The sequence below is a fragment of the Hevea brasiliensis genome, chromosome 18 (assembly GCF_030052815.1).
Source record: "Hevea brasiliensis isolate MT/VB/25A 57/8 chromosome 18, ASM3005281v1, whole genome shotgun sequence".
Lineage (NCBI taxonomy): Eukaryota > Viridiplantae > Streptophyta > Magnoliopsida > Malpighiales > Euphorbiaceae > Hevea > Hevea brasiliensis.
This window is the reverse complement of record NC_079510.1, coordinates 37,216,490-37,288,578: the sequence shown is the minus strand read 5'-3', so window position 1 is coordinate 37,288,578 and position 72,089 is coordinate 37,216,490. Positions and strand designations below refer to the sequence as shown.

At 31.2% G+C, this 72,089-nt stretch overlaps 6 protein-coding genes and 1 non-coding gene across 13 annotated transcripts in view; 3 read left to right on the top strand and 4 right to left on the bottom strand.

Moving 5' to 3' along the window:
- Nucleotides 1–1,177, top strand: part of LOC110651382 (uncharacterized) — a 1,588-nt gene extending 411 nt beyond the window's left edge. The window contains exons 1-2 of the mRNA XM_021806699.2: nucleotides 1–180; nucleotides 846–1,177. The exon at nucleotides 1–180 is cut by the window's left edge and continues 411 nt beyond it. Of these exons, the coding sequence (XP_021662391.2) occupies nucleotides 1–180; nucleotides 846–1,004 (339 nt within the window). The 3' untranslated portion in view covers nucleotides 1,005–1,177. The remainder of the gene's footprint in view (nucleotides 181–845) is intronic.
- A 586-nt stretch (nucleotides 1,178–1,763) lies between these two features.
- On the bottom strand, nucleotides 1,764–10,926 carry LOC110651380 (golgin candidate 6). 4 transcript variants are annotated; one of them, XM_021806697.2, is made up of 21 exons: nucleotides 10,909–10,926; nucleotides 10,701–10,756; nucleotides 10,203–10,255; nucleotides 8,970–9,097; nucleotides 8,832–8,884; nucleotides 8,331–8,477; nucleotides 8,151–8,224; nucleotides 7,987–8,056; nucleotides 7,655–7,708; nucleotides 7,425–7,520; nucleotides 6,670–6,720; nucleotides 6,515–6,601; nucleotides 6,272–6,379; nucleotides 6,109–6,180; nucleotides 5,932–6,003; nucleotides 5,658–5,843; nucleotides 5,365–5,468; nucleotides 5,196–5,244; nucleotides 4,943–5,008; nucleotides 3,429–4,196; nucleotides 1,764–2,674 (listed from the first exon to the last, which is right to left on the bottom strand). In XM_021806697.2, the coding sequence occupies exons 2-21, from the start codon at nucleotides 10,722–10,724 to the stop codon at nucleotides 2,123–2,125; spliced, it is 2,814 nt and encodes a 937-aa protein (XP_021662389.2). In that variant the 5' UTR covers nucleotides 10,725–10,756; nucleotides 10,909–10,926; the 3' UTR covers nucleotides 1,764–2,122. The 4 variants fall into 4 exon arrangements, with proteins under 4 accessions (XP_021662389.2, XP_021662388.2, XP_021662390.2 ...); XM_021806696.2 differs by lacking the exon at nucleotides 10,909–10,926 and having other exon boundaries at nucleotides 10,701–10,902; XM_021806698.2 differs by lacking the exons at nucleotides 5,932–6,003; nucleotides 10,909–10,926 and having other exon boundaries at nucleotides 10,701–10,902.
- Nucleotides 10,927–38,208: 27,282 nt separating this feature from the next.
- Nucleotides 38,209–40,947, top strand: LOC110673072 (uncharacterized). 2 transcript variants are annotated; one of them, XM_021836086.2, is made up of 2 exons: nucleotides 38,209–38,664; nucleotides 39,415–40,947. In XM_021836086.2, exons 1-2 carry the CDS (start codon nucleotides 38,602–38,604, stop codon nucleotides 40,510–40,512), a joined length of 1,161 nt encoding a protein of 386 aa, XP_021691778.2. In that variant the 5' UTR covers nucleotides 38,209–38,601; the 3' UTR covers nucleotides 40,513–40,947. The 2 variants fall into 2 exon arrangements, with proteins under 2 accessions (XP_021691778.2, XP_021691777.2); XM_021836085.2 differs by having other exon boundaries at nucleotides 39,412–40,947.
- A 4,153-nt stretch (nucleotides 40,948–45,100) lies between these two features.
- Nucleotides 45,101–46,228, bottom strand: LOC110673076 (lisH domain-containing protein C1711.05). The gene has a single exon (XM_058141252.1). It carries the CDS (start codon nucleotides 46,226–46,228, stop codon nucleotides 45,521–45,523), a length of 708 nt encoding a protein of 235 aa, XP_057997235.1. The 3' UTR covers nucleotides 45,101–45,520.
- On the bottom strand, nucleotides 45,138–53,194 carry LOC110673035 (SUPPRESSOR OF GAMMA RESPONSE 1). Of its 3 annotated transcripts, none has more exons than XM_021836015.2 (7): nucleotides 52,780–53,194; nucleotides 52,061–52,193; nucleotides 51,639–51,825; nucleotides 50,832–51,307; nucleotides 50,369–50,698; nucleotides 48,991–50,271; nucleotides 45,138–48,894 (listed from the first exon to the last, which is right to left on the bottom strand). In XM_021836015.2, exons 1-6 carry the CDS (start codon nucleotides 52,785–52,787, stop codon nucleotides 50,218–50,220), a joined length of 1,188 nt encoding a protein of 395 aa, XP_021691707.2. In that variant the 5' UTR covers nucleotides 52,788–53,194; the 3' UTR covers nucleotides 45,138–48,894; nucleotides 48,991–50,217. The 3 variants fall into 3 exon arrangements, with proteins under 3 accessions (XP_021691707.2, XP_057997234.1, XP_021691705.2); XM_058141251.1 differs by lacking the exon at nucleotides 52,780–53,194 and adding an exon at nucleotides 52,472–52,773; XM_021836013.2 differs by lacking the exon at nucleotides 52,780–53,194 and adding an exon at nucleotides 52,472–52,773 and having other exon boundaries at nucleotides 45,138–48,809.
- Nucleotides 53,195–54,743: 1,549 nt separating this feature from the next.
- Nucleotides 54,744–54,815, top strand: TRNAD-GUC (transfer RNA aspartic acid (anticodon GUC)). The gene has a single exon. It is a non-coding gene; the product is annotated as a tRNA-Asp (tRNA).
- Nucleotides 54,816–55,557: 742 nt separating this feature from the next.
- LOC110673069 (serine/threonine-protein kinase STY13) lies at nucleotides 55,558–60,560 on the bottom strand. Its single transcript, XM_021836079.2, has 6 exons — nucleotides 59,834–60,560; nucleotides 59,368–59,500; nucleotides 58,994–59,189; nucleotides 57,170–57,294; nucleotides 56,904–57,062; nucleotides 55,558–56,189 (listed from the first exon to the last, which is right to left on the bottom strand). Exons 1-6 carry the CDS (start codon nucleotides 59,959–59,961, stop codon nucleotides 55,875–55,877), a joined length of 1,056 nt encoding a protein of 351 aa, XP_021691771.2. The 5' UTR covers nucleotides 59,962–60,560; the 3' UTR covers nucleotides 55,558–55,874.
- Between the last annotated feature and the right edge of the window lie 11,529 nt (nucleotides 60,561–72,089).

The following is a 72,089-nucleotide window of genomic DNA, read 5'->3' as shown; positions in this document are numbered from 1 at the left end:
ATCGACCAGTGGGAACTTTTGTCGAGCAACTTGCATGCGATGCAAGAGAGAGCGAACCAGCAACTTGAATTGCAAACACGTCAGCAAGATGTGCGAGAAATGGCGTCGTCTTCTTTGGGATCGCCTTCGACAAACATGGAGGGATCTTCTGAGTCACTAATCGATAAACTCCTTTCGCAGGTAATTTGGGTTTTTGAAATTTTGGCAAATGGTTCTGAAATGTTAGTTTTAGATGTCTCCGCTTGGATGTTTCATTCTGGACTTGGAAAAAGATACGCTGAACTGTTAATGCCTAACGGGAGAAACCGGATTACTTTAATGAAGCTTTCACTGATTATTAGATTCTATTTGAATTCTGCTTGCTGTATTTTGATTTTTAACGTGGAGTTGATTGAGAAGCAATCGTGTTTTATGGATTTAAAAGATTGGGTTTTTATGGGAGGATTTCACTTCTTGTGAATTTACTGTCATATCTGCTTATCAGTGGTTCATTCAACAAGATTTTGGGCTTCTAAAAGTGGGTGGCTTTAGATCTGGAAGTTGGAAGTTCCGTAGAAGTTCAAGAACATACGGATTTTGCTACTTGCACAAGGAGAAAGAGAATAAAGAAATCGTTAAGAATAAATGTTTGTAATTGGTAAATTTGATGCATTCTGTGGAAGAATAAAGATGTCATTCAGAATTCCGTTGTTTCTTTAGAAATTCAATTGCAGTAACTTTGCTTCGAGCCTAATATTTAATCTTTCATTGGCTTTGCTGAATTGTAAATCATACACAAACAAGGTGCTTTGATTGAAAGTATAGTTTTGAGTTCTATTTTGACTCTATCATTCTTGAAATTGCAGGCAGAGGAACAAGAAGCGGTAATCCATGATGTGTCATGCTTATGTGATATAGCAGAAGCAATGTGCAATGCTCAACAGGAGTGGTTGGCACAATCATATATTGATCTCCCAGTTTGGTCTTCACCTCGTAAGCTTATGGCATCACTTTGTGATGAGTAAGTTTGTTTGAAGTAATTATCATCATGTCTCTTGAAGGAAACTTGTAAAGTAGTGTCTTGCAATAGTTTAATTCTTATTTAGCTGAATAGTGATGTGAATGCTTGTAGAAGATTTGATTGTAATCTGTTTTGTTGTAGATTTCTTCCTTTGAATGAAAGTTCAAAGTTTTTATAGTTGTTAATGTTTTCTGAATATATAACCTTAAAGATGTTATGTAATTGGGCTAAACATAGGTTGAGAAAGGGAAGCTGAATAGCTGAGGACAGTGAGAAATGTGTTATTGTGTAGTTGGGAGAATAGGATTTTGAAGAGGGTATGCTAAGTCACAGTTCTACATTTTCTACCAGGCACAGAGAAGGTAGAATGGATGATTGTTCTCGCTTCTTGTGATGATAATTTTAATTACACTTACCTTTACATTGGTGAAACCGAGGTCTTAATAATGGGCAGTTTGTGTTTCGAACGACAGTACACAGTGCTATTACTTTCATTCTTTCTTTTTCAGTCTCCAATGGTAATGGTAGTTTCCTCACATTTACTTGGTTGTTGGTGAGTATTAGTCTGATCGAATTGCTTGCTAAGCATAAGACTCTATGAACCATTGCCGAATAGTAATACCAAAGAATGACCCAATTCTAGCAGGGACAAGTGAAATACCGAATTCTGGCAGGGACCAGTGAAATGGCAAGAGATGTTTGTTTTAAAGCCAAGAAAATCTATATTCAAACTTGGTTAGTCGCAATATATGACATCTGAATCTGATATGTAATCTCAGCAGGTTTCAATCAAATTCGTCCGCCTATCATAGGATTCTAGATTCCACCTACAAATTCCAATAACCTTGTAGAAACACAGAATAGAGGTACAGAGATTCCATTTTGTATTCTTACATGCCGAGTGACAATCTACCTTTATTTTTTGCCCCCCAATTGAAACTCTAAAAAAGAGTAGAATTTCTAAGCCGAAACATACATTAAATCCAATCGCGCAACAACTGTTTGATTCACAGTTCCAATTATCGCAAGACAATAACTTAGTAACCTGTACAATTCACCCAGATATGTACAAAGCCAAAGTCTATTAGAAGAGGCTTCAAACCATCATGAATAAGTGCTTCGTCAGTCTTCCTCTGCTTCGTCATCTTCAGGCAGCCCCATGTCATCTCCGATACCTTCAAGCAGTTTATCTACATCCTCTCCTAGCTCCGACAGCCTTGCACACAGCTTTTCCACCTTACTCTGTTCTTGCCCAAGGCACACTAGCAAATCATTCAGTTCTGCTTCACTCTCTTTCTGGGCTTCTTCCCTAGCTTCTGCCTTTAGTGCTTCAATATCTGGAACTGTCAATGCTCCACCATTCTTCAAAGCTCTTACCTCCTTTTCTAGATGGAAGTTGGCCTGTTCAAGGCTGTTGTAAGCATCAGACAGACTCTTTAGATCTGACTCCATCTTCCCAGCTAAATTCTGGTACATGGATGCCTCAGATTCAATTTTGGCCTTTTCCACTTTGAGCATCTCTATACGTTGAGAAGCTTCCTCAAGATCTCTTCTGAGTGTCTCTGCTTGGACTCTTTCTAACCCACCACTTGCACTTCGTTCAGTTTGGGAAGAGCCACGCCCACCTATCTTGGCCAGTTCCTCTGCCAAAGTTGCATTCCGACCAAGAAGATTCTGAGAGAAAAATACAAACCATCAAATCAATATATTTTGAGTTTAAAATTCTTCCTGCAAAGGTTTCAATTCCTAGCCTGTCATAAGCCACAGTATGACAAAAAGTTGAATGACATCTAGGATGACCAGTACAAACATGTCAGTTCCAGTAAAAGGCAACTTTAATTTGCCTCAATGCACATGAAACATGAGAATGGTAAAATAGAGCATACAAACGACTGGGGAACAAAATGACATTCTATTTTGTTCTGCAATAGAGGTTGTGACATATTTAAGCACATGATCAATTCAATGAACCAACAAAAAAACAGTGGGGACAGAGCAAAAGGGGTTACCCATTGATTTATCAGTGACAGCAAATTTTCTACTCAACTCACTTTCCTTCCTATATGAATCTGTCATAACATTATTGCAGTTGATAATGTTCTTTCTTTTTTGGGTTCTTTGCAGGCTTTATTTGCTTGATGCTTAGGTTATTATACAATAAACCATTTTGAACGATATACCACCCATGACCAATTCATCCAAAAGAGATCTTAAGGGGCCTGGATTATCTCTTGTCAATTAATATTTCTTAACGTTTTCAGGATGGGCCACTTCCTACAGCAGGAATATGAAGGTTTTATAACTAATGACAAGTTCCTATTTTATTTCAAAACTGGAAAATGAAGAACTAAACAATGGATTATCAAGCCTGAAAGCACACAAGTATTTACAAATAATTTAAGAAACAACGAGCGGATACAAAAGGCACCTGTATCTCAGAGCATTGCTTCTCCACAAATGATTTCAGCCGCTTGATATAGTCTTCATCACTTTCTCCACTCTTCTGATCCAATTCAGCAGGCACAACTGCTACCTCACTTTTTGGACGACTGTATATATCTGTAATAGTTTCTCTGATATCTGTCTCCACCCTCTTGACAAAGTTGACAAAAGAGCTGTCAAATACTGACGAGAGAATAGGATGATCCTCATTATTTTGATCAGAGGAATCCTGCTCATCAACATCTTCAATCTCTGCCATGCTAGCTGCAGCAGATCTTGTCATTGGTTTATGAGGTTCTACTTGCTTTGCAGAGGAGAAAACGAAGCTTTTCATCATTTCATCGAACTTGAGAAAGTATGATGTGAGCCCAACTTTCTGACTTATCGCATCAACTACAGTAAAAGCATCCTTTCCACTTTCACCAGACTTGTTGTAAATAACACACTCTCCCAAGAGAACTGCTGCCAAGCCCCTTATGTACACAGTTGCAGATGGATTGGATGCCAACTCAAGAAGATACGTTAGGTGGGGACGTGAATCGAGGAAGCACTGAACTCCAGTGGAGCAGTCAGCCAACCAAGTGACCAGCAATTTCAAAATAATTGGTTGAACATACAAGTTCCCCATTGAACTTGACTTTGTATCTTTGTTTTTCATGCTGGAGGCAAGAGCCAAGTACTTCACCATGCGGTGCATTAGTGGCTCTGCAGCTCCAAAGGATGGCATAGGTGACTCGAGTTCAATTCGTATAACCTGCAAACATTCTCCTCGTCTTAGGTAATCTAGAATAAAAAGTGAAATTTCTTCTAGAGAAAAGTCAAGTCCTCTAATTCTTCATTATTTTTGGTGGTTATTAAAAAAAAATGAATACTAGAATAAGAGGAATATTACCCTATGGCAGTCATATTCCTATTTGCTATTGACAAACAGCATCAACAGATATAATTGTTCGCCAACTTACCAGTCACATGCCTATAAACAATTATAACTAGTTTACATATAAAGTTTGTTACATGAATAAGCAATCATATATGGATGATACATGATTGCACGGATAAATAGTAGCTGAAAAGGAATGCAACACTCTTGTGAGTGTTTTCAATGTCCCATTAACCATCTCTTACATGTTAACCATCTCTTACACCCCCACCAAGGAATCACAAAAATAATATAATGTTTCAGGGATCTGTATCATATTTAAGCAATGCAAATTATGTATCCATATAACATGGCAAAGAAAAATATAACTTTCATTAGTAGATATTGAAGAAGGTAGATAGCAAAACATATCTCTGGCATGCAGAAAGAAACAAAGCAATACTGTAACAAGTTCAAATATTTGTTTCTAAAAAATATATTGAAATGTATAAAAAAAAATTGGAAGATGAAATTTGTAAGATGGTACAACTAATCTGTGGTGTTTGTTTCCCAACAATTTTAGAACCTTATCATCCTAATTCATCTACAAACAGAACAGAGAAAGAAATGGGACTGCATACCTTTTCCTTGCACTGGATATTGTCCTTAAGTACATGAGAAAGTACACTAGCAGCCCTGCAACAGGTCTGTACTTCAAATATTAGTCATGTTGTTCAAGTAAAACATAAGGAAATAAATAAATCTCAGGTTCTATTCAGTACATGTCAATATCTACAAGTTGCTGCAATTTTTTATGAGAAAAGCCAACGATTTCAGGCATTTTTTCTAAAAAAAAGAAAAATCAAATACTATTGTGAAATGCTAAAACATTACCTCAAGATCCCCGTCACTTTCACTCAAAGTAAGACCATGTAACAGCATGCTGCCAGATTATCCATGGAAAAAATTCAAATTACGCAAGAAAAATTGGAATGTCAGCAGGTAGAAAATAAACTAGTAAATTAAAAAGAAAAAATCAATCATTAAATGCACTTGAACAAACCTTCCAAATGACATATTCACGTCCTCCTCTATAGGAGCATGAGTCATTGAATGCGGTTGAGGAATTAATGTGGATGCTAACATTGTTTGACCATCAGAATTTTTCTGAACAAATACAAAGGATGTCCAAAATTAGATTTTTGAACTAGTCAATCAGCACAAATGAAATACATGAAAATAAGAGATATTGGCCTATTACAGATTTTACACATTGAGAAACTAAGGGGTTTAACACAGTCAAAATTACAATAGCATAGAAAATGGTGAATTTAAAGAGCAAATACATGAACCAACCTCACAAAAACTCTTAAAAACATGGTCAGCTGTCATGAACTCTTGCATACTGGATGTCCGCAAAATGATTCGAAGAATGGAATTTAAAGCAGGTTCTACTTGTGGCTCCTCACCCAGAACTTTGGTTGCAAGAGCATCAAGATTTTTGGGATGTCCAGCAATCAAATTACCGATACAACGCAATGCCTACCAAAGAAATTAATCTGAATAAAATGGCATATAATTTAATTGAGAAGGAGGGGGAAAAATAGTCCAAGACTTATAGACAAAGAACCAAGAATAAGACTGATCCACTTATTGGTGAACTGGTAAAGTATATTCCCATAGGCCATAGGATGTAAATCATCTGAAAAACATACTCCAAGTTTAAAGATTCTTCTTTAGACGGCTATAGTTACTGTCTCCTATCACTGGAAAAAACAATTAAGAAGGTTCAAGAAAGACGTCTTACCCCACAACGTACATCAACGGGAGTCCATTGGCTTTCAACACCTAGCATTAGAAGATAATCCAAAACCTTTATCTACAAGACAATTCAACATGACTTTAGGATAAAAATCACTATTAAATCTCCAATGCTAGGTGCTAACTAAAGCAGATATCTAGTAACAAACCTGAACCAGGACTGTTTTATTGGTCAGCTTGTTTGTGTCTTTTCCAGGATCTGCACCCCCTACCATTAACAAATTAATGGTTTCCAATGCACTGAGTAGATTGATCGTCTACTGGCATTTTTTTGTTATAGAAACAAAAAATTCATCAGGAAGACTCATGTGATAGCATGCTCAAATATCTACAGCATATCAAATGTCAAACTACTGGAACAATTCAAAATTATGAACCATGGAGTATCTAACCTTCTGTTGGGTAAAACTGTACGAACTTCCTCTTAGCTTCAAAATTGATACTACAGCATCAAAACCTATTGTCTCTCTCAGTAGTATCTAAACCAAAGAGTTCAATTAGCAGCAGGAAAAGAATGTATGCATAAACAATGTCAGAAACTATATACCTGATTAGAAGCATTGTCACGGAGAAGATTGTTCAATAATTCAAGGCAGTCCTGGGCAGTAACAAACATAAAGGTATTTCAGCAATAAGTTTTATGAAAGGACAAATTGAATTTAACTTAAAGAAGAACAAAAGGCCTTTTCAGAAATGGAAACTCCAGTAAAATTTCACTTCTGTATCTAAGGAGGAAAGAAAAGTAGTAACAATAAAATATTTGGACAAAATTTTAGCACAAGATATTCTGAAAATTCTACCCCCAGTGAAACTTGGCATCATGAAAACAAAATAAAAGTGTTATAGTGGTGTTCAATTTCTGTATCCCATTAAACAAAATATACCAGTAGATCATGCATTCTAAAGCCACAGTTTTTTACTTTTTTGAAATTTGCAATTCGTAAATGGAAATTCTCCAGTCCATTTCTTGACCAAAGCAGTTGACAGATACAGGAATCAAGTCCTGTTCACAGTTCACAGATGATGACCAATTGACTCCAGGATTCAAAGCATTGTTCATAAATTTTCATATATAGAAAAAGCTGCTTTAGTAATCACTTGACCAAGAATGTGATGAAAATTTGAATCTGGGACTAGTATTCCCCTAGAAAAAGTATGCATTGAAATTTTAAAACAGTGCAAAAATCTTCAAGAAGCACATGAATAGTTAAGAAGCCTATTCACAGGGACAAGTGATCAAGCAAAAAACAAGCTAAAAAAGCTCATAGATCCACATTATAAAATTGAGTGGAAGAAAATCACCTGCACAACAACACCACCTTCTGAACCTCCTTCCTCTTTGATAATGCTAAAAATTTTTTCGAATGCGCCCTCAAAGACCACAATTTTTTGAATCTCCTAAGATTATCAACTAAATCAGTTAGAACTTAGTAAGAGTTATACATGCAGGCTCAGTAGTCAGTAATGAGGAAGAAAGGAAAGAGGGAAAAAAAAAAAAAAAGATACAAGAGATGGCACGGGAAAATACTCACCTCAGCTTCTCTAGTTAGGTAAGTAAGAAGCAATAAGGCCTCATTTCGTATAACCTACAAAGTAAACCATGAATACTTTACTAGAACAGAAGAACAATTATTTAGCAAATATAATGACTTAATGACACAACTCTAAATAACAATTAGATGTTCTCCTGTTTAGAATTTCATAAAAAAAAAAAACTAGCTTTCAAATGATCAAATATTTACAAGTGAAAGGCATAAGACTGACAACGGTGAATTTAAATGCAAAAACTCAGAGGTTGTACTCTGAAAAGAATTCCTAAAAGACATTAATTAAGAAATTTTCATTTAGTAAAAAGTTTTCCTACCTCTCGATCCATAAGCATATCCATGAGGCGAGTTATACCACGGGGAATGATCAAAATAGCCTCCTGCAACCTGAAAAGGAACTCAGAAATTTATTTCCAGAAAAACAGGGGAAATGAAATATATATATTTGGTAAAGAAGGAAACTATTGCTATAAATTCATACCTATTTGGAGAATTTGTTAGAAGGGCAGTCAAAATTTGAAGAGTATAATATCGTACATAGAAATCCTCTTCTGACTGAAAATTGCCTAAAAAGAAACAATTACTAAAAATGCTCTCTGGCTAGATGCATTAAAATCCAAGTTAAATATACATGTTTCAAATATGTGAGGAGAAATCTCACCAACAAACTTAGAAGAAGAGAAATGTTTTCTGCCTCTCGAGCAAGCAAATCTGTATTCATTAACGCTGGTTGGACCTCATTCCTTGGCCCTTTTGCATGATTGGTAGGTGTTAGAGCACTCACAAGAGTTTCTAGAGAACCTCGAATCTGCAGCAAGTACAATCCCTTTCAGTACATAATCAAGTTGGGTAAGCACTTCAAGGGGCGGGGGGGTGGGGGGTGGGGGCTTTGGGGGGTTTTCGGATGGGGAATCCATAAATATCAATAGAGAAGCCAAAAAGAATGACCGCATATGCAGAAGACGTTCAAAGAGGAAAAATAAAGGGAAATAGAGATCATTAGGATTTACAAGACTGTAAGACCCCAACATTCTATAATTTTATAGTTCTGTAGAACAGAAATAGAGGTTTTTCTTTTCCCCTTCATAACAGTGGCACACTTAAAAGGGACAATGAAGGAAAAAAAATTGAAAACCAATGAAACCAGAGAAGATTAGAAAACCATTTCAATGTCATCTCTTTCCTCCTTTAAGACACCCATAAGTACAGGAAATCCTGCAAGAAAGTAAATAAGCCAAGCAATAAATGACAGGAATGAGGCACACGTAAGCTTAGTTTACATAATTGAAAAATTACGTACCCATTGCACCAAATGCCAGCTGCGTAGCATGACTTTCTGCCACAACAGATTGAAGCTCAGCCATGGCTGTCCTCCTGTCCTCTGCTAGAACACCATTGCTTATTCGGTCGAGCAACCGTTCAACATAGCTATTCATATAAGCCACAAAGAAGATTAGTTCTATCAAAATTAATAAATGAATGGAATAAATGCAAATTTCTGTCTACCAAAATGGAAATGAATACAAGCCATACGAACAATGAAGCAAATTATTACAATAAAGAACAAAAGGTTCTTACAATTCATTAAAAACTAACATGAAACAGTAAAAGTCCTACTATGAAGAAGCCCAATGACGCAAGCAGATATACATGTTCTAATATATATCAAGCAGACAAAATTTCGAAATCTTGACTGAAAACTATTGCAATTGGAGGATTGGCCAGCACCACCAGCTGCATGAATAAACTGAGGGATATAGATTAATTTTCAGTCCACATTTTACGGGACTCCAATATGTGACCACCTACTGTATGTAAGCATCTGTGCTTGAGAGAGATAATACAATTAATGACAGTCTCATTGGAATGAAATTTAAAATTGCCAGCTAGGTTCTCCAAATCTAGCAGGGGAATTTCCTTTATCAGATAGCGAAGCTGCAAACACTATGTGATGGAGTACGATGGCAAAATATGTACAAAAGGCATGCCAATGCTAATTCTAATGCCCAAGCATTTATTTGGCATTTTGATGACAAAGAGCATTGATTTATCATTATTTAAGCAAATAATAATAAGTGGGTCCATATAGCCAACCCCAACTAACTATGGATTGATACTAAGTTGAGTTGAAGCAATAGAATCATTAATTTATTTTAAATTAGCAAATAACTTGTATATGTAAATAGTTTCCATTAAAAGCATCATCAAAATGAGAAATTCAAAAGAATTTCATCAGCATAACCTTAACATTTAATTAGAGATGATATTAAGTAACAACACCATCTTAGAAGTTACTGACTCCACCATTCAATTTAAGCTCTGATTTTCATTTGCTCTTCGTTACAAGGGAATAATTTTGAAAGAGTCATAGTTTGTTGTGATCACAACCACCATATATTAACTATGTTTCTCAATCCTAATTACCATGACCATGAACATGTATACTAGCCGTAGACAGCACTCAGTAAGCCATCGCCAAAGAATTCTTTAACCTGAAAAAATGGTAAACAAGCAAAATCCAACAGCAATTTACCTATCTTCGTTTGAAGGAGAATTCTCATTGCCAAAAACAAGCCCAACGACCCCCTGCTACCAAAAAATTGTCACTTAGTCACACACATTAGAATATGAAAAACTATGAAAAAAATCACGCTAAAAAAAATGTATCCAAATGATCATAAATTGATGAATACTAGAACGCGCATTTCAATTATAGCACCAATAATTTGTTAGTCACACAGATACGAACGTGAAAAACTATGAACTAAAATCGCGCTAAAAAATAAGTATCCAAATGATCATAAATTAATGAAATCAAGAACGCGCATTTCAATTATAGTCTCAAAAAAATGAACAATATCAGAAACCATAACGTAATCGAGTAGTGATTTAACTATATACAGAAATTGAATTCCAGAAAGAATCTGGAAAACAAAAAAGCAAAAAGATAATCCATACATATAATTTGCATAAATAATGTGCCGTTGAGAATCAAAACGAGAATGAGATTGAAATTGAGAGAGATGATCACCTTGTAGCGAGAAGCCAAATCCATCTTGCTAGCTGAGCTTAACAGAAGCAGGAGACCTAGAACAAAATCAGATAGAAATTAAACCAAATTCAGAATTGTAGATGATTAGGGCTTTAGCTGAACTAAATAATCACAGTAAAATTTAGGATCCCAAACGATTGAAGAAGAGAGAAAAAAGAAAAAATTGTACAGAAGTTACAAATCATACCTCACGAGGGGGAAGAGAGAAAGAGAGAGAGAGAGAGAGAAAGAGAGGAGTCATCGAGCGGAAAAAAGCCAGACGGATAGAGACTACTACAACGACATCTGGCTAGGACTGGGCTTTAAAAGCTTTTGGGCTTGAGCCCATAGGATTAAGACTCTTTGAGAACTGGGTTGTTGAATGAAATGTATCGGTAGTAGAAGCGATCGGTCCAAACTCATACAAATGCCAAAATTTGTTAATAGGTTCATCTTTTCTCTAATCCAATTTATTTAGTTTATTATTTGCAATATTATTATTATTATTGGCCCAAGTTAAATGGCCTTACAATCTCCTTTTTTTGTCAAGCCATCAATGAGTTTATCCATTGCCGTATTATGGATGGCAATAACTTGGCAATGATGTTTACAGCCGTTAATGGCAGCCCAATAGCCATAAAGTGGATCTTCCTGTGATATAATATGATATAGGGATATAAGGAGTGAGTCCCACATGATTGTGAGAGAAGCCACATGATTGTGAGAGAGAAGATGTATGTTCACCAGTTGCACCTAATAATTCCTCAATTTTTTATAACATTTGAGGAGGAAGAAACAACTTTCAGCTTGATTTCAGTAAATTCAGAAAAAATCTTCACCTCTCTCTCTATATCTAGAAAATTCTCTGCTCGAAAAAGAAACTCAAATTCCCTCTTCCTCTAATGATAAACACAAATCTCCTCTCTCATATCTCATCTCTCATCCTGTATCCACAAATTGACAACACAAAACCGACTCCCTTCCCTGTATAAGCCAGTCTATTATGTGCATATCAGATTGTTGGATCCTAACGATTTTCCCCTCACCTCCCAAGCCGAAAGACAATCAGAATCCGGATGTTGTGTGAGCTTCGCAACTTATTAATTCCAATTCAAATTCATGGAAGATACCTTTGCTTTGACAGAATTTTAATAACGAGGAGGTGAAGCATATCCTTTCAATCCCTTTTGGTATTTTCAAGCAAGAGGATCAATAAGTGTGGCACTATGATCGGCATGGACAATATTCTGTTAAATTCGGTTACTTCATACCACGACAGATTTTTAATTCCATGAGTAACAACATAGTAAGGTCCGGGCCCTTCCTCTCAAATTTGGATGGATGCTTTCTGGAAAAGAATGTAGTCAATCTCCATCCCCAAGGAAACTGTCAGTTTTCCTATGGTCCTTACTGCAAGAGAAGCTACCTTTCAGCTCTTTGGTTCGTAGCAGACTTCCAATTGTCTCTCCGGACTGTTTATTTTGTGGAGAAAAAGAAACATTGAGGCATTTATGTTTCGATTGTCGTAGAGCAGCTGCCAGGGCGAAGCTAGAAAATATTTTTTTGAGAGGCAAATGCAATGATAGAGCTACGTACCTTAAGTGGGGTTGAGTGACTCATCACTTAACTTTAAAAAAACATTTTAAAAAATATTTTTAATAATTTTAAATATATTTTTATTAAATTAATAAAAAATATAAAATGAGGCCAATTTTATAATTTGAGTTAATATATATCAAAACAGTTCAATTAACTGCAAAATTTATTTTTATGAAAATGATTATATAATTTTTTTAAAAAAATTTAAATGAAATTTAGAGATATACATAAAAGTAAATTCTAGCTTTATCTACTGCAGCATCAAAATTGAACTCAACTTTATCAGTATGAGGAGGAATCCAAGAAGATGGGCTGGATAAAATAGGAGGCGTAGGTGTTGAAAATAAACCCCTATGGGCCTTCGTTGCCTTAAAATCTTCTAAGTACTAAAGTGCCAAGGAGATTGCTTCCCGAAAATCCACCCGAGTATTCTTAAAAATTAAGGCATTTCTGCACTTCCAAATTTGCCACATCAAAAATACAACTAGTTGAATGAATTCTTCCCCTTCAGGATGTTGATCCAAGGAAGTCGATGCATAAAGGAGATTTAACTCGAATCTTTAAAATATATCTTCCTCCCAATTTTCTCTCCCCAAAAGAAATAGCAAGAATTGCTTATTCTCTCCTTCAGTGGAAATTGCATTCATGGATTTATTGAGTTCCTTCTTATTTTCCAGAATCGCTAAGTTTCCAATCTCAAATCAATTGCACTCTCCTCCATTCTATGAGATTTCCTACCCTCAATTGTAGGCCTGGCCACAGATCAATTTTGGGTCAGAACCACAAATTTCAGTATCGTGGCCCAATTGAATATGAATCAGAATAAGAGAGTCAATTCCTACAATTCTACTTCCTCAGTTTTCGGTTCGATTTGTTTTTAATTTGATCCTAATTAAGACAATCCAATGGTTGAAATCAATCCATTTTAATTTAATGCACATAAAAGTGCTTTGAATTATAATAACTGAATTCTTAACTTAAAAACAGGGCATTTGCATTTCACTTTGTTTTGTTCGTATGGAAGGGAAATATCGCGCCAAAAGCGAAAAAGACAAATAGGCCCTGACAAGTTTAACGGATTGACAGACAGGCAGCAGACTTATAGGCATGAAAGGACAAAATAGTCCTAAAGGCTCCAACTGTTGAGGGAAGCTCACTTCGGTGACCAAACAAAATCTAGCAAATCAGATCAACTAACCAGTCCAAATTTTCCAACTTCAATTTACACTTTCTCAGTTTCTATAACAATTTTTTAATCCCTAAATTTATTTTTTTTTAATTAAAATTGCTTCCAAAGTTTGTGATTTATTATATATTTTAATAAAATTTCTAAAATATTTATATATATTTAAACACAAAGAATGTTCTTAAATTCAATTCAAAACTATTTAGTGTTTTAACTGTTATATTTTTATTTGGGGTATTTATACAATATTTTGTTATATATATATATATATATATATATATATATATATATATATATATATATATATTATTTTTAAAAATAAATACATATAAAATAAAAAATTATAAATATATAAATTTATTTGTATAAAATACAGAAAATTACTACAATTACATTGCAATAAGTTGCCATAATTACATTACAATATAATTCTCTTTCATTTTTAAATCTTTTTAAATATTAAATAATAATTTTATTATTAATACTTGCAAATACTCTCATTCAATGTAAATTTATTATCCATGTTAAAAACACATTTAAATTGAAAATTGAGAGTAAGACTCCATTTATTTTTTAGAAAATATTTTTTTCAAAAATACTTCTATATTTTCTAGCATTTAATGCACTTAGAAAAATAGGCTAAAAGAAAATATTTTAATATTTTTTATGTAAGGAAAAACTAAATCATTTTTTAAAAAAAATTACTTACTATTTTCAAAGGAGGAAATTAATTTTTATTTTTTAAACTTTGGTAATCTTATTAAAATGTGAAAATACTTATACATATATATGATATAAGCACATATTATTAGTTTAATATTAATCAAATACCGAAATATTTTTATGAAAAATAACTTTTAAAAAATATTTTTTATGAAAAATATTATCTTATAAAAATATTTTTCGTTATTTGATTATAATGTTAAAGTAGTGATATGTGTTTATATAATTGCATAAGTATTTTTATATTTTAATAATATTATCAAAATTCAGAAAATAATTTTCTATTTTAAAAATAAAATTTTTTGTTAATTCATTTACTAAGTGCAATGAAAAATAAAAAATTATACAATTTTTTATTAAAATTATATTTTCATAACATCTTAACTTTATATAAATTTATTAATTTAGATTATTAAAGAAAATCCTATCAAATTTATTAAAATATCATGCTAATTAAATTAAAAAGAAAATAACTCAAATTTTATTGAATAATTAAAAAATCATTAATCTCCTTTTTTTTTTTTTTAAAGGGAGAATCAAAATATTCCAATGCTTTAATGAGCTTCGTCTGAGCTTGTATAAAAGCAAACAAAAATTTCATAGTCTCCATCTGAACTTTCCAGGAAGGTGCTTGGAAGCATCACTATGTTATCCCATTGATTCATACGCCAAATGCCTGCGAGTTGTGAGCTTTGATGTTTTCTCTCTTTCGTCGTCCACCGACTGTTTCTTTCGATTAAAATAATAATAAATTATAAAATATATTAAAAAACAATACGTCAGTCTACGGGACAAAACTCACCGCGGCTTCACTCTGAGTTTGTCAAGTCTATTTTTAGCGCAGAGTTATTTTTTACGCAGGGACAAGACTCGAATTCGATATCGCACAGATCGTTATGAGGCTCTAATGCCACTTGAACCGAAAATGATATCTTATTCAATCAGCGCACAAAATACCTCTTTAGTCCAGTCTACAGGCCCAAATCACATTAAATATATTTAAATCGAATGTATCTAATAATTTATATATTTATTTTAAATAATTTTTAATATTTTTTAAATTAATTCTGATTAAAATTTAAAAATAAAATTTTATAGTTTTAAAAATAATTCCAATGTCACTGCACTTTTTTTCATGCCAATGTTAATAATGGACAAATCATATATTGTAAAATATGCATTTAATTAATTATTAATTAAATCACCTAATGGTAAAAATTATTTTTTGTATCAATATTGTCAACAAGCTAAACTCAAATAATTAGTTCAATTAATAAAAAAAAATATTTTTTACATCATTAATTAGAAATCGAATCAATAATATATTTTCATTAAATTGACATGTTTAAATTTAATATATGATACTTAAATTTTGATTAGTACCTTGACAAAGGGTCAATTTGAAAATAGATCAGAATAGAAATCAGACTAATTTAAGTCGGATCAGAATTAATTTGATTCACCTTTTACATGAAATTGTGATTAATTTGGAATATAATCCATTAGTTTAAAATTAAGTTAAAGTAGAACTTTCTTTTAATTTAAAATAAATAATAAAAATTTAAATTATTAAATTTAATGAAAATCATATCAAATCAAAGTGAATCTAATTTAAAATCAAGATTATAACTCAAACCAAAATTATGGAAGAATTTCAGAAACCGATTTAGATTCATAAATTCAATAAGCCAAAACCATCAATTTGAAGTCGATTTCAAAGCGAAAGTCTGCTTGTGGCCAAGCCGCGTGAAAGCTACGTTCCCCAGTTGTGCCCTGTCTTCGTGATCAACTCCGCTTATTAATTTAAAATAGATTTTTTTTTTATATATAATTGTGAAAAAAGATAAAATTAATTAATGACAATCGTTGAGTCTGTCTAATAAGCGTTTGTCACGGCAAATTGACAAATATCACATGCCAAGAGTAGCGAGGATTCCGAGCATAAATGGACTGAGCTATCAAGGCGCTACTCCATCACACTTTTTTTTTTTTTCCTTAAATATTTATTAATTTTTTACCACATGATACTTTCACTCGCTTATAAATACGTGATTAAGAAAGTATTTTTTTCTTAATTTATAAAAATAAATTGATTTATTTATAATAATTTTTAACTCATAATTAAGTTTATAAGTTAAAAAAATAAAAAAAAAACTTAATTTTTTATTTTATTACTTATAAATTAATTTAATAAAATATTTTACTATATTATTCTTATTTAATTTTTAAAATTTTATCATAATTTTCATTTAATATATTTTTAATAATTTTAATAATAAAGTATTCATTAATTATTTTTTATCAAACACATTAATTATTTATCAAATATTTATAAGTACTTTAACTAAATATATAATTATTTAAAATTTTAAATACATATAAGTTTAAATTAACTGTAAGCTAATTTTAATAAGTTAATTTAAATACTATTTAATTTACATTCGAGCCAAAAATGACATTAAGGTAAAACTCTTCTAATAATTCTAAAATTTAAATATTTAACTTACAGGATTATTTCTGCCCCTCTCCCTCTTAATAATCCTTAAATTAAATATTGATCCTAGCATATAATCCCTCTCCTAACCTATATAATCTTGGGTAAATACTAATTAACAAATGATTTAAGAACTATTTATTGATAATTAAGTAAAATAAGTTTATCAATATCTCTAGAAACTATTAAGCAAAATATTAATTTAATAAAAATTATTATAAATTATTTAATATACTTAAATTATTAAATATATAAAAAATTAAATTTCAATTTAAATTTTAATTTATAAATCTTAAAAATCTCAAAATTTAAAAAAAAAAACAAAATCGTTTATAGTTTTCTGGTAAATGCATGACAAATTTCAAGTCATACCCAATTAATCCCTAGGATGTGAAAGTTCCTTTCAAAGTGGAATAGACTGATTAATTATTCTACACCTAAAAATGGGTAAAATTAATTATATATATATATATAATTAAATTATATGTTTGAGGTGAACATGTTGAGTTAATTAATTTAGTACTTGTCCTTCACATTAACATGTGTTGACCTTGGAAAATATAATTAAAAATAATATAAAGAAAAATATGAAATCGAAAAAATACGTGAATTAAAAAAATTTCACAAAGCCATATAATATTAAATTAATAAAGATAATTTAAAAAATACAAAAGGAAAAATAAACCCTTTTGAATTGATGACATTTGATTTTTATGCTATAAATATAAAGAGAATGGAGAAAACTATGATAGAAAAATTTACACAAAATTTCTTTTATAAAAAATATATTACATAAATTCAAATTAAAATATCGTATGATATAATTAATTCAAATATAATTTTATAAAATAAGAATTTTTGTGTTTTTGCATTTCTTATGTCGATCTCTATTGCCATCTATAATATGGTAGATGTGGAGAATGTCTATAAAGGTTTGATTTAATTTAAATTACTTTTGAAATATAATTTATAACAAAATTAAAATTTTAATTTATATTGATAATTTACTATTTAAAGAACATTTTTTAACATATAATATTAATTAATAATTAATAAAATTAAATAATAAAAATATTAAATAAACACAATTGCAACAAGATGTTATTGTCTTATAATATATTATTCAATTTTATGATTATTTTTATTATTTAATAAATTATTATGGTTATATTTTCATATATAAATAGAATTCTATAGTTTAATATAAATTTATGTAAAAAAAAGCTTCACATATGTCTTTATTTTAAAAAAATATTGAAGAATTGAGTTTGTTAAAGAGTTTTTTTTTTTTTTAAGGATAAAAGAGTTTGGATTTATAAATTATAAAAAAAATTAATATTGAATACAATAGATATTTAGGTTTAATTAATATTCTACATTATTTCATTGAAACAATAAAAATCTTAGTTGGAAATTAACTTATAATATGCAACTAATAAAATATCTTCAAATTTATATAATAAATAATATAATAAATAACTAACTGTAAATATAAATTTGAAAAATTAGATATTAATAAACTTTAGATATTAATAAACTATCTTAATTAAGATTGTAATGACTATAATTCAACTTATATAATAAATGAACTTATAAAAATAATATGCAATTAATAAAATATATTTAAATTTATATAATAAATAATTAATTGTAAATATAAATTTGAAAAATTAGATACTAATAAACTATCTTACTTAATTTCTTGTTTTAGTTAATTTCTTGTAAAATTTTATATTTAATTAAAGTTAAGTATAAAAAGGCTAAATATTTTAAATTTATATTAATTCTAAAGTTAAGAATTTTAAATTCATATAAATTTTCAAATTAATTAAAATAATAAAAATAAAATTATAACTAATTTTAAGAATAAAGGACAATTCGAGTAAAGCTAATGTTCTTTCTTCTTCATACATTTATATATAATAAATATAGATATAGATATATAGATATTGATTTAATTGTAATTTTTTTATTTTTCACTAACTAATGTTTTATTTTAATTAATTAATTAATTCTTATAACATTTTACATTTATTTAAAGTTAAGTATAGGTGAGACTAAAAATTTTAAATTTATATGATCTCTAAAATTAAGAATTTTAAATATAAATAAACATTAAAATTAATTTAAATAATAAAAATATAATTATAATTCATTTAAAAAATAAATGACATTTTTAGCAAAGCCAACGTTTTCTCTTTTTCACATTCATATACAAATAATTTTTTACAAAATGTGCATTACTTGTCATTATATTAATTATAAAACTCATTATTTAGTTTTTTTTTTATATAAATTTTTAATAAGTTTTTATATATTATATAATATTATCATAGTATTATAAATATTATATTTAATTATTTAAATTAAAATATCAATTTTAATATCATTTTAATTAATTATATAAATAAAATAAAATTATCAAATTAAAAATTATTTTTTTTATTCAATCATGTTTTTATGAAAGTTAAGTGTTATATTATTAGCATATAATATTAAATTAATTATAAACTTAAATGTAACATAATAAAAAATTAATAATAAATTTTAAAAATATAAATGATTGAAAATGTTTAAAAATTAAAATAAACTAATAACAAATGCAAATTAATTTATTAAATTTAATTCATTTAAATTCTATTATTTTATTTTTTTTAAATATTTGATTTAAATATTTTTATTTTTATTTTTACATTGATATGAAAGAAAATTATTTATAAAATTAGAAAATAAAATAATTTTTGAAATGCATTTTTATTTTGTCACACCTTACCCCTCCGTAAGGCATAACATGATCACGTAGAATACTTAAAGAACTATCGAACTTCACCTACCGATAACTCATTAAGTACCCTACAAGGGATTTTAAAACGATTTTCTTACATTTTGGAAGTGGTGAGCATTTTAGTGAGAATTAAAAAGTCATTTATTCAAGCTTAAATACTAGTAAAAATTTTGTCCATTTTAAATTTTGCCGCAATTTTTATAAAAATTTTGACAGAGTTCCCTCTGTATTTTGAGAAACCAGTTCTTCAAAGACTTGTAAAAAGCACTTCCAAAAATATTTCACAACTCCTAACCACCAATAATTCTCAAATCAACTCAATACAAGGCACTTCAAATAATTTCACAATACAAATCAAGATTTCTCATCTCAAAATATTTAATATCTTCATTAACAAAACATAAGTAGTAAATTCATATGTACAAATATTAGATTTACAGAAGAAAATCAAAGAAAAATATTATTACAATTTATTTACAACTGCTCAACTACATTGATACATACAACATTTTTATATTTACATCAAGATTATCTACAAGAGTATAAAATAATACCTGTACAAAATGGTCAGAGTAGTCCTCGATTTAACAGCAGCTCACTCTGCTGCTTTCTCCTTGCTCTTATCTGCGACAGCAAAATAAGCTATTGCTGAGTATAAAAATACTCAGTGGTGCACAATAAAAATTTAAATACAATAATTAAATCATTCATTGCCAAACACAATTTAAATATTCTCAACCACATTTCACAAATATCAAAGTTCATAATAACACCATTTTGTCAAATAATCTATTAAACACCGTTTAGTCAAACAATTTCATAAACACAGTGTTGTCAAAGTCATACACAACTTAAGTCATGACACAAAATTTCCGATCAATGCCGTGTTGTACACCACGACAAAGCAATCTCAACCCCATTAATCAAAACCAATGAGGGAGGTGGCTAGCTAGCTAATGAGTACTCATCCGATCTACAACCTCAACTGGCAAGCTAGAGAGGGAGGAAAATAAACGATCTCAACCCCATAAATGGAGGAGGAAATGTGATACTGTCATGCTAAGTGTGAATCCAAAATCAATTTAAAACAATCATTTTCAACATTTTATGAGAGATCCCAAACAATTTTCAAAGTCATTTTTGTAGTCACAAAGTGGCAACACAATTCATAAATAACACAGCGACTTCATAAAGTATAGCAATTTAAATTTTTAATTGGAAAATAATTACATAAATTTATTGTGCACAAACCTGACTGGAGTCGCCTCTAGGCCTTGACTCAGTCTTTAAGGGCTTCCAAGTCTTTTTCAGCTGAAACACACAATTTCACAGTGTTTCAGTACCATAACTTAGCATAAATCTAAAAATAAATTTCACTTCATTTTAACTAGCTCTATTGCGTTAAATTCGACGTTCTTGAAGTTTTTGTGTTTCGGGTTACTATTCACTACACTATTCAAGTCAAATTGTTGACTTTTTAAGGCTTAATAGGTATGGGAACTCCAACTTCACCCACATACCACATTTTGGTCATTAAACTTGTTGCTTTTGGTCACTTTCTCAAAACTTAGGTCATTTTGGCAAAATTGCCAATTTTCGGTTTTGGTGCTCCGAAGTTGCACTGTTCCATTGGTTAATCTACTGTTGGAATTTGGCAAAACTTCCTTCATAGAAAATTTTCCTTATTGTCTTAAGTGTATTCTCATTTTTGGATCACTCCAATCGGAGTTTTGTAGCTCAAGTTATGGCCAAAATAAGTTTACTGTTCACGTGCACTGTTCATACTGGTATCTTGGGTTCTGGCAGATTTTGATCCAATTTTGGTCAGTAATTTGATCAAGTTAAGTTCATAATTTGGTCTAACTTTCTTCATATGAAATGTTCTACTATGTCTTAGGTTTCCATCGGTTCAAGAATCGCCTAAATCCGAGTTTCCTAGAGAGAGTTATAGCCATCCAAACATTACTGCTCAAATGAAAATCTGCAGAGTTGCAGGTTTGGTAACTTAACTTTGCTCAATAATTTGAATGGGTTAATGGCATAATTTGGGGTGATGTTCTTCATGAAAGTTTTAGATCTATACCTCCTCTAACCCTTGACCAAATTTCAGGTCAATTTGACCTGTCTAACTGGAGTTATGACCAAATGAATAGTCTATTTATTTGATAAGTTTGGTACAGTGGCAGCCTGCTCTCATTTCATTTTGGTCAATTGTTTCACCAAGTTTTAGTCAGTATTTGGCCATGATTCCTTAATGAAAATTGTGCTATTTGGCCATGATTCCTTATTGATAATTTACTATTTAAAGAACATTTTTTAACATATAATATTAATTAATAATTAATAAAATTAAATAATAAAAAATATTAAATAAACACAATTGCAACAAGATGTTATTGTCTTATAATATATTATTCAATTTTATGATTATTTTTATTATTTAATAATTTATTATGATTATATTTTCATATATCAATAGAATTCTATAGTCTAATATAAATTTATATAAAAAAAGCTTCACATATGTCTTTATTTAAAAAAAAAATTATTGAAGAATTTAGTTTGTTAAAGAGTTTTTTTTTTTAAGGATGAAATAGTTTGGATTTATAAATTATAAAAAAAAAAATTAATATTGAATACAATAGATATTTAGGTTTAATTAATATTCTACATTATTTCATTGAAACAATAAAAATCTTTGTTGGAAATTAACTTATAATATGCAACTAATAAAATATCGTCAAATTTATATAATAAATAATATAATAAATAACTAACTGTAAATATAATTTTGAAAAATTAGATATTAATAAACTATCTTAATTAAGATTGTAATGACTATAATTCAACTTATATAATAAATGAACTTATAAAAATAATATGCAACTAATAAAATATATTTAAATTTATATAATAAATAATTAATTGTAAATATAAATTTGAAAAATTAGATACTAATAAATTATCCTACTTAATTTCTTGTTTTAGTTAATTTTTTGTAAAATTTTATATTTAATTAAAGTTAAGTATAAAAAGGCTAAATATTTTAAATTTATATTAATTCTAAAGTTAAGAATTTTAAATTCATATAAATTTTCAAATTAATTAAAATAATAAAAATAAAATTATAACTAATTTTAAAAATAAAGGACAATTCGAGTAAAGCTAATGTTCTTTCTTCTTCATACATTTATATATAATAAATATAGATATAGATATATAGATATTGATTAATTGTAATTTTTTTTATTTTTCACTAACTAATGTTTTATTTTAATTAATTAATTAATTCTTATAACATTTTACATTTATTTAAAGTTAAGTATCGGTGAGGCTAAAAATTTTAAATTTATATGATCTCTAAAATTAAGAATTTTAAATATAAATAAACATTAAAATTAATTTAAATAATAAAAATATAATTATAATTAATTTAAAAAATAAAATGACATTTTTAGCAAAGCCAACGTTTTCTCTTTTTCACATTCATATACAAATAATTTTTTACAAAATGTGCATTACTTGTCATTATATTAATTATAAAACTCATGATTTAGTTTTTTTTTATATAAATTTTTAATAAGTTTTTATATATTATATAATATTATCATAGTATTATAAATATTATATTTAATTATTTAAATTAAAATATCAATTTTAATATCATTTTAATTAATTATATAAATAAAATAAAATTATCAAATTAAAAATTATTTTTTTTATTCGATCATATTTTTATGAAAGTTAAGTGTTATATTATTAGCATATAATATTAAATTAATTATAAACTTAAATGTAACATAATAAAAAATTAATAATAAATTTTAAAAATATAAATGAGTGAAAATGTTTAAAAATTAAAATAAACTAATAACAAATGCAAATTAATTTATTAAATTTAATTCATTTAAATTCTATTATTTTATTTTTTTTAAATATTTGATTTAAATATTTTTATTTTAATTTTTACATTGATATGAAAGAAAATTATTTATAAAATTAGAAAATAAAATAATTTTTGAAATGCATTTTTATTTTGTCACACCTTACCCCTCCGTAAGGCATAACATGATCCCGTAGAATACTTAATGAACTATCGAACTTCACCTACCGATAACTCATTAAGTACCCTACAAGGGATTTTTAAACGATTTTCTTACATTTTGGAAGTGGTGAGCATTTTAGTGAGAATTAAAAAGTCATTTATTCAAGCTTAAATACTAGTAAAAATTTTATCCATTTTAAATTTTACCGCAATTTTTATAAAAATTTTGACAGAGTTCCCTCTGTATTTTGAGAAATCAGTTCTTCAAAGACCTGTAAAAAGCACTTCCAAAAATATTTCACAACTCCCAACCACCAATAAATCTCAAATCAACTCAATACAAGGCACTTCAAATAATTTCACAATACAAATCAAGATTTCTCATCTCAAAATATTTAATATCTTCATTAACAAAACATAAGTAGTAAATTCATATATACAAATATTAGATTTACAGAAGAAAATCAAAGAAAAATATTATTACAATTTATTTACAACTGCTCAACTACATTGATACATATAACATTTTTATATTTACATCAAGATTATCTACAAAGGTATAAAATAATACCCGTACAAAATGGTTAGAGTAGTCCTGGATTAACAGCAGCTCACTCTGCTGCTTTCTCCTTGCTCTTATCTGCGACAGCAAAATAAGCTATCGCTGAGTATAAAAATACTCAGTGGTGCACAATAAAAATTTAAAATACAATAATTAAATCATTCATTGCCAAACACAATTTAAATATTTCTCAACCATATTTCACAAATATCAAAGTTCATAATAACACCATTTTGTCAAATAATCTATTAAACACAGTTTAGTCAAACAATTTCATAAACACAGTGTTGCCAAAGTCATACACAACTTAAGTCATGACACAAAATTTCCGATCAATGCCGTGTTGTACACCACGACAAAGCAATCTCAACCCCATTAATCAAAACCAATGAGGGAGGTGGCTAGCTAGCTAATGAGTACTCATCCGATCTACAACCTCAACTGGCAAGCCAGAGAGGGAGGAAAATAAACGATCTCAACCCCATAAATGGAGGAGGAAATGTGATACTGTCATGCTAAGTGTGAATCCAAAATCAATTTAAAACAATTATTTTCAACAATTTATGAGAGATCCCAAACAATTTTCAAAGTCATTTTTGTAGTCACAAAGTGGCAACACAATTCATAAATAACACAGCGACTTCATAAAGTATAGCAATTTAAATTTTTAATTGGAAAATAATTACATAAATTTATTGTGCACAAACCTGACTGGAGTCGCCTCTAGGCCTTGACTCAGTTTTTAAGGGCTTCCAAGTCTTTTTCTGCTGAAACACACAATTTCACAGTGTTTCAGTACCATAACTTAGCATAAATCCAAAAATAAATTTCACTTCATTTTAACTAGCTCTATTGCGTTAAATTCGACGTTCTCGAAGTTTTTATGTTTTGGATTACTATTCACTACACTATTCAAGTCAAATTGTTGACTTTTTAAGGCTTAATAGGTATGGGAACTCCAACTTCACCCACATACCACATTTTGGTCATTAAACTTGTTGGTTTTGGTCACTTTCTCATAGCTTAGGTCATTTTGGCAAAATTGCCAATTTTCGGTTTTGGTGCTCCGAAGTTGCACTGTTCCATTGGTCAATCTACTGTTGGAATTTGGCAAAACTTCCTTCATAGAAAATGTTCCTTATTGTCTTAAGTGTATTCTCATTTTTGGATCACTCCAATCGGAGTTTTGTAACTCAAGTTATGGCCAAAATAAGTTTACTGTTCACGCAATCGCTCATACCGGGTATCTTGGGTTCTGGCAGATTTTGATCCAAATTTGGTCAGTAATTTGATCAAGTTAAGTTCATAATTTGGTATAACTTTCTTCATATGAAATGTTCTACTATGTCTTAGGTTTCCATCGGTTCAAGAATCGCCTAAATCCGAGTTTCCTAGAGAGAGTTATAGCCATCCAAACATTACTGCTCAAATGAAAATCTGCAGAGTTGCAGATTTGGTAACTTAACTTTGCTCAATAATTTGAATGGATTAATGGCATAATTTGGGGTGATGTTCTTCATAAAAGTTTTAGATCTATACCTCCTCTAACCCCTGACCAAATTTCAGGTCAATTTGACCTGTCTAACTCGAGTTATGACCAAATGAACAGTCTGTTCATTGGTAAGTTTGGTGCAGTGGCAGCCTGCTCTCATTTCACTTTGGTCAATTATTTCACCAAGTTTTAGTCAGTATTTGGCCATGATTCCTTAATGAAAATTGTGCTATTTTATGTCTATTTTCATCTCCAATTTGTGGCATATCAATTGGACTTGTAAAATTTGAGTTTTGGTCCTTCAAAGTGGGTTTGGTCATGCTGCTGGACCTACGAATTTGGTTTTCATTCCAACAATTCCCACACAACTTATTTGGTCATAATTGACCATTATTTCATTTCACAATAGGTCAAACATGCTATTTATGCATTTCTCCAAATTTTGGTTCATAAACCCTAGCATTCAAACCCTAACTCACTAACTCTTGCATTTAACCATTTCAATGCCTTTAACTATCATCACTTAACTCACTAAGGTTCATATTCCTATCCAAGTCAATCAAGCCATGCAAATCACACTCTCCACAATGCTGGCCGAAATTCAGTTTGGTCCTTCTCCCATGTTTTTATTTCATTTCATAAATTCTAAGCTCATGTCAACATTTGCATATGCATTTAAAGAAGTAAAATAACAAGTTAACACACTAACCTTTCTTAAATCTTCAAAACCCTAACTTTTGCTCTTCTTTCTTCTTGTAATCTCCTTCTTAAGTAGTAATAACAAGCTTTAGTAGAATTTTTAGGGGAGTTATGAGAATTGAGTGGAAAAATTAAAGCTTGTATGCAAGCTTTAATGGTGGCTTTTCATGGAGGAAAATGAGAGAGGATGGGGCGGCACAAGGAAGAAGAAAATGAGACTTTTCTAATTTTTTTTTCTTTTATTTCCTTTCATCTTTATCACTTAAAGAAGACCAAAAATCTAATTTAATAAATAATTTAATAAATTTGTTTGTGACATCATTAATCATGTCATCAACTTTGACTTTTCCATCTTTTCTTTTTTTTTTTCTATTTATTTTTTTCTATTAGTTCTTTAATTTAATTCTCGATTCCGAAATTTTCTTTTCTCCGATTTTATTGGACAGTTAGGTCAGGAGTCAGCTCTCGGGGTCAATTGACCAAATCGCCCTTCGCTGGTTCATCCCGCTTTGCAAATAATCCAATATTTCTTCCGGCTCCCTGACCTAATTATTTGACTGGCTTAACAGTTCTTTTTCATGATTTTCTCTTTTCCACTATGTTTATAAGGGTCCTAAGGATAGCAGCGTCACTTTTTACGGTTCGAAATTTGAGTTTAAAACTACTTCGCAGTCATTCCCGAGGAGGTCACTCATCGCTGTGACTCTCGGCTCGTTTAACCTCTTATGTTCTGTTTTTCTTATTTATAGTTAACTAATTAAACATTGCTAATTATTTGTGTTTATGGCTTCTTAAATTGTCTTAAGTGTGGCCCTAGTCCCATTAATTGTCCGGACCGACACGGCCATCGGAATGATGAAATATACTGTGCTATGCAACGGGTGTTACAATTCTCCCCCCCTTAAATAAATTTCGTCTCGAAATTTTACCTAGTATCAATCTCTGAACAGCTGTGGGTGTTGTCTCCTCATGTCCTCCTCTCGTTCCCAAGTAGCTTCTTGGCCCGAATGATGGTTCCACAGCACTTTTACCAACGGTATCTGCTTATTCCGTAGCTGCTTCACCTCATAAGCCAGAATCTTTATGGGTTCTTCTTCATATGTGAGGTCTGGATTCACTTCTATTTCTTCTACTGGTAGTACATGAGATGGGTCTGATCGGTACCTCCTCAACATAGACACATGGAAGACATTATGTATCTTCTCCAACTCTGGAGGTAGTGCCAACCGATATGCCAAAGGACCCACTCTTTCCAGAACCTCATATGGCCCGATAAAATGAGGACTTAGTTTCCCCTTTCTGCCGAATCTCATAATCCTCTTCCAAGGAGAAACCTTGAGGAAAACTTTCTCACCCACTGCATACTCAATATCCCTTCTTTTCAAATCAATATATGACTTCTGACGGTCTGATGCAGCTTTAAGTCGACCTCTGATCACCCTGATTTTCTCTTCAGTCTGTTGAACTATTTCGGGTCCAATCATTTTTCTTTCACCCATGTCATCCCAACACAACGGGGTTCTACATTTCCTGCCATACAAAGTTTCATATGGAGGCATCCCAATGCTTGATTGGTAGCTGTTGTTGTAAGCAAACTCAATCAAAGGCAAGTGTGTATCCCAACTACCCTCAAACTCAATCACACAAGCCCGTAGCATGTCCTCCAAGATCTGAATTACCCTCTCAGACTGGCCATCTGTCTGTGGGTGGAATGCAGTACTGAAGTTCAATCTAGTTCCTAGGGCTCTCTGAAGACTACCCCAGAATCTAGATGAACCTAGGATCTCTGTCTGATACAATGGATACTGGCACTCCATGAAGTCTCACAATCTCATCAATGTACAACCTAGCCAATCTGTCTAAACTGTAGTCCATTTGAACTGGCAGAAAATGAGCAGACTTAGTTAGTCTGTCGACAATGACCCATACTGCATCATGACTCTTCTGTGTTCTCGAAAGTCCCATCACAAAATCCATTGTTATTCTTTCCAATTTCCATTCTGGCACTGACAGTGGATGTAATAACTCAGTTGGCACTTGATGCTCTGCCTTTACTTGCTGACAAGTTAGGCATTTGGATACAAACTCTACCACACCTCTTTTTAAACCCATCCACCAGTAATGCTCCTTTAGCCCTCTATACATTTTTGTACCACCAGGGTGCATAGCAAAAGGAGACTCATGTGCTTCCTTCAAAATGATCTGCCTCAAAACAACATCATTAGGAATACATATTCTACCCTGGTGTAGCGGTAAACCATCATCTCTGATTGAGAACTCTGGTTTCTTGCCCTGCTGAACTTCTTCCAACAACTTCTGATACTTTTCATCATTCTGAGCAGCCATTCTGATCTGATCAATCAACACTGGCTGTACATGCCATGCAACTGCTGCCTGCCCATCATCTTTAATCTCTAAACTGGCATGTAATGATCTCAACTCATGTATCAAAGACAAAGGAGTAACTTGTAGACTTGCCATAGTCTTGCGACTTAGGGCGTCCGCCACAACATTAGCTTTCCCTGGCTGATAGTCTATCAGACAATCATAGTCTTTTATCAACTCTAACCATCTCCTCTGTCTCAAATTCAACTCTTTCTGGGTGCCCAAATACTTCAAACTCTTATGATCTGTGTAGATGTAACATTTCTCCCCATACAAATAATGTCTCCAGATCTTAAGAGCAAACGTAATGGCTGCAAGCTCTAAATCATGTGTCGGATAATTCCTCTCATGCGGTTTTAGCTGGCGTGATGCATAGGCAATGACATTTCGATCTTGCATCAACACACAACCTAACCCGTTGTGAGAAGCATCGCTGTAAACTGTATATTCTTTACCCGGTGTGGGTAAAGTCAGGACTGGATCCTCTGTCAAACATCTTTTCAATTCATCAAAACTTTGCTGGCATTTGTCCGTCCACTGAAAATTCACATCCTTTCTAAGCAGCTTGGTCAATGGAGATGCCAACATGGAGAATCCCTTCACAAATCTACGGTAGTATCCAGCTAAACCCATAAAACTGTGAATTTCTGTGACATTTCTGGGTGGCCTCCAATTAAGAACAGCTTCAATCTTACTTGGATCTACCTTAATGCCCTCTTCTGATACTACATGCCCCAAGAAAGATATTTCCTTTAGCCAAAATTCACACTTCGACAATTTGGCATATAGCTGTTTCTCTCTCAAAGTCTGCAGTACAATCCGCTGATGTCTATCATGCTCTTCTGCATCCCTCGAATAGACCAATATATCATCTATGAATACCACAACAAACTGGTCGAGGTATGGTCTGAAGATAGTGTTTATCAGATCCATAAAAGCAGCCGGAGCATTAGTTAACCCGAATGGCATAACCAAGAACTCATAATGGCCATAGCGGGTTCTAAAGGCAGTTTTTGAAATACTCTGCTCTTGTACTTTCAGCTAATAATAACCTGATCTCAGGTCAATTTTGGAGAATACAGCTGCATCCCTTAACTGATCAAACAAGTCATCAATGCGGGGTAATGGATATCTGTTCTTTATTGTCACCTTATTCAACTGCCGATAGTCAATACACAAACGGAGAGTGCCATCTTTTTTCTTTACAAACAACACTGGCGCTCCCCAAGGTGACACACTAGGGCGGATAAAGCCCTTGTCAAGCAATTCTTGCAATTGCACTTTCAATTCTTTCAATTCTGCTGGTGCCATTCTATATGGCGTTATGGAGATTGGGTCCACACCAGGCATAACATCAATTTCAAACTGCACTTCTCTTTCTGGAGGTAATCCTGGCAATTCATCAGGAAACACATCCGGAAAGTCACACACAGTAGGAATGTCCCTCAGTGCTGGACTCCCCACTTGGGTGTCTATCACATGTGCCAAGTACGCCTCACACCCTTTTCTAATCATTTTTCTGGCCAGTGCAGCTGAAATGATGTTTGAAGGTAATAACTGCCTCTTCCCATGTATTACTACATCACCATACTGAGGAAGACCAAAAGTGACTGTCTTCAGCCTACAGTCAATCATCGCATGATGCCTGGCTAATTAATCCATGACCAAGATAATGTCATAATCTCTGAAGGGCATTTCAATTAAATCTGACAAAAAGGTGTGTCCTTGGATCACCAAAGGACAGTCCCTATATAGCCTATTTACCCTTACCTCCTAGCCTAATGGACTAGTTACTAGCACATCATAGTCCATTGGTATACACGGAATAGCAGTAGAACACATCACACTAGCACTAACATATGAATGTGTGGAGCCAGGATCAAATAACACATACACATCTTGGTCAAGGATGGAGAAAATACCAGCTACAACATCTGATGTTTCAGCCTCCTCCCTCTGACGCATGGTATACACTCTAACTGGTGCGCCACTGGATGCTGGCTTGTTAACAGTGCTTTGACTTCCAGGAGTGTTACCAGGACCCCTACCTCTGCCTCTACCTCTAGCAACTGACGGTGACCCTCTAGGTGCAGAGACTTGGGTTGATCCTTCAGATGTGGCAAAAGATTCAGACCGGCACGGACTAGTGCAATCCTTAGCGAAATATCCGCTTCCTCAACAGTTAAAACATGCACCAGTAGCCTTGAAACAAACCCCACCATGAGTTCTACCACACGTTTCACACTGCCGGACCGATAGAGATCCTCGAGAAGCTTGTTGGGTCAGCTGACCAGACCGAGGTGGTCTTTTGCCAGAAAATCGGCCTCTGCCTCTACGGGAGCTAGATCCCCCAAACTGTTTCCTCTTGCCAGAACCACTTTTAGATGTTTGTCCAGTAGTCTTTTCAGCCTTCTCTTTCTCTTGTGAACCCTTCTTCACTGCCCCTTCGGATTCTATCCTTTCTAATTCCAAGGCTTGTGAGATCAATTCAGCAAAATTCTGATGTCTGAAACCCACAACTTGCATTCTCAGACTCTGCCTTAGCCCGGACTCAAACCTCTTGCATCTGTCTCTGGGGGTGGAGACTAAGCTTTCAGCATAGTGGCTTAGCCTTGAGAAATCTCTCTCATATTCTGCTACAGTTCGGTTCCCTTGTTTCAGACTCAAGAATTCTTGCAACTTCATGTCCACATATGCATCGGGAACCCATTTCTGTCGGAACTCTCCCAAAAAGTCTGTCCATGTCAGCACAGGTGGCTCAACCAGGCTGTGGGGGATGGTCTTCCACCATTCAAACGCATCCCCTTGCAACAAGGAAACAGAATACTCAAACTTCAGCTCTTCCGTACATTGCAGCTTTCTGAAAACTCGTTCCATTCTTTCCAACCACTGTTCTGCCTCCAGTGGATCCACAGTGCCTTTAAACTTGGTGGCCCCAAATTTCATCAATTTTTCATACTGCCGAGCTGAGAGCTGTGGTTGTGCTACAGGTACTGGCATCTGAGCTTGGGGTAGCACATTACCCGCCATTTGCTGAAAGAAGGCAGCCATCTGCTGCATAAATTATGCAGGAATCGCGGTCGAGCAGAGCCGGAGTGGTCGACCCACTCACGCTCGAGTCTTTGGGGCTTTTCCTTGAACCTCAGCCTCAATAGATTGTTCTTCGGAATGATCTCCTCCTTCCATTCCGTTTTTCAATATTTTCTACTTCCTGATATCAAACACAAGGAGGTTGACCTCCGTTAGTGCATATTCATGATGTAAATATGTCATATGTATCAATTAAAAACACTTGAGCAGTTGTACTTATCAATAAAATGTTCATACACGTAGTCAAAATTTATTGAAAAACCATGCTTTGATACCACTAAAACATGTCACACCTTACCCCTCCGTAAGGCATAACATGATCCCGTAGAATACTTAATGAACTATCGAACTTCATCTACCGATAACTCATTAAGTACCCTACAAGGGATTTTAAAACGATTTTCTTACATTTTGGAAGTGGTGAGCATTTTAGTGAGAATTAAAAAGTCATTTATTCAAGCTTAAATACTAGTAAAAATTTTATCCATTTTAAATTTTGCCACAATTTTTATAAAAATTTTGACATAGTTCCCTCTATATTTTGAGAAACCAGTTCTTCAAAGACCTGTAAAAAGCATTTCCAAAAATATTTCACAACTCCCAACCACCAATAATTCTCAAATCAACTCAATATAAGGCACTTCAAATAATTTCACAATACAAATCAAGATTTCTCATCTCAAAATATTTAATATCTTCATTAAGAAAACATAAGTAGTAAATTCATATGTACAAATATTAGATTTACAGAAGAAAATCAAAGAAAAATATTATTACAATTTATTTACAACTGCTCAACTACATTGATACATACAACATTTTTATATTTACATCAAGATTATCTACAAGGGTATAAAATAATACCCGTACAAAATGGTCAGAGTAGTCCTGGATTTAACAGCAGCTCACTCTGCTGCTTTCTCCTTGCTCTTATCTGCGACAGCAAAATAAGCTATCCCTGAGTATAAAAATACTCAGTGGTGCACAATAAAAATTTAAAATACAATAATTATATCATTCATTGCCAAACACAATTTAAATATTTCTCAACCACATTTCACAAATATCAAAGTTCATAATAACACCATTTTGTCAAATAATCTATTAAACACAGTTTAGTCAAACAATTTCATAAACACAGTGTTGCCAAAGTCATACACAACTTAAGTCATGACACAAAATTTCTGATCAATGCCGTGTTGTACACCACGACAAAGCAATCTCAACCCCATTAATCAAAACCAATGAGGGAGGTGGCTAGCTAGCTAATGAGTACTCATTCGATCTACAACCTCAACTGGCAAGCCAGAGAGGGAGGAAAATAAACGATCTCAACCCCATAAATGGAGGAGGAAATGTGATACTGTCATGTTAAGTGTGAATCCAAAATCAATTTAAAACAATTATTTTCAACAATTTATGAGAGATCCCAAACAATTTTCAAAGTCATTTTTATAGTCACAAAGTGGCAACACAATTCATAAATAACACAGCGACTTCATAAAGTATAGCAATTTAAATTTTCAATTGGAAAATAATTACATAAATTTATTGTGCACAAACCTGACTGGAGTCGCCTCTAGGTCTTGACTCAGTCTTTAAGGGCTTCCAAGTCTTTTTCAGTTGAAACACACAATTTCACAGTGTTTCAGTACCATAACTTAGCATAAATTCAAAAATAAATTTCACTTCATTTTAACTAGCTCTATTGCGTTAAATTTGACGTTCTCGAAGTTTTTGTATTTCGGGTTACTATTCACTACACTATTCAAGTCAAATTGTTGACTTTTTAAGGCTTAATAGGTATGGGAACTCCAACTTCACCCACATACCACATTTTGGTCATTAAACTTGTTGCTTTTGGTCACTTTCTCAAAACTTAGGTCATTTTGGCAAAATTGCCAATTTTCGGTTTTGGTGCTCCGAAGTTGCACTGTTCCATTGGTCAATCTACTATTGGAATTTGGCAAAACTTCCTTCATAGAAAATGTTCCTTATTGTCTTAAGTGTATTCTCATTTTTGGATCACTCCAATCGGAGTTTTGTAGCTCAAGTTATGGCCAAAATAAATTTACTGTTCACGTGCACTGTTCATACTGGTATCTTGGGTTCTGGCAAATTTTGATCCAATTTTGGTCAGTAATTTGATCAAGTTAAGTTCATAATTTGGTCTAACTTTCTTCATATGAAATGTTCTACTATGTCTTAGGTTTCCATCGGTTCAAGAATCGCCTAAATCCGAGTTTCCTAGAGAGAGTTATAGTCATCCAAACATTACTGCTCAAATGAAAATCTGCAGAGTTGCAGGTTTGGTAACTTAACTTTGCTCAATAATTTGAATGGGTTAATGGCATAATTTGGGGTGATGTTCTTCATGAAAGTTGTAGATCTATACCTCTTCTAACCCCTGACCAAATTTCAGATCAATTTGACTTGTCTAACTCGAGTTATGACCAAATGAACAGTCTGTTCATTTGGTAAGTTTGGTGCAGTGGCAGCCTGCTCTCATTTCACTTTGGTCAATTGTTTCACCAAGTTTTAGTCAGTATTTGGCCATGATTCCTTAATGAAAATTATGCTATTTTATGTCTATTTTCATCTCCAATTTGTGGCATATCAATTGGACTTGTAAAATTTGAGTTTTGGTCCTTCAAAGTGGGTTTGGTCATGCTGCTGGACCTATGAATTTGGTTTTCATTCCAACAATTCCCACACAACTTATTTGGTCATAATTGACCATTATTTCATTTCACAATAGGTCAAACATGCCATTTATGCATTTCTCCAAATTTTGGTTCATAAACCCTAGCATTCAAACCCTAACTCACTAACTCTTGCATTTAACCATTTCAATGCCTTTAACTATCATCACTTAACTCAGTAAGGTTCATATTCCTATCCAAGTCAATCAAGCCATGCAAATCACACTCTCCACAATGCTGGCCGAAATTCAGTTTGGTCCTTCTCCCATGTTTTTATTTCATTTCATAAATTCTAAGCTCATGTCAACATTTGCATATGCATTTAAAGAAGTAAAATAACAAGTTAACACACTAACCTTTCTTAAATCTTCAAAACCCTAACTTTTGCTCTTCTTTCTTCTTGTAAGCTCCTTCTTAAGTAGTAATAACAAGCTTTAGTAGAATTTTTAGGGGAGTTATGAGAATTGAGTGGAAAAATTAAAGCTTGTATGCAAGCTTTAATGGTGGCTTTTCATGAAGGAAAATGAGAGAGGATGGGGCGGCACAAGGAAGAAGAAAATGAGACTTTTCTAATTTTTTTTTCTTTTATTTCCTTTCATCTTTATCACTTAAAGAAGACCAAAAATCTAATTTAATAAATAATTTAATAAATTTGTTTGTGACATCATTAATGATGTCATCAACTTTGACTTTTCCATCTTTTCTTTTTTTTTTTCTATTTATTTTTTTCTATTAGTTCTTTAATTTAATTCTCGATTCCGAAATTTTCTTTTCTCCGATTTTATTGGACAGTTAGGTCAGGAGTCAGCTCTTGGGGTCAATTGACCAAATCTCCCTTCGCCGGTTCATCCCGCTTTGCAAATAATCTAATATTTCTTCCGGCTCCCTGACCTAATTATTTCACTAGCTTAACAGTTCTTTTTCGTGATTTTCTCTTTTCCACTGTGTTTATAAGGGTCATAAGGACCGCAACGTCACTTTTTACAGTTCGAAATTTGAGTTTAAAACGACTTCGCAGTCCTTCCCGAGGAGGTTACTCATCGCTGTGACTCTCGGCTCGTTTAATCTCTTATGTTCTGTTTTTCTTATTTATAGTTAATTAATTAAACATTGCTAATTATTTGTGTTTATGGCTTCTCAAATTGTCTTAAGTATGGCCCTAGTCCCATTAATTGTCCGGACCAACACCGGTCGCCGGAACAGTGAAATATACTAGGCTATGCAACGGGGGTGTTACATATTTGCTTATTGTATTATCATTATAAGATTTTCATTTTTATTATATTGATATCTTAAATTTTTATATTGTCATATTGTTTAATACAAAAATTTTTAAAATTAATTTAATATATTAATTATTTAATATAATTAATAAGTATTTTTATTTTTTTTAAATTATAAATTATTATATATACTATAAATACATTATTGATTAAAATATAAATATAAATTGAAGCTATTAGTGTTATATATATATAGAGAGAGGTCTCTAATTCTAAATTAAAAATGACAACAAAATTTTTATAAAATAATTTTAAAAAATTAAATTTATGTAAGAAAAAAAATAAATTTATATTATTAATATTTATAAGAATATTTTTATCGGTTCAAAAAGTTGGTCCCTCATTCATATTTGTATAAATATTATGGTGTATATAGTCTATTATTATGAATATATCATATATATTACGTGTTTAAATTTTAATTATATTAAAATTATGTTACATTTTTAAAAAATAAAAAAATATATTTTTATAAAATTGGTTTCAGTTTAATTAATTATTTATTTGATATTCAGTATGATTTGGTGTAATAAGATTCTTGATTTAGTCATTAATAAAATTAGAGTTATATTAATACAATAAAATAAATTTAATCCATTACAGTTTGGTCCTTATAATATATTTTTTATATCTATTCTTATGAATTATTTATTTTCAATGTAAAAAGAATAAAAATAGAAAAATATTAATAACATAATAATATAAATATGAATCTAATTATTAATATATTATTAATATTACTCTTTGATTTATTATTAATTCGAGAGATAATATTTTATAAGTGGTATAATGCCAGCTTTATCATAATAAATTTTAAGAAATCATAATTAATTAAGTTTAAATTTAATGGTCCTTAATAATTTTTTTGTTAGTATTGATCCTTAATTAAAATTAAATAAAATTCCTTTTAAGTGATTCATTTAACAAATTTTAAAATTAATAATAATCTGTGGATGATTTATTTTATAGTCATATTTAATTTTAACTAATATTCATAATTTTATAAATATTAATATATTATTTCATTGCAATAAAAGAAATCTTTGATGGAAATTCTGTGCAACTAATAAAATATTTTTAAATATACATAGTAAAAAAATTAATTGTAAATATAAATTTGAAAAATTAGATACTAATAAAGTATTTTACTTAATATTATAATACTATCAAATTTAATAAATTAAATTTGAAAATTTTATTATATCTTTATATTTTTATTTAAATTTATTAAAATTTTCACTGCAAGAATTGCATAATTTTAAATTTATGAAAACAAAATTTTATAATAGTTTCTCAAATGAATCAAATGAAGACTATTCTTATCACAGTAAAATAATAACTTTGAAACATTACTAAGAGTATGAAAAAGAAAAAAGATTTTTTTAATATCCAAATTATAGGATAAAATTAATTAAGTTTATTGTCAAAATTAATTAAATTTGTTAAAATTAAAAATTTAATTTTAATCAATTAGTTAAATCAATCAAAATCACCAAAATTAAAATTATCAAAATAATTTTAATTAAAAAAATATATTTTATGAATAATATTAATATATAAACTTCTTAATAGATTAGACTTCTTATTAGATTAGTATTCTTAATAATCTACTTATATTTTATAAATACAAATAATATATTTGTAATATTAGTATATAGACTTTCTATTAGATTAATATTTTTAAATTTTATTCAATTATAATTCTATATTAATTAATTAATAATTTTATAATAATTAAATTAAATATATAAAAATATTTTTATCTATTTAAAAATTCACCCCTCGTTGTTACATATATATATATTATAGAAAAATTATAGATTATATATAGATTATAAATAATTTTTAAATTTATTTCTTTAATTAGAATATACCTTTCCTCATCTAATTGAAAAAAGTTCTCTCATTTTCCATTTTGGATTATACATGAAAACTCCCCTAAATACCTAAATCAAACCCAAAAAGCTATTTACCTTTTTCTCCGATTTCAAAATGAATTTATATTAAACTAAAAAAAAAAAAAAAACCATGTTTGACCGCATCAAAACGATGCGTATTAACCGTCTCAATCCAAATTCAAATAATTAGCCTACCGAAATTACCCCTCATATTCAGAATCCTAATCAATCACGCAAGGGCAAACTAGTAAATGCGTTTAGGCTACAATGATTATTTACGGGTGTTAACATTTAAAACGCTGTAAAACAAGCGAAACGGCTGACTGTAATATGCTATCAAGTATCAACTGCCTCAGGAAAATTGCCAGATCAGCACAAATCCTTGTAGGAAACGGTTGAATGCAAATCACTCACATAGTAATCTCCGTGTGAAAATAATCTCAGCCGTCCGATAAGCTTGTGGAAGATTTGTGCAGTGTTGAACAGCAAAGCATGATTTTTTTTTTTTACAGATGACGAGGAATTGCTGGAGCATAGGAGGGTAATCTAAATATTATAAAATATTATATATAGTGCTTTGTCTGTGTCCATATCTCTCTCTATATATATTGGGAATTTTATTTTCTCGGAAAATAGAGTTTTATCTGGTGATTGAGATTATACAAACCACCAAACGGCTATACAAGCCACAGAGAGAGAGGTTGAAAGAGAGAGGGATCCTTAGGATTTTCTGGGATTATACTTTCCTGATTTTTCTTTTGGGAATTTGGGTTGGGGGTGCTGGTTGAAGAGGGGAGAAAGGTGTTTGATCTGGGTTCTTAGTGATCTCTTTTCTCTCTCAATTTTGTTTTGAGAAAGATGGGTTTAAACAGAGAATTTGATTGAGCATTTGTGTTTTTTTTTGGGTCAATTTGTAGGGTGGTATTAGAACTTGATCATAGAAATTTTTGTGGTAATCATGTCTGATGGGTATTACAATTCGAAGAAGACTGATGATATATGTGAAGACGTTTGTGGCCGGGTAAGGCTTTGATTTTCTTTTTTTCCTTCTTCTCCATTGATATTGGCCTTGTTTCGAGTTTTTGAGGTAATGGGTGTCTTGTGCTTTTATCTGCCTTGGATTAACGTTTAATGCTTCAGAATATAAAAATTGTTGGGGGGGGGGGGGGGGGGGGGGGGGGCGCGCGGGATTGCTTTTATTTATCTATTCTCCTGTTAGTGGCTTTCTGAGATTTTTATTTAAATGAATTATGATATCGCAATGCATTAGGAAGTAATATGAACTGGTTTTTGAGTTTACTGTTTTTGCACATGAATTATTTACGGCTTGAAATTTAAGATTTATTTATTTATTTTTATTTAGATTGCTGGGTAGCATTCGCCTTTTTTTTTTTTTTTTTGCTATATGTCTTTCTTGGAGGAGGAACACTGAGACTTGTTCTTCTGAGACTTAATGGAAATTGCTTAGATATATCTCTACCTATTTACCATTAAAATTAAGTTTTTTTTTTTTTTTTTTTTTGGTTACCTTTCTGGTGGTTTATAGAGTTGACCTTATCCTTGAAGGTTCACATAGAACAAGCTGAATCAGTATACTGGGGTGTTTGAATTGCATTGTTAAGATACTGTGATTGGGTATCAATTTGAATGTTGTACACCAAGCTTATTTAGCGATAAGTTGTTATGCTGTATAATATTTTGACGTGGTATGGTGCCATATATTTAATCTGGGTGTCTTAGGATTTTATTTTTCCTCTTTAATTTGCAGCAGGCCTCCGGTGTAGCTTTGAGCATGTCAAGACTGAAGTGTATTTTGCGAGGGTTGGATTTGAAGACCTATGTATTCTTGTTTGTGGTTGTTCCATTAGGATTGTTTGGATTGTATTTGCATGGCCAGAAGATCTCCTATTTCCTAAGACCATTATGGGAATCTCCTCCAAAGCCCTTTCAGATAATTCCTCACTACTATCATGAGAATGTTTCAATGGAGACTCTTTGCAGGCTTCACGGGTGGGGGATTCGTGAATCACCTAGACGAGTTTTTGATGCAGTTCTATTCAGTAATGAAGTAGATATTCTTACAATTCGATGGAAGGAATTGTATCCTCACATAACTCAGTTTGTACTTCTTGAATCAAACTCAACGTTCACTGGCCTACCCAAACCATTGGTCTTTGGTAGTAATCGGGATAAGTTCAAATTTATAGAGTCCCGTTTGACTTATGGGACAATTGGGGGGAGATTTAGGAAAGGGGAAAACCCCTTTGTGGAAGAGGCCTATCAGCGAGTAGTACTGGACCAGCTTATTAGAATAGCAGGTATAGAAGATGATGACTTGTTGATAATGTCTGATGTTGATGAGATCCCTAGTGCTCACACAATTAATCTCTTGAGGTGGTGTGATGACATCCCACCTATCCTTCATCTTCAGCTGAGAAATTACTTGTACTCTTTTGAGTATTATGTAGATAACAAGAGCTGGCGTGCTTCAGTTCATAACTACAGGACAGGGAAAACTAGATATGCTCATTATCGCCAGGCTGATGTCCTCTTGTCAGATTCAGGTTGGCATTGCAGCTTTTGTTTTCGATACATTAGTGACTTCATATTTAAGATGAAAGCTTACAGTCATTATGATCGGGTGAGATTCTCTCATTACTTGAACCCCAAAAGGGTTCAGGATGTGATTTGTAAAGGGGCTGACTTATTTGATATGCTTCCTGAGGAATACACATTTAAGGAGATCATAGGGAAAATGGGTCCTATTCCTCATTCTTACTCAGCAGTTCACCTTCCTTCGTATTTATTGAATAATGCTGATAAATACAAATATCTCTTGCCTGGTAACTGCCAGCGAGAACGTGGCTGAACTGCTGAAGTTTCTTGGAAAATAAGGCACATTTTGTAAACGTTGGAGGTGCATATTGTTCTTCACACCAGAAAGGGCTGTACTAGACACTCCATGTTGATGGACTGATAGTGTGTATTGGTGTGGCTATACCTTGTATCCAACAATATCATGTCATTCTTTAGAGGGATGTAGGTATGAGCTTGATGGGTTATTGGAGTATGAGTAGAAACGCAGTGTATTCCATTTTTGGTTTTGGATTTCTTCCATTTTGGAGGCAGGTCCAATTTTTCCAGGGGATAGCTGATTGTGAGATTGGACTAGCTTTTTATGGCACCCTTGTTGGTATGGGATAACCCCCTAAATTGAATGAGAGTACAATGACATTTTCCCAGGTTTTTTCTATGATGGGAATTTTGGCTTTTCTCTAATTTATCATATATCCATGTTTATTTACCCTTTCTTTTGTATTGTCTAATTTTCGTTGGTTCTTCCATTGATCGAAGTTCTGATTTATTCATTTTAGATACCAATACCATTGCAGATCATGAATCATGTTTGAACATTACTGCTTTCTCTTCCATCTTTCTCTTCTCTTTTTATTTTTCCTATTTTCTCTCTTTTTGTCATATTTTATTTAATAGAATCCAATGTTTTCTCTGTGGAAAACTTTCACTTCTAAATGTAACCAGATTAATAGTTTCATAGTTGTTAGCTTTATGATTTTCAACACATATTATGGTCCATGAACTCTATTTCTTGTGATTAGAAGGAAGCTTCTTTTGTCCTAAAGAGATGAGCTTTTTTTTTCACCTCATTTTTGGAGTATTGACTGGTAAATTTGTGGAACACAGTTGGCCAGGTCTCTTTCATATATGCAACAATCAGAGGGATATAACAAAAATTTTTTCTGAAACTTATGTTGGAGAGATTTCTTCACTCTAAAAGGAACTGATTTTCTTCTTTTCCCACTGTTAAATTCATTCCCACTCTGAGATGACTTGGTCTAGGAGACTTGAACCTGTTAAAGATTTTTCTTTCAATCAACGATTGTGGGGAACAATGGGTGGAAGTCTTCTTCTCAGGCTTAATCACAAAGTGCCTTTTGGGCAACTTTGATGTCAAGCATTAATGATGGTGTTCAGTAGTCCACTAAAACATAAATAGTAGATAAATATATGTGGAATAATAAAGAAAAAAGATTCCTCAGTATTTGACTTATCAGCAATGTGCTTCCCTGGTGCTGCTTTTACCTGGGTAGTCTCTGTTGTTTTATTATTAAATTTCTCTGTTGTAAAAGGAGCTTGTGGATTTGTCTTGAAGCAAAAATAAACACGATATAGAAGTTTCTTCATTGGAATTTCCATATCCGCATAGCTTAAATCCTGTTTGCCATCAACTATACTAGCAATAAAAGATTAAACGTCTTTCTAAGTCGAATTCATGGTTGGTTATGCTGTCACCTTCCTTTTTGTCTCTTCAAGTTACAATTCAACACAGCAGGAAGATTGAAGCATAAACGATATCTCACTTTCCTTTAAAAAAAAAAAAAAACAAAAGGCATACTTTAAAAAAGATTAAATAAATCTTTTAAATTTTTAAAAATAGATCAAAATAAGCCATTAAAAACAAATAAATCCTTTAATTTTTAAAATATATAAAAAAATTAAACTATAATTTATCTCTAAAGTGTCAAATAATCATTTTTAAAGTGTTTCAAGGCATAATTAAGCCTTTAAACTTCAAAAAAGATCAACGAAGTCTTTCAAATTTTTTAAAAATAGATCAAAATAAGTTATTAAGATATATAAGCCTTTAACTTTTAAAAATATATAAGAAAAACAATAATGTGTCTTTAATATAAATCCAATTAAGTCTATGCATGAAAATCTTTAAGTGTATAAGGTCCTTAATAGCAATTCTACATATTTAATTTTCAAAGTCTCAATGAATATCTGCAGCATCATAGAGCAGATTAGTAAATTACTTTTTATCTAATAGTTTAAGAAGCTGTTGTACTGACGAAAATAATAAATTCATTAAATAGTTTCTTGGATCATTTGACAAAAAATAACTTATTAATATGTTTCAAGATGTAATATATACTTATCGAAATGTTATAAATTATATATGCAGGGATTGCTGATAAGTATCTTGTGCACTAAAAGACGTGACTTTAGTTGGATTTATGTTAAAGAAAAATTATATTTTAATTTTTTAAATCTATTTTTTAAATGTTAAAAGACTTATTTATTGCTAAAATATTAAAAGATTTATTTGATTTATTTTAAAATTTGAAGGGCTTAGAAAAAAACCCAAAAACTTCTCTGCTAAGTATTGACCTTTTTCACCTCATCTACGCACTAAGTTTTTCTTAAAAAAATAAAAAAAAATATTCACATAAAACCTCTTCCACAAGTAAACCTGTTTTATAATAAAATTTTCAGAGGAAGAGCACAAAAACAAAATCCTTTAGATTACATGGATTAGTGGTTGAACTTAAAGGGTGATTATTAATATCTTCTTCTTAACTTCCTCAGAAAAGTCTGCTCTACCTTATCCCACCCCATAGAATACAAGGTTATGGAAATTGAAACAAACAGAGAACAAGATAATGTTATAATTAAATTATTAAAATTTAGTATAATTTGCAATTAAGTATCTGAGATATAGCAAAATTCATGTGTTAATTCATGATTTTTTTAATAACAATTTTGTCTTTAATTCTGTTAACAAATTAATCCCTGTTTTTTGAATTAATTGTCAACTACTTTTCAATTTAAAACAAAGTCCCTAAAATTTTATTTTATTAATAAAATAATTCTTATAATTTTGTTTTATTAGCAAAATAGTCTATACATCTATATTTTATATTTAAATAAATTTATAAAATTATTTTATTAATGGACGGTAGGGGCTAATTTGTTAATGGAATTAAATTTTGAGGACCAAATTGTTACTAAAAAAAGTCAGAGATTAACTTGTCAATTTTGCTATACCTTAGAAACTTAATTGTAAATTCTGTAAATTTATTTATTCAATTGTATATCAGGTAAGTATTCGATTAATTGAACCAAATAGAATTAAATTTTGAGCTAATCATAATTTTAGCAACTCTAATTATATCAAATGAACTGAATTGAAACTAAAAGAAAAAAATTAAATCTAACTGAAACCAAAATATTTGATCAGTTATTGATTATAACTGAATTAATCAAAAAAATATAATATATATTTTACATTACGATGAAAAATAATTATAAATTAAATATTATTAATAAAATTATAAAATGATAATTATAAATAACATGCTATAAATAAAATATAATTAATATTAAATAATATAAATTTAATTATTTTGATTGGTTTAATTATTAAATTAAAAATAATTAAATCAATAATAAAATAAAAAATTTTAAATTATTAAAAAAAAATTAAATCAAATTAAATTCACTCTTACTATAATAATTAAATTTTATCAAATTAATTAATCAGTTTAATGCATACCCCTAAATATATCATCATTGAAATGTTTTTTTTTTTTTTTAAAAAAAAAAACTTAATATTTAATAAATTTTGTGCCAGTTTATTCCAACCATTGACTAAGAACTAGAAAATTAGTTTTTGCTTCGTAAGACCAACCTTTTTTCCAATTCAATAAATGCATCTCTATACATGCAAAGACTTGTCAGTAATGTGATGTTAATAAAATAGCATTAGGAAATTGGAAGTAGTCCTTGAACATCAATTCTAATAAATGCAATTGGAAGGTGTGGGCACATGGGTTTTTAACATAAACCAAAGCAAAGCAAAGCAAATTCAAGAATTCTCAATTTTAAAATAATTAATATATTATTAAAATAAAGCTCACACACACACACTCACATATATATATTCAATGTATCTTGTCACTCTATTTTTTTTCATAAACCTAAATAAGTTTATAATTAAATTTAGATTAAATAAGTTTTTGTATTTTTTAATTTAGGTCAAATAAATTCAAATTTAATAATTTAATTTTTTTAATAATAAAATATTATTTTTTGATTTTTTAAATAATAAAATATTAAAAATAATTATTTTAATATTAAACAATATTTGTTGATATTTTTATTTTTTTTTAAATTTTATTTTAATTAAAATTAATAAATAATTTTTAATATTTAAAACTAAAAAAATAATATTTTATTATTAAAAATAATATTTTATTAAATATAAATTTATTTAACCTTATTAAAAAGTACATAAGTTAATTGACTCAAAATTTAATTTTAGACTTATTTAACCTCTCTTAAAAGTACATAGACTTTTTTACATAATCCCCTTAGCCCGCTCTAGAATTATAGAATTAGGAGGAGTGACATCCATTGTTTTTTTAGGATTGGCCCATGCCATTGCACACCTTTTTCTTGATCAAATTTCACACATTCCTCGTGCTATTAAGCACTTAAACAATTTGAATGCTTTACATTCAAAATGCAGAAATGAGAGAATGGAAATTCATAGGGGAAAAATTTTAATGCAAAAAATATGTTCAATTTTGTAATTCTAATCAGGACTTCTCCATGAAATAATCATTTCAACCTTTAGAATAGATGGGAACAAAGAATTCAATCATTTCATCAACATAATAAAATTGCTAAGGATGCCAAAATAGCACAACTGAACTACATTCTTTTTTTTTTCACCAAATTCTCAGATTTTTTTACAGACTGCTGCACCTTCTATATTGTTTTCTTCCCTAAAAGATGCAAATATTGCAAAAGTCTTAAGTGTCATGTTTTAGTAAAATACACTGTGCTTTCAATTATAAAAAATTGGTTTAATTTACCCATCTTGAGTGTCTTGACATAGAAAGGATGTGGCTTCCCAAACTAAGCTAATCACTGTCCCAATTCTCATCCACCTCTTTTGGTGTCTTCTTACAATTCACTTCGTGCTTATGGTGAAATTCCTCATTTTCACCTCTGGCCACAAAATTATGTTTTCCGTCATCGCCTGCTCTCATGTTTTCTTCAATATCTCATTCCTACACTACAACTTCTGAATCACAATCCTGGGTCGTTTTTCTTGCAGAATGATCTTTAGCATTTGTCATGAAAGAGCTAATCCTTGCCAGTTTCCATCCACCACTTTGATATACTTCTAACTCAATGAGAACTTCATCATTTTCAGTGGTATCATTCACCTGAATCTCATTTCTCATCGTAGGATATATATCCTTTTCTTCATCACTGCTGCTCTGGAAGTTGTGAATTGCATCTGTGCTTGATGCTCTCAAGTCATGTTCTTCTTGCTCAGAATTTGATTCCCACATTGCATTGTCAAGATCACTCAACATATCTTCTGATTTATGTACCTTGCTCTGAAAACTGTGACTTGCTTCTGCTCTTGATGCTCTCAATTCAAGTTCTTCCTCAGAATCTGATTCATGTATTGCATTGTCAAGATCGCTTAATATATTCTCTGATTCAGAATCTTTTTCAACCACCTCTTCAAATCGAGTTCCTGCATTTCTTCTGAAACACTTAAAATGATAGACTCTACCAACCCCATCCTGCTTCCGGCAAACATCTCTAGTTCTATTGCGAAAACTGTGACCTTCGTTGGAATCATCAGTATCACTCTCAAGATCATCCCCAACGTCATCAGAATCCCACTGATCATTGCCCTCCAACATGTTGGTACCATCATAACTATCAGCACTCTTCTTCTCACGTCCACCCTTCCAGCTCATTGCTCCTCTATCCTCTCCAACAGGGACTTCAAATCTACGTGTTTCAGATCTTGCAATCCTTCCACCAAAATCTTCTTTGTTCCAATATCTAATCTTGCCAAATTCTTCTTTTTCTGCAGCTTCTTCTGCAGCCTACTCTTTATCTGCAGCATCCTCTATTTCAGTCATAAAAGTCCTCCTGCTCACTATCAGCAAGAGGCCCTGGATGTTCCAAATTATCAATGAACTGCATTACTGGCTGTTGGTCCCCTTGAAAGCATAAGGATTTCCTTCCTTCTTGTCAATAGCATTGAAGAATGTGGAACCAACTTTTTGGATGCTAGCTATGGCCACTGGGTCCTCAGGGGTTATACCCATTCGCCGGAGCTGCTGCTCTATTTTCTTGATGTTTAACTTCTGAGATTCAAGAGCTTGCTCAAATCTGGCTTTAAATAATGCCTGCAAAAATTATAGCACATCATAATCCATAAGCTTTAACAGCTTTGAATCAGGATTAAGCCTACATCTGAATTAGAAGTAAGCCTACATCTGAATTAAGTGTCTATGGAAAAAAAAATCCCATAAATAATTGCACAAATTTTATCACAACTACGTTGCAATTTTTCATGGACTCTCATCCTCAGTCCATCTATTATGATCACAGTTTAACATTGAGATCTTAACAAAGCTCTGCTGCCAGCTGCGTTCACATTATGAATGTTTATTACAATGCCACCACTCAGTCTTGCAACCATAGTGGCCATTTCCTTTATTTTTTCTTTGGGGAAGTTGTCACAGCATGCTTGTACAGTCTCATGAAACTTCCAATGAAGATGCATGTTCTGGACAACACCTCCAAGACTCCATGAACACCAACAGGAACATAATTTTTCTTCCTAAAGCCAATCTTCTTGAATACCTAAAGTTCTTCTGGTGTCAACACCTCAGAGTCATGAACAGGGAGTGGAAGCTCGGTAGCTCATATTTCTAGCAGTGCAACTTTCTTCTAAGCCTGCATTGATTAAATTGAAAACGGTAATTCTCAAACTATCATAGACAACAATATATTCTAAGCTGAAAAAAAGAGAAAAACCAGTTCTCATAGCATGACAACCAACTGGAACTTGGGAGTCACTATCAAATGGTGAAAACATGATTAAGCATAGAAATATTTGACATTTTTTTTTTGCTGAGTTTTACCATTGCAGATCATAACCATTACGAAAATTGTCAGAATGATCGACATCACAACAAATGAAAATCATGGACAACAGATGAGGTTCAAGAAGAAAAGACTGAAGAGAAAGGGCTCCTAGCTTAAAACTCTTGCTGATAGAAATGGAATTCAAAAGCAATTTAATCCTACCTTATTTAGGAGTTCTCAAGGATCTTAAAAAATTCTTTATGTTCATGTATATTGTGCCATCATCCATGTATAATTGTTGCTACGTTCACAACATAACCTAGATTCCAAAATGTAAGCATTTGTGATCTTGGGATTTCTTGGCCACCTAACTTTGTCAACATAACCTAGAACTAAATACCTAGAAAGAGTTATGAATCTTTAGATGATATCTATAGTATAAGAAAAGCATTTCAATTTAGAGAGATACAAACTAAACAAATTGTGGCTTAAATTCCTATGAGTAGTACAACATACAGGTACTGACCTGCAGATAAAGAGGGTATCAGCATTATGTTTAGAGAAATTGGAAAATTTTATTTAAACTCATTTCCGAGTGCCTCACTACAAACACTCAAAGCTTACAGCATCTTTTAAATGATGCTAGAAAAGCCTGAACCATATTGTGCAGCTACCAATATTTTATTTAGTGTCATAATCTAGACTATGTTGCGTGCTTAAACATAATTATACTTGGATTTGAGATTGAGGCATAGTTCTGCTTGACTGATTTGAGGTTGTAAGTTAGACATATAAGAACAGGCATGCTATTCAAAGATCATTTTATAATTCTAGAGGAATTGTAGTCTAAAATTCTACTACTTCCCCGTGAGAGGACAGATGAGTACCTTCATACATAGAGCTGTAAATGCACTAAAAGGTGCACAAATCCCTTCCTTACAATGAAAAATCTAATACAACCACATTCCTCAAGCTCACCATAGATGCCCCATGCATTGAATCTCTTAAATCGTACATGCCAACACACCTTCCTTTTAATGTTCTACATTAAGACAGTGAAACAATCACTAGTCTAAGTCCAGTAACAGGATTAAGGAAAAAATTGTTGATCAAGAAACAATTCTACTAACATATATAACTACAAGTAAAGCAAAGAAGCATAGTCTCTTGAGATAATAAACGAGCCTCTCCTCATCGGTCATCAATTTCTTCTTGAATTTTTTTGCTCTCCCAATCTCTCTAACGGTTTGCCAGACTCTTGTTGCATCCGCGTCTCCACCCTGTCTCATGTCATGCTCCTCCCTTTCGAAGCAGACATTCAGCGACACCATTCAATATTGAAGGGATGATTCAATGGGGAAAATGAGGGAAACCCATCATCACAAGTACTATTTATTTAATTGCATCAAATTTATACAAGTGATCTTTGGAACTACATCCTTTATTGACATGGCATTTCTGCAAATGAAGTAACCAAATTCAATCAGATACTATCACGTAAATAGCTTCCAATCCAATCCCAACAATCCAATGAAGAATGTTGCTGAGAAAACCAACATAATAAATAATTTAATGAATAAAAGAAAAACCCATTAAGCCTCTGTTTGTTTTGCTATTTTTGAATCCCTTTTTTCACTACCTGGAGGGATTGGATAAGATGAAAGAAGGCAGTGTCTTCAAGAAATGTCTGTGAACGTTCCCCTCAGAAAACATTTAATTTGTTAAAAAAAAAAATCTCTCTCTTTGGCTTTCTCCTTTTCCCATGTTCATTGTTCTTCTTGCTTTTGGATTCCTTTGAGCTGAAAATTTCAGGGTTTTAGGCTTCGGGGTGGGTTTTCTCTCCTGGTTTCTGTTTTCTGATACAGTGTTTCGGCTGAGTAAACATCAGAGCCCTAACAACAGAGCAAGTAAACGACATCGTTGAAAAAATTATTATTTACTCTCTAATTTTAACCAAACTAACTATTTTGGCCCTCAATTTTAAAAAATACATTAATTAATCCGCATGATTTTGCTCCATTTACCGTTTATCCCCTCTTTTTACACCCTCTTTTTAAATTTAATATTGTAAATTATAATATAGTAATACTTAAATTTAATTATTAAAAATATTGTGAATTATAATATAGTAATACTTAAATTTAATTATTAAACTTCTTTTGATAAAAATAAAAATTTAGTTATTAGTTAGTTTTTTTTTATGAAAAAATTGATCAAATTGACTCAATTTTATATTATAAAGTTCTTCAAATGTTTAAATTTCAACATTTCAAAATCAAATGAAAACTATATTTTTAATATGCATATTTTTTATAAATTTTTTTTATACGAGGAAAGAATATAACAAATCAAGAACTTGGAATTAGTCAGCAGAGTCATAATTGCATGAAAAGTTTCCTTCAATATTCCTAGAGATGATGCCCAAGATTCAGTTGTTGCTTCCATATAGTTTTAAAATTCTGAGCACCTAGTGAGATCATCTGCAGCGAAAGCCATGAAAGCAACAAATTTATCGAGGCCAAAAGGCATCCTAATTAAAAACATCCCTCATCAAGCATAACATCTAACACACATTAGGACGATTAGAGCACAAAAGTTGCAGCTTCTGGGGCTAGTGCTTAATATATATCTTGTACACAGCTAAATCAGTCTTTAACAATCACACAGCCTCATATTTTGAGCTTGGTAGACTTCCATACACTCCAATAACCAGAAACAGGAGAACTCCGCTGATAAAGCAATGAAGCCGACTCTTTGTTGCTGAACAAAATGCTGGGAAAACCAGAAAACTTCGGCCAGAAAATGGGACGACAAAAAAAATGTGGCAAGCCATGTCGTTCTTGGGAGCTTGCCCAATTATGTATCTTCATAATCGGTCAAACCAATCAAGAATACTATCCTGAGAACTAAACTGAAGATCCTGCGGAAACATATCAGCAGTTCAGATCATAAAATCGCGCATTAGTTGTTGAGTAAAATAAACATTCTGATGAATTGGGATAAGAGGTGAGGCTTACAGCAAGCTGGAAATCTGGTGGAGTGTCCAGCTCCAGGTTCTCGAGGTCAGCAATTCCACAAGATGCATTGTTATTGTTATTGTTATTATTATTTCCAGTCACTTCATTTCTACTACTAGCAACGCCACCGTCTGAGGCATTTCCTGAATTGTCGAGAAAAAGTGAAGAAGAATTGAAATTCTCTTTGCACAACAAAGAATCATTGATGCTACTGAATTCATAGTTTTCTACATCCTGAGATTCGCCAGCCAACCATGCTGGGTATCCCACATCATCTTCAGGATGAACAGCACGTACTTGGACATCAGATGCTCCTTTAATGTCTTGTTCCTAGAGGGCACAAAAAATTAATCTTGGATAAGAATTGTGCATCGAATGAAATGAATTTGAGCTGTCATTACTTATTTTAATCATACTTTGTTAAATTCAGGTCACACACTTGGAAAGAGGAGTACTGAAATACCTTGTCATCAGCAACATCATCAAATGCATCGGATTTCTTCGGCCGAGGTGGATTGGGAGGATTGGTAATGGGGGTCCTTGGACTGGTATGAGGTGCCAAGATATCAGAATCTTCAATAGTAAGACCATCATCATTCATGTCAGTTTGCTTTTGCGGTTGGTAGAAAATTTTGGAAACAACATATTCACCCTCTTTTTCATCTTCATCAGTCCCCAGATGGTATTGATGCATCACCCAATTGGATTTATCAGGTTTGGACCCCTTCTTTGAGCTTTTATAAAGAACCATGATCTTCTTGCAGCCTTTCTGTACTCCATTTTCCATCACAGATTTGGTCTTGCCTGTCTTATGCCAGCGTACATGCTCCTCATTTGAACCTTGTTCATTGTGGACCTTGCGTCGCTTCCTTTGACCAGTAGCATAAGCATTGATGGTTTTGTGAAAAAAATGGATATTGCTTCCATCCTTCTTAGCACCTGAAACCAATTTTGAATGTGAACATAAATTCAGAATACTAGTTTGATTCACCAATCTTTAGATTGTTACTTCTAAATTCAAATCACTCATGTAATCCATAAAGTAACCAAGCAAGCAATATCAAAGCTAAATGAACTTAAACAGAACATCTGATAGTAGATTTAGAAGTGTTGAATATACAACTTCTTCTGTTAGTCAGCTTATTCTGTCCATTTGCTTCAGTTTCCATGCACAACAGTCGATGAACTCTCACTTGAAATATAAATCAGTGGTATTGGTTTGGCATTTGGAAGAAGTAAAACAGAAATAGAGGAATTGGGAACTCCTTACTAGGAAGGTTTTCAGGGTGGGTATAGCAAATTCCTTTGTCCTCAACCAATGTAGGAATAAATTCGTCGATGAATGCGTGTGGTTTTGAGTCGCCAGTCCCACATTTAGCAGCTAAATGTTCCAAGAGCTCTGCATCAGATGGATCAAACTTCACACCAGCAGGAAGACCAGGCCAATCATGAGAAACCTGAGAAGGAGAAATTCCAACTAAGACTTCAGAAATTAATACACCATAGAAATGGAGAGCCACCCAGAGTTCTATGAAAAATTGTAAAAGCTATTTTGCCAAATTCAAAACAAACACAGAGAGAGAGAGAGAGAGAGAGAGAGAGAGAGAGAGAGAGAGAAAGAGAAATGTAGCTCGTAAATGGGAAAGAAGAAAAAGGCAATCACATAAAGAGCAAACGAGAGTTGCAGCTTACATCACTGTTATCTATACAATGATGACAATTGGGGCATGCGCGATTCGCTCCATAGTCTTTGATTTGATAAGCAGAAGCTCGAGTCGGATTTTTCACTTTCCTCGCAATTGTTCGACCATCAATAAGCCAAGCCCTGCAAAACAGCATCTAATAAAAATGTACACACAGAAGCTATTACGATAGATAGTACTGAGCCAATACTACTTGAAAAGAGTGAACGTATAGAAACCAGAGCACCCTTGATCATCATATACCATTTCCATTAAAAGGGAACCAATTTGGGGAAAATTTGAAAGTTCATCAAAAGTGGGCATCCAAAAGCAATACCAGAAGAACCCCATTAACCAAAACTAAGCTGCTATGTTACACAGCCAACAATACTTGAAAACACTGAATTAGAAGGAGCCATACCACCCATGAACATCAGATACCATTACCATTTACAACGAACCAATTTGGGGAGAGAAAAAAAGTCGAAAGGGGATAAAAAAAATTATTCAATCAGACCCATCAAAACCAGGGTAAGAAAAAGCAAAAACCAAATGAACCCATTAACCAAGATGAAAGAAAAGTTCCAGAGGTCCTGTAAATTTCAATTTCTCAGCACCCAGTGTCTGAATGATTAAAGGGAATCAACGCAACGATGAATTTTCTTCAAAAAAGAGATAATTATTAGGATTAAAAATCACAAATTTGTTTCCAATTCGTCATAAGCTTACCTTGCCATGTCTAAACAGAGAAAGAAGTGTGTGTCTTAAGCTTTATAAAACTCTCTTCCCTTTCTCCACTATGCTAAGTGAACTTAGGGGAGAGAACGTTGTCTTGTCCTGTCTCTGCAGAGCGGGAAATTTTAGCTTCGTGGAAGCTGTGGAGGTTCGGATCCAACCTCTACGTTCGGGGTCAAGCATCTTCGTTAACAAGGTCAGCCACGTAGGAATGCTGTGGGTCCAAGGTAGACTGAAAGTCAACCCGAGGCTGTAGGTTAGGACACGAACCTGAGCCCTGTCGAAAATTGTTGATGGCTCATAAGCGGTCTGGACGCTGTTGGAGTGTCATAATTGTAAATAAAGGGAAAATTGACTTGGGTCGCAAGCTATAGATGGAAACTCCTCCTGGGATTTGAAAGTGGTGTTTCCTTTTCCTTACGCGGTGAGATGTTTGCAAATCAATTTAGAAATTGGGAAGGGTTAATTGCACGAACTGCACCTCAATTTTTAAATAATTGTATCATTTTAATTAATTAATTAATTTTAATTTATTAAAATAAAATTATTTGCTTTTAATTTTATAAAAAAAAATACTTTAATCTATTATTATAATAATAATAATAATAATAATAATAATAATAATAATAAAATTACTATTTTATCCATCTTTAACAAAAAGAAAATAATCATTTTATTTTTTTTCTATTTTTTAACATTTTTAATTTTTTATAGTAAAACTAATTAATAATTATTTATTAATAAAATTATTATTTAATCAATGGATTAATAATATTATTTATTAATTTATATCTATTGTTTATTTTTATTTTTATAAATTTTAATTAAGTTAATTAATAAATAATTCTATTTGTCCAACACTATTTTTTAAATTTTATTTTAATTAAATTATTATTAAAAAATAACCTTTTAAATTTATTAATTAGAGGATATTAAAAATTAATTAAAATAAAAATATAATGTATCTTGGTTTAAATAATTTTTCATTATATTTAAAATAGTTCTTTATCAAAAAAGTATTTTCTTAGCCTTCAAACCACAATTAAACTAAATGGATTTTTTTTATGTATTTTTTTCTAATTTTCATGATGTTATATTTATTGCATTAATTTTTAATAATAAAACTCTATTTGTTTCACATAAAATATTTGTTTAAAAAATATTTTATATTTTTTAACATTTTAGGCATTTAAAAAAATTAATCAACAAAAAATATTTTTTTATTAAAGAAAAATTAAATTATTTTTAAAAGTCATTTTTAAGGAAAAAGATTTTTTTTAAAGATAAAATTATTTTTTATTCTCTAAATTTTAATAATTTTATCATATATATTATTAATTTAGTATTTGGACTAAATAACAAAAAATATTTTCAGAGAAAATTTTTTTTAATAAAACATTTTTCATACATAAATTATTTTTCGTGAAACAAATAGAATCTAACTATATAAAATAGATTGACATGATTTCAATGTTATTGAAAATTTTAATTAAAATTTGATTCCGCTTTATTAGTTGATAGATTATAATATGCTTAAGTTTGATTTTTATAATATTATTTTATTAATTAGTTAAGTTTTTTTATTTGTTAAGAATTATAAATATATATAATTTAATTAGATAATTTAGTTCAATATATGAAATTTGAAGAAATATTTTGGTTTTATTAATCAAATGATTTTTTTTAATAAAAGGTTATGATTTTTTAAAATAAAAATATAAAATTCAATTACAATTTAATGAAATTAATTTCGTGAACTTAAAAAAAAATTATATGAATTTTGATTTTATATATATATATATATATATATATTTTTGCTTTTCGAAAATTCCAATATTTAATTATACAATTTTGACTTCCAAGGAGATTTTAGGGATTTTCATTTATAATGCAATTTTTTTTAAAATTTTTCTGAGTTTAGTTAGATAAATCTTCTAAAGGGCCACAGCTCACCCGAAGTCGTTGTAGTATAGTGGTGAGTATTCCCGCCTGTCACGCGGGTGACCCGGGTTCGATCCCCGGCAACGGCGTATGTTCATTAGCTTTTTTGAACGGAGGATTTTGGTCATAAGTTTCTAAATCTATAGATCTTATTAAATTCTCAGAGGGAATATAATAAATTATTTTCTCAAAAAAATAATGAAATCAAAATTCTCATTAAAGCCTACAAAATATTAACATGATAATCATATTAAATTTTTTTTAAATATATTTATGTTTTTAGGGGTAAAAACTAAAATAAAATACAGCACACATTTTTAAAAAAATTATTTTATAACGAGAGAAAATACTTTAATTGATTTATTTTTATTTAATAAAAAAAAATAGAAGTAAAGAGAGTCTACATATCATTGGAGATTACAGTAGAACTGACAAATTGTCCACCCACAAGAAATTTTAACAACAATAAATTGAAATCAAACTCCAAATGATACATTAAGAGATAAATCCTTAACCATTGAACCCTTCATTATGGACATCTTAAACAGTTATAAATGGTATTTAATAGTTAATTTAATGTGAGTTGATGAAATTCACTCAATAAATCAGCTTGAACATTTTTACATAAACATTCTCAAATCATAAATTAAATAAACTTTGCTTCTTGAATCATAAACCATTTTTATAAAAGAATACGATGCATTTTTCCCCCTCAAAAGTTAGGGGGGAACTCGATTAACTCGAACTCAAGACTTTGAGATACCTACCACCAAAAGTTCTGTAGAAACACATATGTGAATGCAAACATTTCCCAGAAATGAATAGTGATGGTGATTCTAACAAAACTCATTTAGATTCATGATTATCAACAGGAGTAAAGGCCTTTGGATGGACCTTATTTTACAATAATGATGATATACGTCACAGCAAAATCCCAACTCCAGGTGAATTTGGTCAGAACAAACTGATTTTCATGCAATGGAGTATGGAAAGTTAATGGAGACATCAGATACTAGGTAGCTTCCTATTGCAACTGAACTAACTAGATTGACATTTTCTTATCAAGATGTATTTCCTAATATTTCAGACTATTGTTTATTAAGCTTGCCTAAAGTACCTCCATAGACGAATTTGTGCCTTTAGAGGGATCAGTAACACTGGTTAAAGCAGAAAAAGAAACCTCTTGGTTTGTCTTCCATCTGGGCCTTTGTGGTTTCCCCTGAGTCATCTCTAACAGCCATTAAAGAACTTGTGCCAGGAGACTCTGGTGGCAGTACCGCATTCTCAGAAGTAAATATCTGAGCAGGGTTTACAGGTACTGGCGGTGAAATGGTAGAAAAATAGTGCAGGAGCATCTGTATAATCTGACTGAAATTGGGTCGAGCATTTGGATCCTCTTGCCAACATGAGGTCACAATCATTGCTAAATCCTCTGGGAGGTTCTCCGCACTAGGTCTTGCATTCTGAAACATGTCAAAACTTGAATCATGATGTCCAAAACACAATTATGCTACATGATTGATTTTTGAAATTTGAAAAGACTAAAATGTGATCATTCCTCTTATTTCATATCAAACATAAATGGAACTCCTACTAATCCTTAATCCTAATGAATGTTAGATGGGAGATTTTTCCAAAAATTCCATATTCCAAATCTATCATTGTTTGTTATACATGTCTCAGAAGGAATCCATATTGACAAGTAGTGACCAAATGTGGGCCACAAACCTAGGAAGACCCACTAACCAATGGCTTGAGGCTGTTTTGTCTAGGTGGTGTTCAACATGTCCAACCTCTTTTATGAAAGTTCTCCACAGTGTAACTTCCCCCTATTAGTTTAATTTCACAGGAGCATAAACACCTCCACGAAGTCGGCAACCTCCAAATTCTACTGCATTTGTCTAGTAAGTAATCCATTCCACAAGAGAACTTCTCTGTAGAAATCAGTCTTCGATAGAACTTACTACCCTCATGGCTCAAGAGAATCCAAATTCCATAATGCATGATTATAAATTTGAAATGTCAATTTCCAGCCCTTGTAACAGGTGATTTCTATGTAATCTTACAAAGGCACTACCAGAGTCGACATAATTATATGTTTGATTAATCCCATGAGCATAGCAAACTCTCAGGAAATAATTTCAACTTCAACATATGGTGAAAACAACATGGCTCACCTTAAAAGCTGCTGCATATGCTGCCTGTAAATTTGACATGCCTTCAAATGGCAATTTATTGTGAATGAGTTCCCACAAGACAATGGCAAAGCTATAAGCGTCTACTTTGTGATTGTAATGCTTTTTCTCTCCATGCCTTAATGTGACAGTGCTGTAAAGCTGCCATAAAATATGAGGGTTAACAAACAGTGTTTAAAGATGGAACACCCACTCGACAGGGAAAAAAAAAAAAAATTCTAAAGCTTCTCAAAGATCACATATAATACCTCTGGAGCCATCCAACGATATGTCCCAGTTTCAGCAGTCATCATCTCTGTTAATGACTCTTCTCTGGCCAAACCAAAATCTGCAAGTTTAACTGTTTTATGGTCGGCAGTCAAGATTAAGTTCTCTGTAAAAGGACATGAAATGACTCCGTAAGGATTCATGCCTACTGCTTAATTCCAAAAAAAAAAAAAAGTAGCCACACGTTTTTCTCTGGATCTCAGGGTTACTGCCTAAAAGTTTTTAAGCCAAAATTTGATTTAGAATTTTTAGATTAAGTATCAAAATCTCCCAAAATCATATCCCCATTGCCTAGAAAAAGAAATCTTCACACAAGTTATAGTCATTTGTAATATGAGAATCCTTCATGATTATATATACCAATCCAATATGATTCATATCATAAATGACGTGAAGAGAACATGCAAAATTGAATTTTTAGCAGTCAATCTTCAACCTCAAACAAACTTAACTCCGAACTAGTTGAGGTCGCTATATGGATCCTATTCCTCCATCCACCTGGTTTAGGATGCATACAAAAATATCTAATTTCAGACGGTCAATATCAGCTTAAAACCAGCGTCAGTATGTGGGCATTGAGCTCTTATTATTATTACCTTTTCTCTTTGGCTGAATGTTTCCTAAGGTTACCCATTCATTTCATCACAGCAATAAGAAGCCTTATGAAGTTTTCACACGATATCTTAAGAAAGATTTCCAGAAACAGCCAAATAAGAACTAGAAGGATGCAAAGAAATCCATTGGATGCTTCTGCCTAATTCCACTACACATTGGAAAATTTCCACAATGTCTAATTCCCGAGTGCCTTCCAAAGCTAATCAAACAACTAAAGTTGCAATAACACAGTATAAGACCTATTATGCAATATCAACCACTTCCCCAAAACATCACCAACTCTATCCAGCAGGAGTGAAATTGACATGTAAGCATAAGGTACACGATTAAATTTGTCTAACAGATTTTTCATGCAGTAGCACAAAATTATGTACATAATATGAAGGAGCATACTTTCCCTTCTGTCATTGATGAACAGTCAAAAATAAAGCAAATATCAAATTTTACTTGTGCACAGGAAAGGGAAATGGTCATAGAAGAAACAACTTAGAAATAGACAGCCAGAACAAAATTCACAGGTTTCATTCAAAATTGTGATAATTTGAGCTTTCAAGTTCACAGGGATACTTAAAGCCTGAATCTTGGAATTCTTGTTGAATGGAGATTTGAGGATTGTTTACATGAAGAGATCTTATAAATAGTGCATTTTAACTAAATTCTAAATTTGAACTTTGAGCAGGTTGGTTTGTTGTCTTCTGCATGCAAAAACATATAAAAATGTTCAATACTACCAAGAGAAACAGTTAATAAAAATTATTGTGGCAGCATATCCCTAATCACTGAAAATATTTTTGGTTCAAAAATGTTGAGACACAAAATAATACATGAAACTAGAACATAATAAGATGTAACATTGTGAATATCAGTTACTTGGGAAGGATAAGATTCACTACAATTTTTCAAAAACTAAGTACTGTATAGGACAAAAGTATATAAGACACGTGCACAATCACAATCTATAAAAGGACAAATGATTGAATACAGGCTCTAATAAGCCTTTGCTGAGGTGATAACCAATTCTTCTATTCTTCAAGTCAGTCCAACATTAGAAGTAAAGGCACAAAACCTAGAGACTTCAAGTCTAAATAAAGCCAATGTCCATCGAACTGTAGTTGGACTATTAAGTTGGCTACAAACTTCTAACCAAATGCTACTTATTGAACTTAACATACATTGTAATTTCATCATACCAGGTTTTAGGTCACGATGAATTATTCCATGTGAGTGTAGGCATTCCATTGCACGAGCAATATCCAGGGCAAAACCAATTGCCACATGCATGTCCAAGCATCTCGGTTGCATGTTCAACAGGTATTTACGCAAAGTCCCACCCAAAAGGAGCTCGGTTACTATCACCATGATAGGTTCCTTGCAGGCACCAATAAACTGGTAACAAACAGCAACCCCCATTATTGTGTATATGATCACTTCAACAATAACGCTAGGATGCATGATTCAAATAAGTACATTGAAAAAAAAAACTACACTCAATATCAGGTACCATGAAAAATCATTATAAATGTTAGTAATTGAAAAATTAAAACTTGTATGTTAGTAAAATAACCTTCACTAGATTTTTGTGTTGAACTCTTGATAACATTGCAACCTCTCTCGAAAACCGTGCTTCTCTCTTGGCAATCTCTTCTGGGGTTTTTCCTTTGTGAACGATTTTAATAGCAACATTTTGATTCTTATACCTATTGAAAGGGAAAAAAGAAGGGAAACTGTAAATTACTGGAAGAGATAAATGAACAAACTAAGCTAACATTTATCTGGTGAGCTTAATCTATTCTTTAGAATAGAACCACAAAGTTCTGTCAAATGATTTGACTAGTAGGCATATTTGTCTTCAGAGGAAAAAAGATTGAAATTTAAGCAATGGGTCTTCTCAATTGAGCAGGAAAAGGAGAAAATGTCCAGAAACCAAACTGGGTTTCAGTCTATAAATCTGAGAAAATCCAGTTATAAAGTAAATCAAAGCCCAAGAATAAACAGAAAGGAAAACAAAGAACCCCAAAAGTTTGACTTACTTTCCCTCATAAACTTTGGCATGAGCACCTTCTCCAATCTTGGGCCCAACAAAAAGAAGCTTAGGATCAATCAGCCACTTAGCATCCAAATTGAAATCACCAGAATAAAACGCATTATTAGATCCCATTTCCCACTCTAAACTGTATTATCACCTAATGAAGTACCATCTATTGACTTGAAAAAACCAAAGAAATGCTCTTGTGTACAAAGCGTGTAGAATTTGATGTAAACTAGAAAGCTCAGTCAAGCTGAAGAAATGGGAAAGGAGATAAAAACTATAAATAGATATGCCCCATATTGTACCCCAAAATCACGCTTGCAGATCCAGAAAGATTAATATTTGCCTTGGTTTAGGAGGCAAAGAATATAACCTCACATGTTTTAGAGAGGGTCACCAACAGAACAAAAAATAAAAAAATGGGAATTATTAAAACAAAGAAGAAAGCCTCCCCACCCCTTACCCAACAACAAGCTCTGCCAGCAAAACAGAGTAGCCGATGAAAGTTTATAGGGTAGTGAAGAAAGTGGCAGAAGATACGAAGAAAATATCAATGGAGGATTATAGTAGAGGGTTAACAAAAAATATAGAACCCAGGTGAGGATTTGCTGTGATTTGGGTTTGATAGATTAGTCCAAGCTCTCTCTCCATCCGCGTATGGAGAAGTGCTCTGTTTCTTCGATCTACAGATAAAGCCGCGGCAGGATATAAGTCTGCGTCAGACAACAGTAGGGGGCTTATATATATATATATATATATATATATATATATATATATATATATATATATATATATATATATATATTGTTTTATTACAAAAAGGAAATAAAACAACAAATGGAAAGAAAGGAAATATATATACATTTATTAAAATAATTAAAAAAATATTAAGTACAATATGGGATGAAATTTAAAAATTAAAGAAGAATGCCATGATAAAATATTTTATTAAATTAATTTATAAAAATTAAAATAAAAAATTAATCTCTCTCAACTTATAAGTCTCAAATTTTATTAGAATGTATTTCACCAAATCAAAATAATTAGAATTTTTTTACTTTAATTAATATTTATTTGTTTTTAAAAAAGAAATTCAATGGATGAAGGTGGGCTGGTCTAGTCCACTGTTATTTTTTTTTTTATTTTTTTTATTTTTAAATGATAGCATTCCCTTCGTTAAAGCCACAAAATAAGAATCTCAGCTATTGAAATTGATTTTACAACATTATGGGCAAGTTTATAGTCTACTTAGCTCGACATAAATCGTATCATTTTTGGGCATGGATCCAAGCCTTCGCAGGTGGCCTGCAATTCTGTGCTTGTGATCTCCACTCAAGCATGCACGCCATGGAGATTTCGACTGATGCTTCATGTACTTTGCACCCCGTTACCTGACTTCCTTCACCAGGTAATGTCCTAAAGGTCAATGTCGATGCATCCGTTTTAGCTGAGAGTTGCTCCACCAATCTTGGAGCTGCATTTCGCAACTCATTTTGCCAAGTTATAGTCTCAGCTCGTATATTCCAAGCTCCCTTTCAGTTGATGTTACTGAAGGTATGGCCATCTGTTTTGAGCTCTTAAGCTGCTTTTGATAATGGCGGCTACTCTGTTATTCTGGAATCAAATATATGTGTTGTATGATAGGAAGGTTAACTTATTATTATTTTTTTTTATGTATATTTGATTTAATAATTATAATTGGTCATCGGCATGCAGTTGAGATCAATAATTCAATATGACTAGCTTTTCGTGTTTATTAATAATTAAATGACTAAAATTTAATAATAAAATTTATCTCAATTTTAGCGTTATGATTATAATTATTAACATTAATTTTTTAAAAATTATTCCAAATATATAATTTTTTAAATAGTTAAAATTAATAAGTAGAATTTAAGAGTCTGAAAATTAAAAATTAATTTTATTTCTTTAATTAAAAGTTTAATTTTAAAATAATAAAGATGAAGGGGACAGAAACTTAACTATGGATCCCTTTGAAATAAGCATTGATGCTCATCAAGGGGTTTAGTTGTGTTCTTGGTCTTTAATGCGATCACCATCAATTAAATTACGATGTTCTTGTGTCCCTTTAATGAAGTATGTGTTAATGGATTATATTTAATGGACATTACTAATACTATAGAATTGGCAATACTATACACCTACACCTACACAGCTACTAATAATTTTAATATATAAATAATTTTTAATTTTAATATATAAAAAATAAAATATTATCTTAAACTTATAGTTAATTATTATGTATTCATTTATTTTTATTAATTTTTATGCATATTAAACTTTTTATTCCACAATTTTTTTCATAATAATATTATAAAAATATTTTTAAGAAAAAAAATATTAAATATATAGAATAATTTGAGATTGATTAAATCATACGATTATTTTTATAATTTTAAAATATGAATTTTTTTACATCCTCTTAATATATTAAAAATAATTAAAAATTATCTTTATTAGTGTTATTAATATTTTTCTAAAAAAGATATTAATAATATGAAAAGTACAATGATAATAAAAAATAAAAAATAAAAAAAATATACGTTTGTACTATGTATTAATAAGCATTAATATTATTAAAGTTAAGTTAATTGGCTACATTAGTTATGATTATTTCTATCATAATAATTAGAATTTATATACTTTTATCAAATAAATGCAACTAAAATAAATAAAATAATTTTTTTTATTTCAAATATAGACAATTAATTATATATATTAAATTAATTATTTATATTTAGCTCTATATCGTTATTTTTATTCAAAATTGTAAGTGATAAAAAGTTTATAAAAATTTTCATGATATAATAAGAAAAGTGTTAAATATATTATAATGCTACGTGGCATAAACAAATTATAATTTTTAAAAAAAATTATCAATTGTCAAAAATTTGTAATCCGACATGGCAGTATAATGGAAAAGTGCCTACTTTATACGTTGCACAATTTATTTATAATTTTTATAATATAATTTTAAATAATTTTATAATATATTATACATACTATAATAAATATTAAAAAAATTAAAAAGGAAACTTCAAGAAATTTAAAATTAAAATAAATATTAATGAAATATTTAATAATGTCATTAAAAAAATTAATTTTTAAATATTGAAATAAGTAAATGTGATGCCAACATTTTGATAACTCTAATTTAAATAGCAAAAGGTATTGATAATTTGTGTCAATATTTTAATTTTGATGATTTTAGTAGAGGTAGTTTTAATATATAAAACCTTAAATTTTGATATGATAATTTCTCATGAGACTTCTTTTGTAAGAATTTTTCATGAGACTTTAAGTCATATGTTCTCTAAACTTTTGAAATGAAATTTATATAGGGTAGGATTAGTACAATGTGTAGATTTTTGTAAAAATATAAATAAAGGAGAAAATTATTATTTTTTATTTAAAAATAGAAATAAGAGATAATATAGGCATGAATATGGGAGTTATTTTAAATTGAATTCAAATATTTTTTATTTATAAAAAAATTTACTTGAGGGTAATTTTAATCTTTTTTATTAAATTAGTTGTGATGCTGATAAATTAAGTTGTGGAGGTAGGCATTCTCCATTATTATTATTATTATTTTGGCTTGCTCTGAGGCTGAACCCTATTTTTGCTATGACGTTCATAGGTTTTAATTTTCAAGGACATGCTATAGTTCCTAGCTAATTGATCTCATATATGATTCACTTAATATCATTTTTTTTTCCTTTAAATACTTTTCTTGTTAATTATAAATTATATTATAGTAATGAAAGTCCCAATTAGTGAATGTTATTAATTATTACTATTTACAAAAATGAAAGCTAGATCAAATCTATTATAAAAATAATAATATAAAATATTATTATAAGAACAGAAGATAGTATAAGAGTGTATATCCATAGGGTTAAGGAAACCTCTTATTTATAGCATACAAATGACATACCAAAAATCATAATATTAAATAAAATTCATGGAGAAGTTTAATAGACTAATTGAGAAACTAAATGGACATTCATCATAAAGATTGTTTTATAACACTCCCCCTTGAATGTCTATTGCGTAAAGAATATGCTTTGTTAAAACTTTACTAGGAAAAAACTTAGTAGGAAAAAAAAAAAATCCTAGTGAAGAAAAAAGAGTACAATATTCTTTGTGCCTAAAAATTTTACTCCCCCTAATGAAACTCTGCTTTTAAAATCTTAAGCCAACGCATTCCAATCTTATACACAATTTTCTCAAATGTTGCAGATGGAAAAAACTTGGTGAACAAATCTACTGGATTATCACTTGAACGAATTTGTTGCACATCAATACCACCATTCTTCTGAAGATCATGTGTGAAAAAAACTTTTGATGAAATATGTTTTGTTCTATCTCCCTTAATGAATCTTCCATTCAACTGGGCTATACATGCTGCATTATCATCATATAATACTATGGGCATTTTATTGCAAGATAAACTACACTTTTCTTGAATAAAATGAGTCATGAATCTGAGCCAAACACATTCTCGACTCTCTTCATGAATTGCTATTATTTCTACATGATTTGAAGAAGTAGTAACTATAGATTGTTTTGTAGATCGCCATGATAGAGCTGTGCCACCAAAAGTGAATAAATAGCCTGTTTGAGTTTTTACTTTGTGTGCATCAGATAAGTACCCTGCATTTGCATAACCAATTATATCTGGCCTACATTTATTAGAATAAAATAAACCCATATCAATTGTTCCTTTTAAATATTGCAATATATGCTTCATTCCATTCCAATGTCTCCGAGTAGGAGTAGAACTATATCTTGCAAGTGTATTAACAGAAAATGCTATATCTAGTCTTATAGTAGTTGCAAGGTACACAAGTGCAACTATTGCATTGAGATATGGTACTTCAGGACTAAGAATTTCTTCATCATCTTCTTGAGGCCAAAATGGGACTTTATATTCATATCAAGTGATTAAACAACCATTGGAGTACTCAATGGATGTGCTTTATCCATATAAAACCGTTTCAAGATCTTATCTGTATAGGTAGATTGATGAGCAAAAATTCCTTGCTGTAAATGTTTAATTTGCAGATCGAGACAAAATTTTGTCTTTCCAAGATCTTTCATCTCAAATTCTTTTTTCAAATAATTCACTACCTTTTGGAGCTTTGCTGGAGTTCCAATGAGATTTATATCATCAACATATACAAGAATGCTAACAAACTCAGATACTGATTTCTTTATAAGAACACAAGGACAAATTGGGTCATTTATATAGCCTTCTTTCACTAAATATGTACTGAAGCGATTGTACCACATGCGCCCATATTGCTTCAAACCATACAAAGATCTTTGTAATTTAATTGAATGTATTTCCCGAGAATTTGACTTATATGCTTCAGGCAATTGAAATCCTTTGAGGATTTTCATATAGATGTCACTATCAAGTGAACCATATAGATATGCTGTAACTACATCCATCAAATGCATTTCAAAGCTTTAATGTACCACCATACAGATGAGATATCAAAATGTTGTTGTATCCCAAACCGGAGAATATATTTCTTCATAATTAATGCCAGGTCGTTGTGAAAAATCTTGTGCCATAAGGCGTACTTTATATCTTATAATTTTATTATGCTTATTCCGTTTTTGCACAAAAATCCATTTATATCCTATCGATTTTACACCTTTTGGTGTTTGGACTATAGGTCCAAAAACTTCACGTTTCCCAAGTGAATTCAATTCTGATTGAATTGCATCGTTCCATTTTGGCCAATCACATCTTTTTCGACATTCTTCAACATATTGAGGTTCAAGATCCTCATTATCCTTCATAATATCAAGTGCAATGGTATAGGCAAAAACATCATCAATGACTGTTGCCATTTGATTTATTTTTTTTTTGCACTAACAAAATCTATTAATTTTTCCTCATGTCCTTGAGGTTCAGGTGTATGAATTTCTTTAGGAATTATTTCTATAGGAATTTCATGATTAATGATGTCTTGATCATTTTTATTTGATTCTTCAATAGTGCTACTTTGATTATTTACTGTTTTCTTCCTTCTAGGATTTTTATCTTTAAAATCCAATGGTCTATCATGCTTCACGCGTACTTTAAATTCATTAGTAATAGCACTAATAGATGGTCCTGCGGGGACATCAATTCGAACTAGAGCATTTGTAGCTAGTATATGTGATTTTGTTATTCTTTTTGAATCAATAAATTCATCAAGTATTTGATTTGCTATTCTTTGCAAATAAATAATCTTTTGAACTTCTTGTTCACATATAGATGCACGAGGATCTCCGTGTTCACATATAGTTACACGAGGATCAAGATGATGTAATGAAACCTTCCACTCAATTTCTCTTTTGATTTCCTTTTTCTCTCCCCCTAATTCTAGAACAATTGTTTTATCAAATTGACAATCAGCAAAGTGAGCTGTAAATAAATCTCCTGTTAATGGTTCAAGATAGCAAATAATGGAGGGTGATTCACACCCAACATATATTCCTAACATTCTCTAAAGGCCCATTTTAGTGCATTGTGTTGGTGCTATGGCACATACAACACATCCAAAAATTCTTAAATTAAAAATATTTGGTTCATGACCCAAAGCTAATTGTAATGGGGAGAATTTATGATAGTTTGTTGGCCTAAGACGAACAAGTGCTGCTACATTAAGAATAGCATGACCCAAAACACAAATGGATAATTTTGTTCTGATAAGTAGTGGTCGTGCAATTAACTAAAGACGTTTAATAAATGACTCTGCTAGGCTATTTTGTGTATGAACATATGCTATGGGATGTTCAACAGTTATTCCAATGTTAAACAGTATTCATTAAATGCATGGGATGAGAACTCTGCAACATTATCAAGACGAATAGATTTAATTGGATAATTTGGAAATTGTGCCCTTAATTGGATTATCTGTGCAAGCAATATCGCAAATATCAGGTTGTGAGTTGATAATAGACATAAATGTGACCATCTTGAAGATGCATCTATTAGGACCATAAAATATCCACTAGGTGGATGTGTAGGTCCACATATATCCCTATGGATACATTCTAAAAATACAGGGGATTCAATCCCAACCTTTATTGGTGATAGTCTAATAATCAATTTGCCTTGATAACAAGCAACACAAGAAAATTCGTTAGTTGCAAGAATCTTTTAGTTCTTTAAAGGATGGCCATATGAATTTTCAATTATTCTTCTCATCATTATAGATTTAGGATGACCCAATTGATCATGCCAAAGTATAAAGATGTTTGGATTAGTAAATTTCTGGTTTACAATAGAATGCATTTCAATTGTACTAATCTTGGTATAGTATAAGCTAGAAGACAAAGTAGGTATTTTTTCTAATACACATTTCATACTTGAGATATTATCGGTAATACAAAGATATTCAACATTCATTTCATTTATGATCTCAATATGGTATCCATTTCGGCTGATATCTTTAAAACTTAATAAATTTCTTCGAGACTTTGAAGAAAATAATGCATTGTTTATAATGAGTTTTATTCTTTCAAGTAGAAATACAATGGCTCTTTCGGAGCCTTTAATTAAATTTGTACTACCAAATATTGTGTTAACATTTGCTTTTCAATTAAGCAAATGAGAAAAATATTTTTGATGTTTAAATATGGTATGTATAGTTACACTGTCAATTAAACACATATCTTCATCATTGGTCTTTGATCCAAACAAAAATTTTGGAATATTCATATTCATATTATCTTTAAAAGAAAGAAAAAAGAAATACAATATAAGAAATAGATTAAAAATATCATCATTAAAACAAAACATGACACAAAATACCTAAAGTAAAATGCGAAAAATAACATGACAATATTAACTAAAATAAAAGAACAAAAACATTAAAGTGATTTTAACGAACATTTTCATCACCAATCAAATGATTAATTTTTCCTTCAGGATATGCAAAGAAATCTGCTAAATTGAGGTGTGTGATATTAACATCAGTATCATCACTTTATAAAATAAAATTTTTTTCTGCATTTTGATCTTTCTTTTTTAGTAATGCTTGATAAAGAACAATAAGATGTTTTGGCGTATGACAGGTACGCGACCAGTGTCCTTTCACACCACACCGATAGTATAGTTCTTCTGAATTTTTATATTATTCTGTTTCTTGTTTCTCATCCTTCTTTTTCCACTTCAAGTGGTGAGATGTATTCTTATAATTTGATGAATTAGGACCACCATGATTGTAATACATATTTCTTCCTCAACCACGACCATAGCCACGGCCACGACTGAGGCCACAACCTCTTCCACGTTTAGAATAGTAAATAGAAGGCTCATTCACTTTAGGGAATGGAGTAGAACCAATTGGTTGATTTTCATGAATTTTCATCAATAATTCATTATTTTGTTCAACCACAAGAAGGCATGAAATCAATTCATAATATTTCTAAAAACCCTTTTATCGATATTGCTGTTGCAGGAGCATATTCGGGGCATGAAAGGTGAAGAATGTTTTTTTTAACATATCTTCATCAGTAATAGTTTCTCCACATAGTATCAAAAGTCACATATTCAAATTTTGACAAATCTGATGTATTGTCATTAAGAATTCAACGTTAGAAATAAAGAAATAATTATTATTGATAAAAGATTAATAACAAAATTACCTCAAAGAACTTTTAATAATTTCTTGATTTGGATAACAATATTTCCTTTCAGTTGGGTTGTCGAAAATCACAAGTTGTCCAATTATCCAGCCTTGGCACTTTTGAAATCATAAAGAAGAAAATATGAAACCTATATATGGTTAAGGCTAGAGACTCGTGCTGATAACGTATTATAAAAATAATAGTATAGATCAAGATAGGAAATGTAGAGAGAATTTAGAGAGAATATTATTATAAAAACATAAGATAAGTCTTAGAGTGTATATCCATTGGGTTAAGGAAACCCCTTATTTATAGTATATAAATGACATACCAAAAGTCACAATATTAAATAAAATTCATGTAGAAGTTAAATAGACTTATTAGGAAACTAAATGAACATCCATCATAAAGATGGTTTTATAACAAAATCTTCATTTTTTTTTAGGAAAATGCTTGGTGTACAAAATTTGGTGTACAAAAACGTACAAAAAGGGGTAATTCAGTAAATTCATAACACTTTTTAGATGTACAATGTCTATTTAACCCTTTATGGATTTTTCAGATTTGAATTTCAAAATTTGTAACTTCTCTCTTTTCTATTATTGGTCACCCAATCAAATATCATCAACTTTCTAACCTATCATTTTTCACCAAATTTTCAACCAATTAGAGACCATCTCACCATCCATTTAACCTATCAGAGCCTACCATTCCATTAACCTATCAGAACCTACCATTCTTTTAGCCTATTAGAGCCCACCATTACTATAACCTATCAGAACCCACCATCCTTTTAGCCTATTAGAGCTCACCATTACTATAACCTATCAGAGCCCACCATCCCATTAACCAAATAATTACCTATCTCAACCTCTAACTCCATAACCCTTCTCAAGCAAGAGACTCCACAATCCAACCTTAAGCATTTTCGGTTTAATTTTTTTCATGTATCTATTTTCGGTTTAATCTTTTTTTTTTGGTTATTTTCGAATCAAATTTATATTTTCCATGTCATACACACTCCAAGCTTTGCAACAATGGGAGGTGATTTGATTTTTATAAGAGGGAAGAAAAATAGAAAATATTATATTGTCTTCGAAGGTAGAACTAGCAGAGTATTTTTTTCATGGTAAGATTGTGCATCGGCTATTTTAGGTGTAAGTGGAAGTGTTTACAAGTATTTTAATAGTTATGATGAAGCTCTTTATGCTTATGATCAATATTGTAACGATAAAAAGATAGGTAAAGGCACATCTTGAGTGCTTAATGTTGAAGAAATCGACATACAAGAATACGAAGGGACAAATAAGAATGCTCAGATCTATTTCCTCGCTGGAGTTTTAGTAGGACTACTAATATCTAAATCCAATGGTTCACTTTGACAGGCATTTTTTTTTTCATGAATTATGTATAATATCATGTGAATTTGATTGGTTTTAATTAATCTAAATTCGAGGAAAATATGGGATTATTGGTAATTTTATTGTAGAGAAAGAATCCATAGTTTTATATTATAATTTTATTAAGCCTTGTATTTAATTTTTATTATTGAAATAGTAAATATTCTCTTCCATTTCCTTTGATTTATTTGCCACTAATTAAGCCTATAAATGGATGGAAATTAGATGAAAATCATTCAAAGAGTTACGAACAAAGTAACAATTCAATTTTATATTTCATGCCCAACACAGCATATGAAAAATGTACAAATTACTAGCCTTAATGGTATTGGTCATTGTTTGGCATTTTCAAGTAAAAACTAAGTGCAAATCGTAGTAAAACGTAGGGGTGCAGTTCATGTCCATTTTACATGATGACCAGCACATGCAAATTTCATGTATAATGTAAATTTGACCCCCCACCCCTCATGGATATTACAGCAACACAAGTGATGTAGGGCTTGGACAGCAAAGGAATAATACAAGAAGTAAAAGCAGATATTCCAACCCTAGCAGTATTGGACATTGCTTGATAATTTTAAGCATAAATTAAGTGCAAAGCAAATAAAATTGTAATATTTACAAAATTTAAGCAAGCTATATAGCATTATCATAGCCAAATTTGGTATTGTACATATAAGCAAATATAATTATCTTGTATAATATTGACACTAATTATAAAGAAGCAATTCATTGTAAGAGTTTGAAATATCATGCACATATAATAATATCCATAACTTAATAATAATATGATAATATAGTGCTAGGATTTTAGCCGCCACCTAAAGATAAGTTCACAATTCAAACCCAATAGTCAAATACAAGTTCACAATATACCAAAAAAAAAAAAGCATAATCAACCATATAAGGCAATGGAGATATCATCATCTATTGCCTTATAATGGTTGTAGTAAACACAATCTCATTAGCAGAAGTGTCAGCTAGTTGAAAAGAAACCTTTTCCCCTCTCTTCACTTCATTATGGCCAAGGAATTGCCCCCAACCCTTTTCAAATTTGTCCTTATATAAGCAACCTTTGTTGTCCAACCTAGGCACGTATTTCACCTTGAAATTTGTCCCGCTCGCTGGGCATTGAAGATCAACTTCCTTTGGTTCAGTACCTAAATTATCCTTTGCGAAGGATAGTGGAATATTCTACGCAAATGTTATTTTCAAATTACATTTGCCAAGTAAAATTAAAATTATATTTAAATCAAATTACATGATTATCAAAGGAAGAAAAAAATTTAATAACTTACCAACTTGTACTTCCAGTCGCAAGTATTCATTTGCGCAGTGAACATCAGTCTATTCAGATTACCTTCATACTCGTCATCTGACGAGACATAAACAAAGTCTTCACCTAGATGAGGTCCGTAACAAATCTCCACTCCATCACTGTTGAATAGGAACATGCTCATTGAATCAGATTTGATGTTGAAATAAGCAGCATCAATAGGAGAAGTGGTCAGTGGACTTTAATGGTTAATTACATCCACTAAATCACCCTCTTTGAATCGTATGTTGCTTCCATTTTCCTCCTTTTCAATTCCAATAGTCCACTGGTGTGGCTATAGTCTTCCTACATATAGCACTATCGTATCTAACAAAACCACATTCAGATATTGAAGAACATCATTTGGTAGCTCCTGTATTAACATAACATTAAAAGAGACGTGGTTAGAAAAAAATTATCAAATGGAATATATATGGGAAGTATCTGTTAATAAAAAAAAAAGAGACATTGTTATATCATAGAATATTACCTAGTTAGAGAGGCGATCATCAGTAACCTCTATCACTAACGAGTCTTTGTTATCATTTACAGCTGCCATTCTTCCTTTGTACTAATAATGATAAACAAAATATTCCCACAACAACTAACAGTCCTCTTGTTCAATGAGAAGCACAATTTGAGAAGTTCACTAACTTGAGCAAATTAAAGAGGGAAAAAGGAAAGTATAATAGAATAATTACACATACTAATGGTCAAAATTTACACTTGAAAAATCCTGCTAACCAAATTAACAATGAAGAAACTAAAGATTCAAAATAAACATGCAGAATGAATTACCACATGCTTAACTTAATCCCATCAAAGAATCCATTAACAACAAAAATCCAAATTTAAGGAAGCCCATACCAAAAAAATAATACTAGAGT

Excerpts from the sequence above, each read along its gene's own strand:
- LOC110651380 (XM_021806697.2), bottom strand. The coding sequence starts at position 10,724 with ATGGATTTGGCTTCTCGCTACAAG. Across the intron at positions 5,844-5,931 it reads GTGGATCAGTCTTATTCTTG|GCATTGCGTTGTATCGGTAA; the intron begins GTTCTTTGTCTA and ends TTTCTTTGGTAG. Across the intron at positions 5,009-5,195 it reads AAAGTGACGGGGATCTTGAG|ACCTGTTGCAGGGCTGCTAG; the intron begins GTAATGTTTTAG and ends TTTGAAGTACAG.
- LOC110673076 (XM_058141252.1), bottom strand. The coding sequence starts at position 46,228 with ATGAGCTGGAAGGGTGGACGTGAGAAGAAGAGTGCTGATAGTTATGAT.
- LOC110673035 (XM_058141251.1), bottom strand. The coding sequence starts at position 52,500 with ATGGTAATGGTATCTGATGTTCATGGGTG. Across the intron at positions 51,826-52,060 it reads ATTGTATAGATAACAGTGAT|GTTTCTCATGATTGGCCTGG; the intron begins GTAAGCTGCAAC and ends TCTCCTTCTCAG. Across the intron at positions 50,699-50,831 it reads ATGATGTTGCTGATGACAAG|GAACAAGACATTAAAGGAGC; the intron begins GTATTTCAGTAC and ends TGTGCCCTCTAG.
- LOC110673069 (XM_021836079.2), bottom strand. The coding sequence starts at position 59,961 with ATGGGATCTAATAATGCGTTTTATTCTGGTGATTTCAATTTGGATGCT. Across the intron at positions 59,190-59,367 it reads AACACAAAAATCTAGTGAAG|TTTATTGGTGCCTGCAAGGA; the intron begins GTTATTTTACTA and ends GTTTGTTACCAG. Across the intron at positions 57,063-57,169 it reads ATCGTTGGATGGCTCCAGAG|CTTTACAGCACTGTCACATT; the intron begins GTATTATATGTG and ends ATTTTATGGCAG.
- LOC110673072 (XM_021836085.2), top strand. The coding sequence starts at position 38,602 with ATGTCTGATGGGTATTACAATTCGAAGAAGACTGATGATATATGTGAA. Across the intron at positions 38,665-39,411 it reads GTGAAGACGTTTGTGGCCGG|CAGGCCTCCGGTGTAGCTTT; the intron begins GTAAGGCTTTGA and ends TTTAATTTGCAG.